The 60948-nt window shown below is 37.0% G+C and overlaps 1 protein-coding gene across 2 annotated transcripts; it reads left to right on the top strand.

The window, feature by feature from the left end:
- The first annotated feature begins 4854 nt into the window (after nt 1–4854).
- MRPS35 (mitochondrial ribosomal protein S35) lies at nt 4855–57601 on the top strand. Of its 2 annotated transcripts, XM_061205022.1 has the most exons (8): nt 4855–4996; nt 8612–8658; nt 9792–9959; nt 12017–12077; nt 19955–20094; nt 29357–29466; nt 31086–31155; nt 56470–57601. In XM_061205022.1, exons 1-8 carry the CDS (start codon nt 4885–4887, stop codon nt 56737–56739), a joined length of 978 nt encoding a protein of 325 aa, XP_061061005.1. In that variant the 5' UTR covers nt 4855–4884; the 3' UTR covers nt 56740–57601. The 2 variants fall into 2 exon arrangements, with proteins under 2 accessions (XP_061061005.1, XP_061061006.1); XM_061205023.1 differs by lacking the exons at nt 29357–29466; nt 31086–31155.
- Nucleotides 57602–60948: the final 3347 nt, after the last annotated feature.

The following is a 60948-nucleotide window of genomic DNA, read 5'->3' as shown; positions in this document are numbered from 1 at the left end:
TGGTAAAGCTTACGTCATTTGCTAATGATTGGATGAAATATAATCACAATTAGAATGCTGCTTTCCAAACTTCTTAAATATGACATTCCTTCATTCCAGGAAACCAAAAGTTCAAGGAAAGCATTTTAGCCCTCTGTCTTCGATAAGCAGGGACAAATAGGTGCGAGAGACATCTCTTCAAGTTGTTAAGCAAGAATTATTCTCACTTGGAATGCGCCTGGCAGGTTATAGTACTCAGTCAACTTATGTTTCCTTGTGTATAGTGACCCCTGTCTGCAGCAAAGCTGTGTAGCGTAAGCTATCGAGAAGGTGGTGTAACAGAGTAAGAAGAGTTTTCAACCTGGAATCAGATGTGGGTTTGAGTCCCAGTTCTCTTAAGAGCAGAGTCTAGTGGTTTAACTCTTCGTTCTCTTATATGTAAAATGTGAATGACTTCAACTAATTCAAAGGAGACAATGCCTGTGACATTTTCTATACTGAAGTGTAAGCCTACCAAAATTTTGAAAAGTCTAATACAAATTGTAGACATTCGTGTTATAAATAGGTGAAAGAGGGACTTCCCTGGTGGCGCAGTAGTTAAGAATCTGCCTGCCAATGCAGGGGACACGGGTTCGAGCCCTGGTCCAGGAAGATCCCACATGCCGTGGAGCAACTAAGCCCATGCGCCACAACTACTGAGCCTGCACTCTAGAGCCCGTGAGCCACAACTACTGAGCCCGCGTGCCACAACTACTGAAGCCCACGCGCCTAGAGCCCGCGCTCTGCAACAGGAGAAGCCACTGCAATGAGAAGCCTGCGCACCGCAACGAAGAGTAGCCCCCGCTCGCCGCAACTAGAGAAAGCCCGTGCGCAGCAACGAAGACCCAACACAGCCAAAAATAAATAAATTTTTAAAAATAAATTTAAAAAAATAAATAGCTGGACGATATAAGTCAAAGACTCACCATGTTTTTTTTTGTTTTGTTTTGTTTTGGCTGCGTTGGGTCTTCATTGCTGTGCACGGGCTTTCTGTAGTTGCGGGACTACTCTTCATTGTGCGGGCTTCTCATTGCCATGGCTTCTCTTGCAGAGCACCAGCTCTAGGCACGCGGGCTTCAGTAGTTGTGGCACACAGGCTCAGTAGTTGTGGCTTGCGGGCTCTAGAGCGCAGGCTTACTGTTGTGGTGCAGGGGCTTAGTTGCTCCGTGGCATGGGGGATCTTCCCGGACCAGGGATTGAACCTGTGTCCCCTCAGTTCGTAGGTGGATTCTTAACCACTGCGCCACCAGGGACCATGTTTTTTTTAATGAAAATAAAGTTGTGAAGCATTGGCTGATTTTAAAAATACTGTGTTCTCATTTTTTTAAATCTGCATTTTGATGTAAAAATTTAAGTACAGAAGTATAGAAAGTTAAGTCTTCAGGAGTCTCACCAACACCCCCATACCAGTTTACTGTTTACCCTTCAGGAATGTGTAGTGCATATTGAAAGTATTTTACACAAATGGAATTATATCTACAAGTGTCTTGTAACCTGCATTTTAAAAAACTATATATTGTGGATAAATTTCCACGCTAATACATTTATATCCACTTCATCCTTTTTAAGGCTGACATCAGTGGTTCTCAGTCCTGCCTGCATATTAGATTGACTTGGGAAACTTAAAACAAAAGCAAAAAAACCCACCAAGTTTGCTAACACACCTAGACCAACTGACTAGCATCTCAGAGAGAGGCCTAGACAGTTTTTTTTAACCTCCTAAAGTATTGATAATTCTAATGTTCAACTGGGATTAAGATGTAAGTGTCTAAGTAGTATGCTATGTGGGATTAAGATGTAAGTGTCTAAGTAGTATGCTATGTTGTATGTATACACCATAATGTATTTAATCTATACTGTTTTGATGGATATTTGAGTTGCATACCTGGATATTTGCATATTGTCAATTTACCATGCTTGTAATAGACATACTTTGTTCACTCACTTTTTTTTGTAAGTGCATATTTATTTATTTTCGAGTTAGCGTTTTCCAGTTTTATTGAGATATAATTGACATGCAGCACTGTATTAGTTTATACAGCATAATGATTTGACTTATATATATTATGAAATGATAACCACAATAAGTTTAGTTAACATCCATCATCTCATATAGATGCAAAAAAAAAGAAAAAAAAATTTTCCATGTGATGAGAACCTTTAGGAGCTACTCTTTTAGCAATTTTCAAATATACCATCCAGCAGTGTTAACTATAGTCATCATGCTGTACATTACATCATTAGTACTTATTTATCCTATAACTGGAAGTTTGGTTCACTCACTTTTTATAAAGTTAGTTTTGATTAAAAATAACTCTCTGACAAAGTCATTGGATTAATGCAGTTTTCAAATACAGTAAAAACCAATTATTAAAAATCTTAATATTTAAAATTGATCTACACAGAACTGACTACATAATTTGTGGGGCCCAGTGCAAACTGAAAATATGGAGCCCTTTGTTTAAAAACTATTAAAAATTTCAAGACAGGGACAGCAGAGCATTAAGCCAAGAACACGGCTCCTCTAAGTATAAGTCACAAGCCCATGAAACCAGCCTAGCTTCTACAGTATATTGGGTTATTTGGTCACTAAGGCTAAAGAAAAGATTTCTATCATGATTGAGTGATTGCACCTCTAAGATACTTTCTAACTGAAAAATTATGTTATTCTTACTAACTCCTATGTACATGACAGTACATGCTTTACTCTATACACTGCATGAAACAGATAGCATTATTGCCCGTTGATAGCATTACAAGTGAGTTTTTAACTTTCAATATAGAATGAACTTCATAGTACTTGATATCAGGGAAAACAATAAGTATTTTTCTGCCTCTCCTAATTCCAGTCATATTGATCTACTTTAGTCTTAGGGAGAGAGTAAAACAAAAGAAAGCATAAGCAGTTTGAATGAGGAACTAAGTCTCTTAACATCTTGCTCAGAAATTAAGAAGTCTCTGGATATGAACTAATTCTATAAGGATTCATACTCATTTGTCCCTAAATTTCTGTGGGATAGGCCTTGTACTTTATCCTACTAAAATATACAAAATTGAGAGAAAAAGAGGCTGCTGCATTGACCCTGAGCTTAATTCCAATGGCCACCTTTATATTATGCCTTCTGAAACATTACTCACCTAATCACTGTGGTCCTCAAGAAGATAATATTGTTCCCATTTTCTCTGAAACTGAAGTTCAGAGAGGTTAGGTGGACTTGCCCAAGATCACAAAGAAACAGAGCCTGGATTCAAATCCCACATCCATCTGATTTAAAGGCCATGCTTTTAATCTTAAAAATGGAGGACAGGGGATAATACCATGTGAGGATGGAGGTAGAGATTGGAGTGATGTGTCTACAAGCCAAAGAAAGCCAAAAACTGCCAGCAATCATCAGAAACCAGGAGAGAGGCATGAACACATTCTCCCTCAAAACATCCAGAATGAACCATCCCTTGCCAACACCTGGATTTTGGACTTCTAGCTTCTAGAACTGTGAGAGAATAAACTTCTGTTGTTTTAAGTTACCCGGTTTCTGGTACTTTGTTACAGCAGCCCTAGCAAACAAATACACACCTAATACACCATACTTCTGCTTTGAAGCAATAATGGGATAATAAGAGGTCAGAAAAGATGAGGATGGTGATTATTACAAATAGTTGTCCTTATCATGCCACATACTGATTGATGCCCATGGCACACTGGATGTTCACAGGTAGAATACCCTGGGACACCTGCACACCTTTGCTCTACTTGGTATGCTTACCAAGAGACAGTTGTGTTTGTTCCCAGTTGTTCTTGTTATCATACTTTTGTACTTTGAGTATTATACATACCAATTGAAAAGAAGAGAGGATAATTTTATTAAGAGTTGTATGTTAATCCATCCTATGGTAGAAAATAAGGGCGCTCATTAAAGGATAACCATTATTTTCTAGGTCCTGATGAGTTCTGCCTTTTTGTAATTCTAACCTGATCTACAAACAAGCTAACCAAATCATTGATAGCAGTTACAGCCTATGCGCATGGGGTGCTCAGTGTATGCTAGTATTGTACCCAGACGTTTGATTGATTAGGACCACACATCCTAAAGATGGTGAAGTCCAGGGAGATCAGCTCGGTGGTTTGTGACCACCTAGAGGGGTGGGATAGGGAGGGTGGGAGGGAGGGAGACGCAAGAGGGAACAGATATGGGAACATATGTATATGTATAACTGATTCACTTCGTTATAAAGCAGAAACAAACACACCATTGTAAAGCAATTATACTCCAATAAAGATGTTAAAAAAAAAAAAAAAAGATGGTGAAGTCAAGTTTTAAACTCAAGTACTAGTCTGGTTCAAGAGGCCATCCTTTTATTACTATCGGATACTGCCTCTCTCCTCAAAGCATATCACTTGCACTAGCTGAAGACTTCCTTTAATTCAAGAAAGTGCAGAAAAGCAGCAATTGCCAAGAAGAAGGGGCTTAGGGTGGACTACCTGACTCTTGGGCCATCTGAGGTTCTGCCCTCACCTGCCCTCTGTAAGCCACATTTCCCCCATCCCTATGGTCCTTATTTACAATTGTCTTTGGACTGACTGCTTCGATTTTTTTTTAAATTAATTAATTAATTTATTTATTTTTGCTGTGTTGGGTCTTCGTTTCTGTGCGAGGGCTTTCTCCAGGTGCGGCGAGCGGGGGCCACTCTTCATCGCGGTGCGCGGGCCTCTCACTGTCGCGGCCTCTCGTTGCGCAGGCCCACGTGTTTCCTGTTTCTCCCTCCTAGGGGCGGGGCAAGACTCGGCGAGCCTGCGCAATAGGGCCTCAGACCCGCCCCTTGACCCGGTAGCGCTCTTGTCCCCTCCCGCTTGACGTCTTCGCATCCATGGCGGCCGCCCGTATCCCTGCATGCCTGGTCCTGCAGCCGCGGGCCAGAACCCTTCGAGCCTTTTCTACCTCTGTGTCTCCGGCCACTCGCTCTCCGAGACCAAGCCCGTGTGAGTGTCTGCCCCGTCGCTTCCGGGCTTTGGGGGAGGTGAGAGGGTGGAATACAGGCCCATGATGGCCGCCGCGGTGGCGGAGCCAGAGCCACCCCAGGGAGGCCGGTACGTCCTCTGCCGGTCTGTCGCTGGCCCGCCTAGTAGGAAAGCCGCGGATGTGGGTCTGCCCTCTGTGCGGAGTGTCGCCTGGTTCTTGGCAGCCAATTTCTGTTTCCGGGTCCTTTGGGTGCCGCGAGCTTTCTCCCTCCCGTCTGCGTGACCTGCGCTTTCATGTGCTCCCTCCTAGGGCCACCAGCACAGGTCTCTCTCTGGTTGCTGGTGCTCGTAGTGTTTGTTGGGCAGTGTTGAACCACGGATTTTTCCGAAATTTAAGAGAAGCGTACAGGTGTCCTAGAATATACTACAGCTCTGAATTCCAGGGCTAGCTATGCCACCAAATGGGGTTGACCTTCATTCAGTAGGCATTATTGAGGTGACCTTCATTCAAGAGAGATTTTAGGGATGCCCGATACCGTTCTTGCCCTGGAGGAATCTAGTGGAAAAGTCTAGTTGTGCATAGACTAGTAGAAGTGCTGTGCAGTGTGAGGTGCTGTAATAGAAGCGTGAATACAGTAAGGGGGCGGGGGGCACCGAGGAGCAGCCCACAAGAGTTAGGAAAAGCTCAGTCGAGGGGTCGCGTCCAGTCATTCACCAGGTCCTATCCTGGTGATATTTTCTGTAATATGTCTAATGTTCATACTACTAACTGTCCAGTTTAGGCCACTATCTCTCACTTCTGCGATAGTTTCTTCACTGGTCTCTCTTTCTGCTCTTGTTCTCCTACCTTGAATTCTCACAACAGCCAGAGTGAGGTGTGCAAAAAGCAAATCTTAACTTGCCACTCCCGTGTTCAAAATCTACAAATGGTTTTTCATTGCTTTGAGATAAATGGTAAATTCCTTAATGCATAGTAGCTCTTTTTAGTCTTAACACTCTTTCTTTTTAGTCTTTCATTCATCTATTCATTCTACAAATACTTAACTCCTACTGTGTGCTAGGTGGTGTTCTAGATACTGGGATACAGCAGGGCCCTTCATCTCATGAAGTTTACATTCTTGGGGGGAAATCAGATCATAAACAGGGAAACAGTGTCAGTACAATGTTAGGTGCTCTGAAGAAAAATAAAGCAGGGTCTTGAGAATGATGGATTGGGTGAATAGTGGCTGTAGGATAAGATAAGATAGGGTAGTCAGGAAGGAACTCCTGGGGGAGTGACATTTGAGCAGATCTGCAGGAAGAGCATTGTTGGCATAGGGAATTGCAAGTGCAAAAGCTCAAAAGTGAGAACAAGCTTAGGGGTGTGACCAAGGAACAGAAAGAAGGCCAGCATGGCTGGAGCTAAGTGAGTAAAGAGAAGAGTGGAAGTATAAGATATCAGAAAAATACGTAATGACCTCATCTGGTAAAGGCTTATGGGCATTTGGCTTGGATTTTGTTATAAGTTTGGGATCACATTGGTAGGTTTGGAACAGGGAGTGATGTAATATGATTTATACTTTTTTTTTTTAATTTTTATTTATTTGTTTATTTATTTATGGCTTGTGTTGGGTCCTCGTTTCTGTGCGAGGGCTTTCTCTAGTTGCGGCAAGCGGGGGCCACTCTTCATCGCGGTGCGCGGGCCTCTCACTATCGTGGCCTCTCTTGTTGCAGAGCACAGGCTCCAGAAGCGCAGGCTCAGTAATTGTGGCTCACAGGCCTAGCTGCTCCGCGGCACGTGGGATCTTCCCAGACCAGGGCTCGAACCCATGTCCCCTGCATTGGCAGGCAGATCCTCAACCACTGCGCCACCAGGGAAGCCCTGATTTATACTTTGTAAAGATCACTGGCTGCTGTGTAGAGAGCCAGGGGTAAGAGTGGAAGCCAGGAGACCAGTTGGGAGCTGATGTAGTACTCCAAATGAGATGATAGTGACTTGCATTGAAGTAATAGTGGAGCTGGTGTGGTTGGATTTGGTATATATTCTGAAAGTACTGCTAACAGGACTTACTGATGGATTTGATATGGAGCTTGAGGAAAAGTCTCAAGGAAGCATGTTAGATTTTTATCCTGAGAACTTGGATGAATGGTGATACCATTTAGAGGGACTGGGAAGACTGGAAGAAGGAAATCAAGAGCTCTGCCTATGATGTGTTTTAGTTGAGACGCCTGTTAAATATATCTCTGACCTATTAAATTCCACTTTTCTTAGCGCTCCTTATGCCCTACTCTTAAATTTCAGCCATATTGAACTTGTTTACTTTGATTTTTCCGTCTTCTCTCTCATTCTAGAACACTTTTTCTACTTGCCTGTTTCCATGGCTACTTCCTGCTCATCTTTAAGGTTTTCGCTTGAAGTCCACTTCTTCAGGGGTATTTTCCCCAACTAATTGACTAGGTTGGGTCCCCTGCTGTATGCTTCATTAATATTTACAGCTGTTTATTGAAATTACTTGCTAAATAGTTATCTTATTTGACAGACTCTGCATTCAGTGAGAGCAAGGACTGTGTTTCTGTTGTTCTTTGCTGCCTTTCGAGTTGCTGGTACACAATATCACTGAAACAATTTTTGAATGAATCAATGAATTACTATTGAGGGATGAATAAGAATTTGTCAGATGAAGAGGTGAAGTGGAGAGGGAGTAGGGGACAGAAGGCACGCAGATGAAAGGGAGGCACATTGTAGACAGAACAGAAAGTTCAGAGGAAAACTCAGGGACCTGGTACTGGAAGTTCAGTGTAGTTATGGGGCCTTGTGAAGCTAGAGATAGTGGTTCAGAATGTGAGGTCTTTTGTGCTATGCTGTCATCACCCTAACTACTTGGTCTTTAGTTTTCTTGGCTAAAAGACCTCTAAATAAGGATAATAATAGTACTTACAGTTATTGTGAAGAATAAGATTAAATGAGATAATGAAAAGCATTTAGCACAGCGTCTGGACATGTGAAAGTGCTGAATAAATACAGTTATTATATATTATTTTAGTATAGCAAAACATTAATTTAGAGAGACATAATTTAATATTTTAAAAGGTAGATACTGTATGTAAGTAATTTACCCCCTTGTACAGTTATGTGATTTATTAGGAATAGCTATGATTTTTGTTATTATTGGTATTATTGTAGCATTGGCAGTGCTAATAAACAGTAGAGAAGGAAAACTGAAAGTTGTTTTGTGTCTGTGTGTTTGTAAAGAACAGAATAATTCCAAATATGAGCAAGTATATATTAGAATATTTCAAGCCAGGTACTTTTAAAGATGCAAAATACTTATTTCTAATTAGATATTTTATCTTGGGAAAGTAAGCTTATTTGTTGATGAACCTTAAAAGTTACTGAAAATATTGCTCTAGTTGATGAATTCACCATATCGTCAGTCACAATATATTTTATATTCAAGTAACTCTTGGATTTTCTTACCTATTTCTGAATTTTCATTTTCATTAAAATGATTTAGTCCCTGAACTTACAGAAAATGGATTATTGTTTCATTTTTATATTACTGAATACTTTAAATTATGTGAGAATTGTGGGATCATGAACAATGTTGAACAGCTCTGTGTTATAAAATTCTCTGTGTCTGTTATGTTGTCTTTTAGCTGCAACAGAAAGAACATCCAGATATGAAAGGCCACTGAGAAGAAAGGTAAGCAGCTAATGTACTCTATTATAGACTGTCTTACTGGTTTCTGAAATTCTAAAGTGAGGCAGATACTCATTATGAGGCAGAAGGGCGCTGCATGAGAAGGCTTCTTCTCAAGGGGCTGTTGGCTGGGTGACTACCACAGCCCTGGCTCTAGTCTTCCACTGCTTTTTGTCAGTTCCCTGAGAATGGATCATCTTTGAGAGGTGGACTCACTCACATACTCCCAGGAAATAGGTATATAAACCAGAATAAAGAATTATTTTTGATGATGCCTTGAACAGTCATGCAGCCTGGGATGTATGCGTTAATCTAACCAGTTTGGTCTCACCCTGTAGACATCTCTATGGAGGAATCCAAATTATACGGTCACCTAGGAAGCATGGAGTCAGAACAAAGGCACATTAGTTGGAAGTTAAATGGCACTAATTATAATCGTATAGAGTAGTCATTTTCACAGGAATATTAACTGCTTCCAGGACATATACTACATGTATATTACTTAGATGGGTGTTGCCTAGTTTTGCCTCTTCAAACCTTCGTTTTGGGTTTAAAGGGAATGCTGGCCATCCCTGTCTATCAAATACAGTTTAAAAAATAAATATGTTAATATGATTGACTAAAATATCATGTAGTTATTCTCTGGGCCTAGGAAACATATTATTTCTCATTAAGTATCTATTCATTTAGTTTAATCCTAATTTATTTATTTCTGAGTTCTTATTCTTTATGTTCCTTTTTCTTATTTCCTTTATTTCCAAGTTTGTCTCATTGTCACCTCATGTACTGACTTTCATCAAAGTTTTAAAAATTATTCAAAATATATCATTACTTACCCCTTCATAAACAATATGTAGAAAGTTTGCTAAAAGTCTAAGTAAATAAATAAGATAGAGAAATTTTTTTGTGAAGGAAATGTGCTGTTAAAGGGGATCCTTGCTACTGGGTTTAAGGAAACTGTGCCAGAGATATTTAGGTACGTTTAGTGTTTTTTCATTTCAGCGGCATTAGCTGTGGGAGGTCAGATTTTATGTAGGTTGTAAGTCCTCTTATGTTTCTCTTAATTGCAGCTTTTTTGCTTTAAAATTAAAGAATGTGTTTATATTTAAAATATTAAACTATTTTACATTCCTCAGGCACTACCTCCTAGGACAGAGAAAATGGCTGTTGACCAGGACTGGCCTAGTGTTTACCCTGTTGCAGCACCATTTAAACCCTCAGCAGTACCTCTTCCTGTTCGAATGGGTTATCCAGTAAAAAGAGGGGTGCCCATGGCTAAGGAGGGAAATCTGGAACTTTTAAAGGTAAGATAAGTTGCTGGTTCATTGACTAAAACTTATATCTAAATAAATGCTGATCTCCCTCTGACACCTACCCTCTCCCCCAACACTTCAAGGTTCAGTGCATAGCAGCTTACTGTATTTTAATTCAATCTTTTTCCAGGTAATAATGGATATTATGTTTTGGTTATCCTCGGCAAAGAAGGCTCAAAGAACCCTAGGCGTTTTAAGAATGTAATTGATTGGTCCTATGGCTTCCTTTTGGCTTTTTCATTTCTGTTGTATCTTTTCTGTATTGTGTCTTTCAAGCAGAACTAAGAAAAGTGAAATAACCTAATTTGAGTTTGAGAACTGGGAGGTGAAGTTTTTACTTTTGAAAAAGAGATTTAAAACTTCCACAGAAAATTATTTAGTATTATTGTTATAGTCCTTAAACTTCTTTATTTCTTGAAGAAGAATTGGTCATGTTAAATGCTTCAGTTGATAGCATCTGTAATGAGTTGATAGCATCTATAATGATTTCTGAAAAACAGACTTCTTAAAGAAAATACAAATATGCGTAGCCTGGGAATGCATATCTTAGATGGTTTCCTTTTACATACAATGAAATTATCAAGGAATTGTATTTTCTGCTAAATGAGAGTCTTCGTGTAAAACAAAAATTTGCTAAAAGTTGCTGGTAAAAAATGAGATCGTAATATGAAGAGGGGTTTGTTTGCTGCTGGAGATAGGCAGATGAAATTTGGAAATGGGAACATTTCAAGAGACAAGAAAACAAACACCTATAAAACTAATCTTTTCTTCAAGTGAAGAGAGGAATTGAACTTAGTTTAAAGAAAAGGTCTTTGGAAAATATCACTTGGTGAGAGAGAATAACAATATATTTGTAATGATGGTTGTGAATGGAATTTTAATAAACATACAAATCCAAACATTTAATGCATGCCATCCCTTTTAAGAATCACCTTAATGCTTAGTCCGATGATACGATCTGTTCCTAGTAAGTGCCATTGAATAAGCTTGTAAACTGAGGTAATATGTATAGTGTTCATAGAACAGTGCCAATATAAATGCTGTGTAAGCATTAGCTATTATTTTTTTCCTTTTATGATTTTGAATCGTGTTTCAAAAATAAAAGTATAGAATAAATAAACAAGTAAAATAAAAGTATAGAAAATGAAGTCACCCACCTCATAATCCCAATATTTGTTACCTGTTTTCTCTTGATTAAAATAATCATTTTCTGATTAGCACGTAAGATTCCAGACATAATGTTTAGAGTAACTTTCTGTTTGTTCAAAGTTTCTTTCCAAGTGAGTTTCTTTAAATTTTCTCTTTAGATGCTTAACATTATGTAAGAAATATACTAGGAAATGTTCATTATTTATTTGAAGGAATCAAATCTCTGACCTTACCTAAATTTCCATGGGCCCTATAAATGTTTAGAGAACCTCTCGGTGTATCATAAAGATATTCCCAACTTCATTTAAGATCTGCTCGCTTCATTTATTCATCCATTCAATTCATAAAATGTCTGTTAAGTATAAAGTAGAAAATGTATCTCAGTGATATGTATTCCAGGGGAATTAGGATTATTAAACAATGGTCTGTGTCCTAAAGTGCTTTCAGTTTTAGAAGGGAAATATATACTCCTGTAGATTCGTCGCAAGAATAATACTATAAAAATAATGTTTCTTCTCCACCATCATTCTCATAAGATACTTGGTACTGAATCTTTATTTTAGGAAATTCATTTCTTGAATTTACAACACCTGTGACATGGAATCAGTATTGTTTAAAAAAAACCCAGATTTTATTTATTACAAGGTTTGTGGGCCTTATGATTTAGTTTTATGAGAAAATTGTCTGTTTCATGTTTTTAAGACACTTAGGCAGGAATTCCCTGGCTGTCCAGTGGTTAGGACTCGGCGCTTTCACTGCTGGGGCCCAGGTTCAATCCCTGGTTGGGGAACTAAGATTCTGCAAGCTGCGCGGCATGGCCCCCCAAACACACACACATACACACACACACACACACAAAGACACTTAGCTAATTTATCCTTTAAAATTCTCTATTTTAGATTCCCAATTTTCTGCATTTGACTCCTGTAGCAATTAAAAAGCACTGTGAAGCTCTTAAAGGTATGTGGTTGTTTTGTAATATGAACTTAATATTTTATTAGTTTCACAGGAATCTCATTTCTAATGATAAAGGGGTCAGTTTATCAAGAGGATATAATATTTGTAAATATTTGTGTGCCCAAAGTAGGAGCACTTAATATACAGAAAATGTTTACAGAATTGAAGGAAGAAATAGAGAGCAATACAGTAGTAGTAGGGAGCTTCAGTACTCCACTTTCAACAATGGGTAGATCATCCAGACAGAAAGTCAGTAAGGAAACATTGGATTTAGACTTACATGTTAGATCAAGTGAATTTAACAGACATTTACAGAACATTCCATCCAACAGCAGTAGTATACACATTCTTCTCAAGTACACATGAAACATTTTTCAGGATAGATCATATGTTAGGCCACAAAATAAGTCTTAATAAACTTAAGAAGATTGAAATCGTATCATGTGGTTTTTTCCAACCACAATGATATGAAACTAGAAATCTATTACAAGAAGAAAACTAGAAGATTAACAAATATGTGGAGATTAAATAGCATGCCCCTAAACGCATATTGATTCAAAGAAGCAGTCAAAGAGAAATCAAAAAGATATCTTAAGATACGGGATATCCCCAAAGCAGTTCCAAGAGGGAAGTTTATAGCAATAAATGACTACATTAAGAATAAAGAAAAATGTTAAATAAACCACCTAACTTTAGATCCCAAGAAACTAGAAAAAGAAGAACAAACTTAGCCCAAAGTTAGTAGAAGGAAGGAAATAATGGTTGGAGTGGAAATAAATTGAGACTAAAAGGACAGTAGAAAAGATCAGTGAAACTGAGGGCTTGTTTTTTGAAAAGGTAAACAACGTAGACAAACCTTTAACTAGACTCACCAAGAAAAAGAGAGGCCTCAAAATTAGAAATGAAATAGGAGACATTACAACTGGTATCACAGAAATATAGGTACAAAGGATCTAAGAGACTACTGTGAACATTTTTATGCCAACAAATTGGGCAACCTAGAAGAAATGGATACATTCCTAGAAACATATAATGTACCAAGACTGAATCATGAAGAAATAGAAAATCTGAACAGACCAGTTACTTGTCAGGAGATTGAATCATTGATCAAAAACCTCCCACCAAGAAAAGTCCAGGACCAGATGGCTTCACTGGTGAATTCTTTTTTTTTTTTTTAATTGAATCATAGTTGATTTACAGTGTTTTGTTAGTTTCAGGTATATAGCAAAGTGATTCAGTTATACATTTATATATAAATATATACATATTCTTTTTCAGATTCTTTTCCCTTATAGGTTATTACAAAATATTGAGTATAGGACCCTGTGCTATACAGTAGGTCCTTGTTGGTTATCTATTTTATATATATTCGTGTGTATATATTAATCCCAAACTCCTAATTCACTGGTGAATTCTACTAAACATTTAAAGAATTACCAATAGTTCTCAAACTCTTCTAAACAGTAGAAGAGGAGGGAACACCCACACTCATTTTATAAATCTAGCATTACCCTGATACCAAAACCAGACAAGGACAAATTACAGGCCAGTATCCCTGATGAGCATAGATCAAAAATCCTCAACAAAATACTAGCAAACCAAATTCAAGAGTACATTAAAAGGATCATACACCATGATCAAGAAGGATTTATTCCAGAGATGCAAGGTGGTCCTACACCTGCAAGTAAATCAACGTGATACACCACATTAACAAAATGAAGGATGAAAATCATATGATCATCTCAGTAGATGCAGAAAAAGCATTTGATAGAATTTAGCATCCTTTCATGAGAAAACTCTCAACACAGTGGGTATAGAGGGAACAAACTTCAACATAATAAAGACCACATATAACAAGTCCACAACTCATATCATATTACAACAATGAAAAGCTAAAGGCTTTTCCTGTAAGATCAGGACAAGACAGGGATTCCCACTGTCACCACTTTTATTCAACATAGTACTGGAAGTTCTAGCCAGAGCAGTTAGGTGAGAAAAAGAAATAAAAGGCATTCACATTGGAAAGGAAGAAGTAAAATTGTCTTTACTTGCTGAGGACATTATCTTATACGTAGAAAATCTGAAAGGCTCCCAAAAAACTATTAAAATTAATAAACGAATTCGGTAAGGTTGCAGGATATAAAGTCCGTATCAAAAATCAGTTGCATTTTCTGTGGTGAACATGGGAGTTCAGAAAGAGAGATTTTCTAAATTTGTAATTTAATTTAATTTAAAATTTAAATGTAATTTAATTTAAAATTTAAATGTAATTTAATTTTAAATTTGTAAATTAAATTTCTCTTTTTCTTAAAAGAGAAATTAAGAAAATACTTTTATTTACAATAGCATCAAAAAGAATAAAATACTGGGTCAGGGGAGGGGGAATTGAATGAAGGCAGTCAAAAGGTACAGACTTCCAGTTATAAGGTAACTAAATACTAGGGATATAAGGTACAACATAATAAATATAATTAACACTGCTATATGTTCTGTATGAAAGTTGTTAAGAGAATAAATCCTAAGAGTACTTATAACAAGGAAAACAAATTTTTTTTCTATTTGTTTAATTTTGTATCTGTATGAGATGATGGATGTTCACTGACTTTCTTGTGATCATCATTTCATGGTTTATGCAAGTCAGATCATGATGCTGTACACCTTAAACTTATACAGTGCTGTGTGCCAATTATATCTCAGTAAAACTGGAAGAAATAAAATAAAAACAAAATACATGAACGCAAAATAAGAGTATACTTTTAACCAAGGGGGTGGAAGATCTGTACACTGAAAACTGTAAAATATTGATGAAAGAAATTGAAGAAGACACAAATAAGTGTAAGATATGGATTGGAAGAATTAATATTGTTAAAATGTCCATAAAACCCAAAGCAATCTACAGATTCAGTGTAATCCCTGTCAAAATTCCAATGGTGTTTTTCACAGAAATGGAACAAACTCCTAAGATTTGTACAGAACCACAAAAGACCTCAAATAGCCAAAGCAATATTGAGAAAGAAGAACAAAGCTGGAGGCATCACACATCCTGATTTCAAAGTATATTACAAAGCGATAGTAGTAATCAAAACAGTATGTTATTGTCATGAAAACAGACACATAGATCAGTGGAACAGAACAGAGAGCTCCAAAATAAACTCATGTATATTTGGTTAATTAATTTATGACAAAAGAGCCAAAAATATTTAAGCAGGAAAGGATAGTTTCTTCAATAAATGTTGGGAAAACTGGACAGACACATGTAGAAGAATGAAACTGGACCACATTTTTAACACTATACACAAAAATCAACTTGACGTGAATTAAAAACTTGAACATAAGACCTGAGATCATAAAACTCCTAGAGGAAAACATTGGGTGTAAGCTTCTTGACATTCATCTTCGCAATGATTTTTTGGAATTTGACACCTAAAGCAAAGGCAACAGAAGCAAAAATAGGTAGCAAGTGGGACTACCTCAAACTAAAAAGCTTCTGCACAGCAAAGGAAACCATCAGTGAAATGAAAAGACAATCTGTGGAATGGCAGAAAATATTTGCAAATCATACATCTGATAAGCATATTAATATCCAAAATACATAAAGAACTCATATAACTCAATAGTAAAAAAAAAATCTGATTTTAAAATGGGCAGAAGAATCAAATAGACATTTTTCCAAAGAAGACATACAATGGCGAGTGAGTACATGAAAAGATTCTCAACTTCACTAATCATCAGGGAAATCAAAATCAAAAAAAAAAAAAATCAAAACCACAGTACCTGTTAAAATGACTGTCATCAGGAAGATGAGATAACAAGTGTTGATGGGGACGTGGAGAAAAGGGAACGAACCCTCGTGCACTGTTGGTAGGAATGCAAATTGGTGCAGCCACTGTGGAGAACAGTATGAAGGGTCCTCAAAAAATTAAAAATAGAACTGCTGTATGATCCAGCAATCCCACTTCTTGGTATGTATCCAAAGGAAATGAAGACAGAATATTGAAGAGATATCTCAACTCCCATGTTCACTGCAGCATTATTCACAACAGTCAAGATATGGAAACAACCTAAGTGTTATCGGTGGATGGATGAACGGATAAAGATGATGTGGTGTATACACACACACGCACACGCACACACACACACATGCATGCACGAACAATGGAATATTATTCAGTTACGAGAAAGAAGGACATCCTGCCATTTGTGACGATGTGGATGGACCTTGAGGGTATTATGCTAAGTGGACTATGTCAGACAGCATGACAAATACTGTATAATTATCACTTATATTTGAAATCTGAAAAATCTGAGGTCCTAGAAATAGGGTAGGGTGGTGGTTACCAGGGACTGAGGAGTGGAGGGAAAAGGGAGATCTTCAAAGAGTACAAACTTGCAATTATCTGCTGAATAAGTTCTGGGGATCAGAAACCATAATCCTGGCTCAGGTAGGATAGGGACTTATTGTTGAATTATAGAAAGCATATACATAAAAAGGCTGAAGAAAATATTGTAGAGTGTTAACAGATGCAAATCAATATGGTCCAAACTGAAGATAGTGTAGAAGGATGCTGAGTAGCTGAATAGTCAGTGGGGCCAGTAATGGGATACTTTGCAGAAAAGGGTTATCTTGAAGAAATTGTTCAAAATTTTAAAGAAATTAGAAGTGATAATATACCTATGGTAAAATTAAATAGTACAAGAGCTGATGGTGAAAAGTAATAGTCTCTTGCTTCTCCTTTCCCTCCCTGGCCCCTCATTCCAGACGTGTTCTCTTTTCGTCATTAGTTAGGTCTTATTATTTGTGTGTGTGTGTGTGTGTGTGTGTGTGTGTATAATTTTATATATTCTTTAAACACATACATAAAGAATATATATTATATATACTCTATACATAGTATATATACATGTAAATTATATGTATAGTTTGATATCTATAAAATGGAACTAATCACCTGAATATGATTATACCTCCATTTCTAGACTTACTAAATTTCAACAATATCTGTTGATTGCTAGTTGTATAGAGATTTTACTCACCTGTACTACCATCTTTCTTCTTCCCACATATATGGAGGTAAAGGCAAAGAGCACTTTTTGTTCATGGTTCATAATATATACAATATTCCAATTCAATTTCTGTTCTAGTTGTATTGGACTATATATAGGTAAGCAAATTTGAGTTGTTTTAGGTTTGTAGCTATTACTTATTGATTATGTAGTTCAATGCAAGAGTTAGTACCTTTGAAGTCTTAAATTTATGCTGATTTAAAGGTGATGTATACATGCTCAATATACTTGTTAAGGCTTTTCAGGAAAGAAAATGAAACCTAGAAACTTCACAGGTAGCCTGATTATGCTAAAAGGAGAAATAAGTTAGTGAACATGATTATGATGAAATTTGAGCTTCTGGGAGGGCCTTCCATTGAAAATTATGAGGAAGAAGAGAAAATAAAGAGGTTTTAAAAAGAGGGCTAAAAAGTAGGAATAATAACCTTACTCTTGAAATGAGGGAAGAAAAATCTCTTGCTATTTTCATTCATTTATGTGGTCTTTTGTTTTGGGACATTAGGATGCATTTCTGTCCCTTTGTATGTTTCTATATTTGTTGATATTAGCCTGATATTAGACTGACACAGATCACTGTTGCACATTTGTGCCCCATATGACACAAATCATGTATCATTTTTTGATCCTTTGTAAAGCCAGTTAACAAATGCATTACCCTGTGATAAATTCAGTTTTTTTCCTTTTTAAACAATATTTTTAAATGTGCATTTATAATTTAGAAACTGGTCATTGTAATGAGGTAGTTCTAAAATACTTAATAATTTTCAAATGAAAGGCTTTCATACAACATATTTAGAAGAGTAGCATTATATTTTACAGTATTTAAGTGAATGTTTTAATCTTTCCTTAATTTTGCCTTTACACTTTTGCCAGCTTCTAGATTTAGTTTGTATCTTCCAAATAACTCAAAGGCTTTTCAAATATTTCTTCTCAGTTTTCTTTCAAGTAGGTCAGTTCAGATTTTGTATCTAACTTGCAAATGGAAAATTTGAAGCACAGGAGAGTTAGGTAATTTACCAAAACTTTAATAATCGTGGCAGAAGTTAAGTAAAAACCAAGGTCTTTTGAAGTCTAGTCTGTTGCTCTACCTATCAGATGAATAGAAGGCTAATAGAGGTCTATTATGTACTTTTCAGTTGGCTGTGTTTTCTTGAACATATAATCAGGTAATTTAATTTAAAAGCTGTAATTATCATCTGGTGATTGAAATGACTTACCCAAAGTTTAAAAAAAAAAAAAAGTCGGTACAAATCCAGTAACTCATAAAATTCCCCAAACTAGTCTGTCTTATAAAGTGCCTGGCAGTGTTGCATCTTACAGTACAGGAAACTGGAATTAGTTCATAATGGGAATGAAATTTAACCTCAGTAATTTTGCTCTGTTCATTTTATTTAAATGTCAAAATGTTCTTAATGGCAAAGATATTTGTTTCCCCTCAAAGTGTGTGAGTATTGATCTCTTAAACACAGTTTTTAGGGAATGGTGTGAGCTATACTTAATTTGCTAATGTATATTTAGCCCCAGATCTTGGAAAGTCTCTGTAATCCAGAGTGACATTTTGCTGACTGATATTAAAGCCTAAATGGGAGCTAAATATAGTGCTTATTATAAGAAAGTTGTTAGCTGAGGGAAAATGTTATTGGAGAAAGCACGGATCCATGGGGTCTAATGTGTTTGACCTAAGAAACCGATTACTTTTTCTTAGAATGAGGCTATTTAGGAAATGAGGTTTCTATTGAGGGGAACCTGATAACGCCAGAAGTTTTCATCCCAAGCTGAGAGCCCTGTACCACGCTAACTTGATAGGAATAGGGCAAAATAAAATCAGCTGCCCACCTATGAAGTCCCTCAATACTACTAGTACTGATAGCTGCGGGAGGCTGGGAGTTCTCTCTTGTCCTTTAAAGATTTGTTTTTCATTTGAGGCCTGAGTTTACACGTCTGTGCTGTGAGCAGTGTTCTCAGTGCTTGGAACTTGCGGTTGTAGCCCAGGTCTCAGAGCCAGACCCACTCCTCTCTAGGCTCGCTGCCTTGCCTGAAGGTGAGGACAAGTCTGTTCGTTTTTCTCTTGAGCCCCAGTGGCTCAGAAGTCACATCGAAGAAACATGAATTACTGGAAGGATCCTTTAAAGGTGACCGAGGCTTTTGTACCTGTTATAGTTAGAGGCCCTATTGAACTCAGTTTCTGAAAGAAGGTTGACCACATCTCAGTAGAGCTTTTTTATTTTTTGTGGCTGTGCCGCGAGGCTTGCTGGATCTTAGTTCCCTGACCAGGGATTGAACCCAGGCCACAGCAGGGAAGACGCCGAGTCCTAACCACTGGACCTCCAGGGAATTCCCTCTTAGAGTTTTTTCAGAGCTTCTTTCACTTCCCTTCAGCTGATTTTTAGTAACCTTCATTTGGGTGTGAATTAATGTTATCTGTTGCCTTTTCAAAAACAATAATTCTCAGGGCACTATGAACTGCTTTTAGTTGGCGAGGAAATAAACTGTCTCATAACAGATATGTGCAAAGCTATAATAAACTTCCATCAAGTCATAGCTCCCTTTTAACTGCTCCCCACCAAACCTGAACTATCCAAATCATTCCCTTAATTAAATTCCCTAATTAGGATTCACTTAGGAAGAAAAGGGACGCATGCAGGATGATGATGTATTTATAAGTGCAGAAGAGAATCTGTTCTTTCATTTCATGTTTCATTTCATGTATCTTGAAAGGTGATCTTCCTCAATAATTTGATTTTGTCGGGTAGCATACATTATAAGGAGAATTTACTTACAAAACTATAAATGAGATAATTTTTTTTAATTCTCAGATTTTTGCACCGAGTGGCCAGCTGCATTAGACAGTGATGAGAAATGCAGGAAGCATTTTCCAATTGAAATTGACACAGCTGCTTATGTATCAGCGGGACCATCTATTCGAAACCCCAAAGCACGAGTAGTGACATTAAGGGTAAGAGTTAATTTTTAAAAAATAAGAGTTATTGGAACATATTATTTTATAATAGTATTTTGTATGCATAATTATAAAACTGATACATATTTATCATAGAAATTTGGAGAATATAAAAGTTTTTTAAAGTATAAAATAAAATTGCCTGTAATTCCACCACTCAAATAACCACTGTTGACTACAGGAGCTCATTTTAGTATATATATAGTCAGCCTTTGTGTATATTAATGGGATGATACTATATTTGATTAGTTGTCTGCTCAAATTTTGTTTAACAATGTGAATTTAAAATTTTCAATATTATTAAACACTGTTTAATGTTAATAGTGTTATTAAACACTATTTAATGAATAGTGTGTAAATGAGGGTCTGTTAATGTGCCAGGACAATGTTTGAGGCTAGGGATGCAACACTGCTCAATTCAGACATAGTCCTTTTCTGAGACTGAAGTGGGAGAGACAAACAAATAATTCTATAGCATAGATCTACCATAGTTTATTTAAATTAGCCATATCATGGGACATTTAGGCTTTCTAACAGTTTTCTTTATTAGAAAAATATAACGAATATTCTTGAGATTAGTATTTGTATATATTCCTGATTATGTTCCTAGGATGACTTACTAAAATGAGAAGTTAGGTCAAAGGATATAGATCTTTTGAAGATTTTTGATATATATTGTGAAAGGTTTTTGATTATATATTATAAAATTCCTGCAGGCAATGTAACAATTACAACACCAGCAGATTGTGAGAAAGCGTGTTTTCCTGTACTCTCACCAGCCTAGATATTATTATTACCTATCAGCTTGATAGGTAAAATATATCTTATATTTAAAATATGTATGCCTTTGAATTCAAATGAAGGTGAGAATGTATTCCTTTGTAAAGTGCTTTTTTTTTTTTTTCTCCTTTGTGCATTTTGATGGTATATTGATTTCTTATATACTTCTTTTTTCTTTTTAGTAACAGCTTTATTGAGATATAATTCACATACTGTAGAATTCATCCTTTTAAAGTTTACAACTCAGTGGTTTTTAGTATATCACAGAGTTGTGCAACCATCACCACTACCTGACTCCAGAAATTTTCATCACCATAAAAAGAAATCCCATACCCATTATCAGTCAATCCCCATTCTACCCTGCTCTTCAATACCCCTGTAGCTCCTGTCAACAACTAATCTACTTTCTTTCTCTGTGGATTTGCCTATTGATATTTCCTATAAATGAATCATACAATATGTATACTTTTGCTTAGTATAATGCTTTCAGAGTTTCATCTGTTATAGCATGTATCAGTTCTTCATTTTTTTTATTGCCAAATAATGTTTCATTTTATGGATATACCATGTTTTATTTATCCACTTATCAGTCAGTAGACATCTGAGTTGTTTCCACTTTTTGGCTGTTATGAATAATGCTGCTGTGAACCTTTGTGCACAGGTTTTTGTGTGGACATAGGTTTTTAGTTCTGTTGGCTATATACCTAAAAGTGGAATTGTTGGGTCATATGGTAACTCCATGTGTAACATTTTGAGGAACTACCAAGCTGTTTTACAAAGTGACTGCACTATTTCATAAGCGGTGTTTGAGGGTTTCAATTTCTCCACATCCTTTCTAATGATTGTTGTCGGTCTTTATAGTTTTCACCATTCTGATGGGTGTGAAGTATCTCATTGTGGTTTTGGCCTGCATTTCCCTAATGACTAATGATGTTGAGCAATTTTTCATGTGCTTATTGACCATTTGTATATCTTCTTTGGGGAAATGTCTTTAAATTCTTTGCCCATCTTTTGAGTAATTTGACTTTTTGTTTTTCAGTTGTGTTTTTTATTTATTCTTCATACCAGTTGCTTATCAGATATATGACTTGCAAATATTTTCTCCCATTCCATGCATTGTCATCTCACTTTCTTGATGGTGTTCTTTTAAGCACAAAAATTTTAATTTTGATGAAGTCGGATTTATGCATTTTTTTTTCTTTGTTTCTTGTGCTTTTGGTGCCATATGTAAGAAACCGTTGTCTAATTCAAGGTCATGAAAATTTATTCCTATGTTTTCTTCTGAGAGTTTTGTCTCTTACATTTAGGTCTGTGATTCATTTTCAGTTAATTTTTATGTATAGTGTAAGGTAGGGAACCAGCTTTATTTTACATGTGGATATTCATCTGTCTCAGCACTATTTGTTGAAAAGACTATTTTCCCCCCATTGAATTGTTTTGACACCCTTGTCAAAAATGGTATAGTTATTTTTTAATTTTTTACTTGGCTACTTTACCAAATTGTGTTTTTTAACCTTTCTTATCAAAAATTCCAAATGTATAGAGTAGAGAGAATAGTATAATAAATACCCATACACATGGCACGTTGTTGTATCAATAGTAATTAATATTTGACAAATTTAAAATATTGAGTGCTTGATACACTTATACACATACACACTCTTGTGTGTTTGTGTGTTTTTGGTTTAAGTGTTTACTTTAAAATTACTAATGTCTGACTTCTCATACTAAAATACGTTAGTGTGTTATCTCTAAAAATTAATGAAATTTTCCTATATAATTCCAATATAATTAATACAGCTAATAAAATTTTCAGTAATTTTTTAATATCATCTAAAATGTGTACTCCATGCTCAGATTTCCCCAGTTGTCTCACCAAAATGTTTAAATAGCTTTTTTGTTTAAACCAGAATCCAGTCAAGCACTGTTACATTTGCTTATAATGTCACTTAGGTCTTTTAAAATCTAGAACAGCAAAGGACCTCACCACTCCTCTTCCCGCTCCCCCAAGCTGCAACCCCCATCATGACACAGACATGGTAAAGAGACAGAAATTTTATCCTGCAGCGCTTCCTACCTTCTGAATTTGTCTCCATGCATCCTGGTGTCATTTACCTTATGTCTCTATCTCCTGTATTTCCTGTAAAGTGGAAGTTAAAGGACTGATTAGATTACAGTAAACTGTTTTGACAAGAACACTTGATAGATGTTGCTGTGTATTTTATATTGCATTATATGAGAGGGCACGTAAAGTCTGGTTGCCTCATTCTTAGTATGCTGAGATTGATCACTTGGTTAAGAGGCTGACAACCCGATCTTTCCATTGTGAGGTTATGGGTTGTCATTTTTTGCTTTTCCCTTGAACAGGTAATGTGTAGATGGGTATATTCAGCAAATTTTGATCAAGTAAAATCATATTCTTTTTGATCAAAGTTATGTCCTAACTTTGGCCAGTAGGATCTCTTCTAAACGGATTCCTATGTCCTTTTATTACAAGCCCATTAGCATCGGAAAATTTCCTTGCCTTCTGGCACAAGATGGACCAGGCTTACTATATAGAATATTCCTTATCCCAGACCTGGAAATAGCTATTTCTCCAGGAGCTCTGATACCTTTTAGTGAACATTGGTGTTTGGAGACCAAAATTGGGATGCTAGGACTTTTCGGTTGATTCTTTGGGTGATTTCTCAAGAAATAAATGATAATTAATGGTAGTTTTAGTTCTCCTTTTTAAATATCTATAGCTTGTTTTTTCTTTTTGTCTTTTGCATTAGAGTATCTAAAATGTTTATGTAGTCCCTTGTGCTGTTCTCTACTTTAATGGGTATGCCTCTAGTATTTAGCCTCTGAGATTGGATTTCAGTTTAGAGATAATAATCCCTACTGTGTTAACGATGTATCCTGTTCCTAGTTTACTAGCATTTTTGAAATGATCTCCTTTGAATTTTTAAAGTAATGAATTATATTAATTGATTTTCAATTACTGAACCATTTCTGAGCCCTGATCAGTTTATGGTACATTATTCTTTTACTTTACCACTGACTGATTTGCTGTGATAATGTTTTATTTAGGATTATTTGTCCTAATCTCATGTTGCTTTGGAGAAATTTCAAATCCCTCCTCTCACTTACCAGGAACATGCCACATGCCATTGCACATGTGCCCTAGTAACTAACTCCTAAGTTAGTATTGGAAACCTTTGTTAAAGGAGTCTTGATGCACATCACGTGTCTTTTTTCACACAGCAGTTATGGGCAGTTTTACCCGATGAACCTTTTTTTAAATTAAGCTTTCACTTTTAAAATAGTTTTAGATTTACAGAGAAGCTTCAAGGATAGTACAGAGTTTGCCATATTCACACCAAATTTCTCCTGTTGTTAACATCTTATGGTACTGTGGTACATTATAACTAATGAATGAATCAATATTGATACATTATTAATTAAAGTTCATACTTTATTCAGATCCTTAGTTTTTACCTAATGTCCTTTTTTTGTTCAGAATCCCATCCAGGGTACCACATTACATTTAGTCATCGTGTCTCTTTAGGCTTTTCTTGGCTGTGATTGTTTCTCAGAATTTCCTTGTTTTCAATGACTTTGACAGTTTTGAGAAGTACCAGTTACGTATTTTGCGGAATGTCCTTCAGTTTCGATTTGTTTGATGTTTTTCTCATGGTTAGATTGTTAGGTGTTTTGGGGAGGAAAACCTCAGAAGTTAAGTACCATAGCAAGGGTTTAGGCTCCTCACATGACTTATCACTGATGATGCAGCTTAGATCACCTGGCTGAGGTAGTGTTGGCCAGTTTTCTCCACTATGAAATTACTCTTTTTTTTCTTCCTTTCCATAGTGTACTCTTTAGAAGGAAGTCACTGTGCACAGCCCACACTTACGGAAGTTATGCTCCACCGCCTCGAAGGAGAAATATAGATTATTTGGAATTCTTCTATGTGGGGTATTTGTCTATTCTCCTCCATTCATTTATTTACTCAGTCACTTACTTGTATCAGTGTGGATTCATGGATTTTTACTTTATCCTTTGGATTATGGTCCAATAATACTTTATTTTGTTGCTCAAATTGTTTCGTCTTTGGCAGTTGGGCACTCTTTCAGCTGGCCCCTCTGCTCCTTTGTCATGCCCCATCATTTGTTTTTTAAACACTTCCTTATTTTTTGGCACCACAGAATGCTCCTAGCTCATTTTATATATTCCTTGTACCATTCCCAGAATCAGCCATTTCTCCAGGGAGCCCTGACTAATGTACTTCTGATTCACCTATCCTGGAGGATGACTGCCCACCTTTCTGAGGGGCCTTCCAGTACAAAAAGTTCATTTTCGTACTCCATGTAATCTGTATTTTAAATTGGAACATTCCAAGTGTGCTGCAAAAATACGTGGAAAATCTCTGCAACCATCTTTGCATTATATGCTAACAAATAGACAAACTTGAAGCTTTAGAAATATTTTCAGTGATATAGCCATAATTGATTTGTAATTTTCTTTCTTTGGGTTTTGGTATCAGGGTTGTACCATCTATATGAAATGAATTTATGAAGCTTTCCAGTGTTTTTTTCAATTCCATAGGACAGTTTAAATATCATAGCAATATATTTATGTATTTAGAGACATTGAAAATATTTTAAAATCACAAAAGATAATACAGATTTACTGTATACATTTCATAAAATATAGATCAACAAAAGGAAAACAGAAAAAGAACTTAAAATTCTACTTTGCTGATATCATTCCACAGGTTAATAGAGTGTTGCTATTATAAAATAATAATACCTGATACATTGTTAAGAACCTAATAAATGTTCCCTCTTTTTAATAATAATGGTAACAACAACAAATGACAGTTGAGCTCTGTTTTATGACAAAAAAAAAAATCTCTGAACTCAGAGTTAGAAAACCTAGTTTTTTTTTTTTTTTTTTGGCTGTGCTGCACGGCTTGCGGGATCTTAGTTCCCGACCAGGGATTGAACCCAGGCCCAAGGCAGTGAAAGCGCCGAGTCCTAACCACTGGACCACCAGGGAATTCCCAGGAATCCTAGATTCTAATTCATGTTTTTGGTCTTAATTTTTGTGGGCCTTTGTCTTCAGTACTAGAATAGACATATAAAGTCCTTACCTGTTCTAAATTTGCTTATTTTGTTTCATATAAAAATAATCTCACTTTTTATTTGAAGTATGCCACCAGTTACCACTTATTATATCATGCTGCCATCCCCGCTTGTCTCCTTTTTGTCTCATGCCACCATGCCATACCTTCCTCCATCCCTTTTATCCCTTCTGCCTGACTCCTGTTGGCCCTTCTGGACTCTTTTCACTCTACCTGCTGACGGTTGAGGCTCAGGGGTGGTGTCCAGACTGGTGTCATGTGGTTCAAGGGTAAAAGTAGGTAAAACAGTAAGACTAAACCATGTGTAGTCCAGCATGAGTTAATGCAGTACTCTGAAGGTAATCAAATATTATAAAATAATATTCAGAGATACTCAAATTTTTAAATTTAGAGAAAGAAAGTTGGTATCATATTTTTTTGATAGTCATAAAAGTAGTTCAGAATTAAAAATAACATATTTGTATAGGATTTTAAGAGGGGTGGGATAGGGAGGGTGGGAGGGAGACGCAAGAGGGAGGAGATATGGGGATATATGTACATGTATAGCTGATTCACTTTGTTATAAAGCAGAAACTAACACGCCATTGTAAAGCAATTATACTCCAGTAAAGATGTTAAAAATAAAATAAAATAAAAAAATAAAAGATGAGAAAATATGAAAAAAAAATGCTTTCTTCTATTTAATCTCATTTATTCCTGACAAAAATTCTGTGAATCCTTTCTATTTTATAAATGAGGAAACAGACAGGAAGATCACATGATTTGTTTAAGGTCACTTATCTGATAGGTAGCAAATCTAGACATCAAGCCCAATTCTTGTCTTATGTGTAATACCATAGTTCTTTAATTAACTGCATATTCTTGTAAATGAAGAAAATATTTTACACATTTAGACATTTTTCAATTTATGTAGTTCTTTTAAATGAGACATTTGAAGATAAACCTATAACTATGATTTGAAATGTGAACATTGTTTTGGGGATAATGTTAATAGTACAATGTTGACTCTTTAAAATACAGTAACTTGAAAAAAGAAAAGTCTAAGGACAAATAAATGTCACTCAACTTCAACCTAAGAATACTAGTCCAGGTTAAAGACTACAATTTTGCAATGCCTTTGAGTGCTAGCAGGTGGCGTGAGTGCACTGCTCAGCTGTTTCTGCAATATTTATGAGCTTCTGGCATAAGACTATATAATTTTTGACCATTAAAATATTAATGTGAACAATGAGTTTTAAAACAGTCGTCACAGTAATGATCAGCATTGCTGCCACGTTTTTGACTGCTTCTTACATAAAAAACTAGAACACAAATTTTTTAAATGGTAAATTTTTAAATGTATTGTTAAACATCATGATTTTATTGAAGGAGTTTTAAAAGGGAAAATCACTACCTGCTCAGTATCTGAATGTAAAATCTATTTCTTTCTCTGTACTGTATCTGTATGCATGCAGATATACATACATTTTCATAATTATAATCATAATGTAGGTACGTTTTATGATTTTCTCATAGGTAATTTTCCATATTGCTAACAATCAGAGTCATCATAAAACTGCTTATTTTATCCATCAAGCTAATAACCTGGTTGTTGACATAAATTCTTTTCAGGGGACTGTGGTAATTTCACATTGCCTACAACATATGACCGTTCTGTGGGATTGATATTTAATAGTCAGTGTTCTTACTAATGTTCTTGGAGTGCATTTATATTTATTTTTTTATTTCCTATTTTTTCTATCCAAATAAAAAAATTCACTGTGCTTAAAAAAGAAACAACATATCCTCCCTTTTTTAAATTTATGTATTCATTCAGCCAATATATGTTGCATGCTTTTTAGGTGCTAGGTCATTGCCAGGAACAAGACAGTTATTGTTCTTACTCTCAAGGGTTTGCAGTCTAGTGGGAAAATAAATAAGCTCTTATGCTATGGTTGTCTTGAGTGAAATGCAGGGTTATTGAAGCTAGAGGGAAGAAATAGGTGGGATTTCAAAATCTTATTTAGCCTTTTCATACAGTTCTGATTTTTGCTTATTCTTAATGCTCTCCATGGAAAACTAGTCTGTTGTTTACCTTATTTACCTGCATTGTAGTCTCTAACCTGTTTTCCTGGATCAAGCCTATTCATCTCTAGATAATACTTTCAGCCCAAGCCATAATTCTCTGCAAATTAAAAAGTATGTTCATTTATTCCAGCATTTTCCAAAATATGTTTTAAGGAAGACTAATTTCATGAATTGTCCCTTGAAAAGTGGAATCTGAGGTTAAATAAGTGTTGGAATTATTACATAACAATGCTCGTCTTGAAATTCAGCATGCTCTTTAACATGTTGCCTCCTCTAAGAAATCCTGCTGTGAAGAACCCAGTTTAACTCAACATTTCCTAAATGGACTCAATAGAAACAGCCTTTTTAAAGAAATCATTCTTTTTAGCAGCCTGTGGGACTAGTATTAACATTTTGAGAAATGTTGAGCTGAATTATTTCAAATGTTTTGACCCTTCATGGATGCTGTATTCTGGCTTCCACGAGACATCTGTAGCTTTTAAAATAATTGCCCCTGGGACTTTCCTGGTGGCACAGTGGTTAAGAATCTGCCTGCCAATGCAGGGGACACAGGTTTGATCCCTGGACGGGGAAGATCCCATATGCGCGGAGCAACTAAGCCCATGTGCCACAACTACTGAGCCTGTGCTCTAGAGCCCGTGAGCCACAACTACTGAGCCTGCGTGCCACAACTTCTGAAGTGCGCGTGCCTAGAGCCTGTGCTCCACAACAAGAGAAGCCACCACAATGCGAAGCCTGCGCACTGCAGCGAAGAGTAGCACCCGCTTGCTGCCACTAGAGAAAGCCCGCGCGCAGCAACGAAGACCCAATGCAGCCAAGAATAAAGAAAATAAATAAAATAAAATAAAATAAAAGCCCCTAAACTGTTGCAGTGATATGGGTCTCATAGTTGCATGGTAGAAATTCTTAAAGCCCCTATGTTTCATCCATTTATTTTTATAAATAGCTTTACTGACACTAATTGAGTTGAATTCTACTAGTTAGTAATACTCGTAAGCACTGTAATTTCATTTATTTAAGAGACGTGTCATTGGTTCTTTTAGGAAAGGTACTAATGCCCAGAACTTTCAAAGAACTCCAAACACTTTGCTCCCGCTATTTTTTTTTTTCCATGAGTAAGATCAGGCTTCATGATACTTGTGAATTACTAATTCTGTAAAGGAAGGCGTTTGAAAAAGTTTCTTTTGGTTTCTTTTTTAATGTTAGTGTAAATAATTTTGCCACTGTTTTCTCATTATGCAAAGTATATAAAGTAATTAAAAAATTTTTTTTTCTTGTATTTTTAAGGTTAAACTTTCCAGTTTGAATTTAGATGATCACGCAAAGAAGAAACTTATTAAACTTGTAGGAGATCGATACTGCAAGAGCACAGATGTGCTTACCATCAAGACAGATAGGTAAAGGAAGAAAAGTGCAGCAGATCTGTCACATGTGTTGCTTTATTGTCCCCCAGTCCCCTGGCAGTCCTTGTATTAACCTGTTAGGTCAGAGAAGTTGTCTCATTCATACTTTTAATATCCTCACACTAGCCTCCTGTTGCTGTGATCTTTATGTGCATGGAGAGGCTTGCCTAGCTGAGTTAAATTGTTATTTTTAATATATTTGTGTATGTAAAACTCAGGGAAGATGTTAGACGGAAACAAAAGAATGACTTGCCAGTGAGTAATACTTAAACAGGTTTCTGCAAAGTCAAAGTATAGAAATCTTATATTTCAAAATCAAAATTATTAAATTAAATATGGAAATTAATTTATCAAGGCATTTTTGTAAATAAGCAGAATTTCAGTGCTAGCATAGAAGTTTGTAAAAGTATTAAATTTATTGTATATGAATTTATAAATTAGGTCATTTGAGGTAAAGAAAGGCTATTGGTATGTTTTTGCTAAATGGTTATTTTATTTCTAGAATTATTCTTTGGTTTGTAAATTATGTCAAAATATAAAGAAAAACAAGTGGGCAGATATCCTCTCTCCCTCCTTATCCTAATTTCAAAGCATTTGGAGGTGTCAATATCAATTAGGTTTTATGTTTTGCTTCTTAGTGGTATAAAGAAGTAGCATGACATACATACAGAGATGGCAACAGTGTGGAGGTGGGAAAAGCTTGGGAACCGTGATTTTAGATTATTACCATATAGGAGAAATAAATTTGAAATTTATGAATAATATCTTTTTGCTAGCTTTAGCTTTAGAGAATGTAAAATAATGCTGTGTTTTTAGTTTGTGCAATTTTTAAAAGTACTTTTAAAATGTTATTGTTAGAAATTCTGTAAGTTTCTGATAATTTTTTTTTGCTAAGTTTGTAAGTGTCTGTGTGTGTGTATGTTTTATGGTAACAACTTTGTAGAATAGAGGACTATTAAACCTAAGTACAGAATAAACAGAGTCCAGTTAAAGTCAATTGTCATATGATAATTTTATATTTAAAGAAATTAGAAGTAATTATTTCCTTTTCTGTATTATTTTATTAGCCTAAAAGTTAATGCCAGCTCTTATTTATGTAGAAATTTTATCTAATATTAGGACATTAGTTGCATTTTAAATATGATAGCAAAAAAAATATAGCATTGTGTAGTGTAGCTCATTTTTAAAAGAATCAGCTCTGGGGAAATCAGGGTGAACATTTAGATTAGCATCAGTCTCTCTGTATTCTTTAAATGAACTCAGCAGGTATGTTCACACCATCGCAGACTCTTAGCCCTGAGATCGTGAAGGACACTTGGATTGGACACATTCATATTAAAAATAGTGTAAAGCTATTATCAGATATAAATAACTTTGTTAGTGATGAAAGCAAAGATATCCTCTAAATAAAAGTAAAAATAACATCAGTGTTCAATATCCTTAAGTCATAAACTACATAGATCATTTTTATTCCAAGAACAGAATTTTCGTAAGTCACATAGGGAATTCCTGAATATAAGTTATCCTTTGTATTTAGTATTTGTATACTTTGCAAATTTTTCCATGTACTGAATTTTTAGAATTTTGACTTCCTCCCTCTCTGTCTTTTAAAGGTGCCCCTTAAAGAGACAGAATTATGATTATGCAATGTATCTACTAACAGTTTTATACCATGAGTCTTGGGTAAGTGATTGTGTATGAATGTTTAATAACTTTGTCATTGTAATTTGGATGATGTTAACCTTTCAAAACAGTCTGTGTAGCCAGCACTCAGATGAGTGTTTAATGAACCACTATATAAGCTAAGGACATGTGAAATGTTATAGATAACTCCTACTGACATTGAAAGTGAGGATCTTGAAATAGATAATTCAGTCCATCTGAGGACCTTCAGAAATCAGATGACTAAAATGCCTTTAAAATTCAGAGTTTCTGACTTAGGCTAAAAAATTCAGAATTTTTTACTTTTTGTTTGTTTGTATGACTTTAGGTGAAAGTTGTCAATGTTATGGAAGGGAGATCATCATCTATATTACTTGAACTATATAATTCATCCTGTTATTCAAATAAACTATAGAACAAAGCTCCCAAACTTTGTAGAAAGTTATTTTAAATGTTTATTAAAACCTTAGTTAACAAATAGCCTTTCATGTGAACATTTCACTGGTATACATTAGAGACAATTAAGGGCAATTAATTATTTAAATAGTATAAAAATAGTCTTGTGTCTGACTGAATTTATTGAGTTTTAGTATAAGTATACACATTTATGAGGAAGATTTTGCTGTGAATGAGCATCAACTCATTTAAGGTTGAAAACTAATATGTTTTGGTAACTCACAGTTTTATATAATATTTTTAAAAATTAAAATAATTTTAGATATGCACACAAATTAAAATTTTTGAAGCTTGCCCAACATAGACATGGGATTTAATAGCATTTCATGTTGGGAACATTTGAAGGAATGGGGGTAGCTGGAGAAAGAGTCACTCTCTTTAGATGCTCAAAGGACTTCATATGAAAGAAGAGTTAGATTTGTTTTTCATGACTTTTAAGGGTACAACAAAGTAGAAGCAATAGTGAGACAGATTTATTTACTGAATAAAATCTCTCTACAAGATTCACCTAAAGATGGAGTGGGCTGCTTTAATAGGTAGAAGATGTTCCATCCATTGGCTACTTAGTGGGGATATGATAAAAGGAACATACTCTTCGGATGTTAGTTAGTTGCATTAGATGATCTTTGGAATCTCCTTTCATCCCTAAGAAATTCTGTGAACAGGTACAGCTGGTCTTACAGATTTCATTGATGTTAATAATAAAACAGTTGTAGCACAAGGGGATGAGTGGAAAATTTAAAAAAAATAAAACTTTGTTGCGAGGTTAGTAAAGAACAGAAAGTAGCTGGTAGCTCTTCTCTGCTTTTGAGGTATTCTAATTATCATAATTCATCCCGATTTTCTAGTTCCTAGCTTCAGGAGCAACATCATAATAGCAGTTAATCTCTTTCCTGTCGACTGATTTTATAAATGCCTTTGGCTTGAGGTCATTAAGTTCCCTTTTGAACCAGCAACATGGCTGAATTAGCTTCAGCTCTATGGCTGCTGCTTAAAGAGTTAATACCAAACAATAAAAGCCAACCAGTTTTGAGTCTCTTATTTTGCCAGCAGCCTGTAAAATGAGTTTGCCCCAAAGGAAATGACAGGCATAAATAAATTCAGTGAAAGTTGACTTACTGGATTCTTTCTGTGGTTCCATGACATAAAATCCAAACAAGTTTGTATTCTGGATTCATGCAAGAAGCTTTTGATCTTAATGCTAATTACTTTGATGCCAGAGTAAGTAGCCACATACAACTGTCCTAAACATAATTAAATAATTCCTATATTAAACTTGGCTCTTGATCCTTTCTAAACAAGTACCATCAGTGAAGAAGCTTTAAGAGAATGCAGATGAGCCGTGAAATTTTGCAGAGCTGGTGGAACAGAAATTTTATTGAATTGAAACTCTTTTTTCCTTCACCAGCATGGAATTCATACTTGAAATTGATGTTACCACCTGGTATTTAATCAAATATTTAAAGAGCCCCTTTTAATTCATTCCTTTATTTTTAAGGCTAGTTTCAGAGCATTTAATACCTAAAAGCTAAGCTCTGTGGAGGTTACCTCTAAGTAGCATTGAGAGAAAGTAGTTGGTAGTTTTATATAACATAATACTGAAACTTCTCTGAAAAGGTATGCGTTTAGACTTAAGTATAAGAAAGTTACTGTTGTGTGCTGTTCAAAACAGTTTAACTATATAGAATTATCAAAGTAGAAGTTGTTGACTTCTAAAACAATAAAATGGGTTTATTCGGGAACAGCAAAGAATTGCTATTTGGGACATTCAATTTATGGTGCACTGTAGGTAAGTCCAGAGAACAAAGAAAAGGGAGCCTGCGTTTATAGGGAAAGGGAGGGAGTTGGGAGGGGCTGTTCTAAACGAAAGTTCAAGGGAGGAAAGTAGGAGTTTAGGGTGGTGATGACTTCATTTCTGGAGCAGAGATGTTTCTCATTGCCTGGGCTGTTGCTGAGCAAGGAGAAATTCTTCCTTTGGGATTGTAAAGTAGTTGCACTTTCTGTTTGAGAGTGCAGGGTGTACTTCTTCCAGTGGGGCATGTAAGTGAAGGTCAGTGCATGCAAATAATGGAGTGTGAGAACGCATGAGAGCTCCCTCTACAGGCCATTCCCAACTCTAACTTTAATTGAGGTTTCCTTTATTAATTTTCATATTCAAAAGGCATAGACTTCACAAAGCATAGACTTCAGGCATAGAGTCTTAGTAATGCTTCAAAGAATGATTATTGCAGTGCTAAGAAGGTAATGAGAAACAGATATACATTAAACCATTTATTCTTCAGCTGTTCAAAGAAGCAAAGAGACGTGTAGAAATTTGGTTTAATATTTCAGTATTACACAATGTTAGCATAGAAGTGAATTAGGTTTTAATCTTTGGAACCATTCAGATTTGGATTTGAATCCCACTACTTGTTACCTGTGTAACCTTGGCCATCCATTTAACGTCAGGCTCAGATTTCTTCTAAGGGCTTTTGGATAGATCAGGGAGAATTTATGTGAAATGTCTGGTGAATAGTGGGTGCTCATTAAATGGTGGCTATTAACGTTGTTAACTACTAAAACAAAGATTTATCTTAGAATTTCAAATTCATTTATTTCCAGTTTCTGTGTATAGCTCACATTTAACTTGACAAAGACTTTATACAGATCAAGTCAGCTCTGTGCCCTGTTGTATTTGAATTTTTACAACGTGTATCTGACTCACATTCTGACACAACTGATAATAAATGTTAACTTTGTTGCATGTTGTTCTTTAAACCTTCCACAAGTGATTTGGTTAAGAGATGATTGAATGAAGCATTTTACAAAGTGACTTGCACAAAAGATAGACTAAAGCACAGACAGTGGTGGGGGAAAGAAAATAAACACTTGCTTTAGAAAATGTAGAGATCTGAAATCAGATTCAAAGGGTTCTTGGGTGATTTTGATATTTAATTACTAATGGTTGCTTTTTAAAATTTGAATTTTTGGCTGTCTTATTTGGACTTCATGATAGTCTTGTTGCCAGTCAGAAATATATCTAGGTTTGTATTAAAGTGGTTCTGAAAAGTCATGTAACAAAATGGATAAAAGGGATAATTTTATACTCAGAGTTTATTTTTAAAGGGGACCTTATGGCAAGTATTTCTGATAAAAATGATGAATCCTTTTGCAGAGCCATAATTGCCATTTAGTCTAGTGGTTTATGAGTTCATAGTGATCTTTTGTGTTTGCTCACATACACATAGATTTCCAGGTTATATCAGAGAATGCTTGAATGACATTTATTGTTTTCTCTTCTTAGCATTCATCAATGATTTTGTTATTTACAAGGTACAGTGATAGGTATCGGTGGGATTATCAAAATGAATGAGCCTCTGTTTTAGGTACCTTTATTCCTAGAGGGATTTGCTGGTTATAATATAGTCTGTTTCACTGGGTAAGGGAGGTTGGAACATAGTGCTGTGAGAGGCGCATACAAGGATTAATTCTCCCTTGAAGCATCATGGAAGTGGTGACTGGTTTTGGAAGATGAGTAGGAGTGTGCAGTAGGTGAAGGACTCTAGGCCTGGTGGGTTTAGAGAGCAGGCAGAAGTTTGGTGTGGCCAGGGTACACGACCAACAGGGCAGAGGTAGGAGATGAGACTGAAAAATAATTCAGAGCCAGGCTGTGAACAGGTTGTAGAGCTTATTTACATACAGAATGTAGATTTGTATCCAGAGGGCAATATTGAAATGATGTAGTAGCATTTTACTAGATGTGTGAAAAGGCACCTCTTTCAGTGTTTATGAAAGAGTAAACCATTCTCATGGCAAATATTACGTGTGCTTTCATTAAGATGAACTGTTTATTGATTGATGAGCAAATGTTTACTGGTTGCCTCTTATTTGCTTGGTGGTGTTGGATATGGAGATTAATACCTAAGGAGAAAACACTGTCTCTTCTATTGAGGAACACTAGTAGAAGCAAGTTAGTTTAGTAATAAATATTATAAAAAATGTTATAAAGGTTATATAATTTACTATTTAATTTTTTATTTTTCTCTGCTTATTTATTTCTTATATATCCTTCAAGGCTTTGATACCCACTCGAACCTCTTTTTTTTAACTGAGATATTATTGACATGTAGTATCTTATTTTCAGGTATACAACATAATGATTTTGTGTGTATGTGTGTGTGTGTATATATAAAACACAAAATGATCACCACAATATGTCAACTTAACATCCATTACCACACAAAGTTAATAAAAATTTTTTTCCTGTGATGACAACTTTTAAGATTTACTCTCTTAGCAACTTTCAAGTATACAATATAGCATTCTTGACTGTAGCCACCAGGCTGTACATTATATCCCCGTGACTTACTTATTTTATAACTGGAAGTTTGTACCTTTTGATCACCTTCACCCATTTTGCCCACCTCCCACCCCCAGCCGCTGGCAGCCACCAGTTGTTCTCTGCTTCTGTGAGTTCAGGGGTTTTTTGTTTCTTTTTTGTTCTTTTAGATTCCACACATAAGTGAGATCATAACAGTGTTTGTCTTTCTCTGTCTGACTTATTTCACTTAGCATAATGCCCTCAGGGTTCATCCCTGTTGTCGCAAATGGCAGAATTTCCTTCTTTTTTTATGGCTGGATGATATTCCATTGCATATATATGCACCACTTACTCTTTATCCATTCATCCATTCATGGACACTTAGGTTGCTTCCATGTCTTGGCTTTATAAATAATGCTTCTGTGAACATGGGGGTGTAGATATCTTTTCGAGTTGGAGTTTTCATTTCCTTCAGATAAATACCCAGAAGTGGAATTGCTAGATCATGTGGTAACTCTATTTTTAGTTTTTTGAGGAACCTCCGTACTGTTTTCCATAGTGGCTGCACCGCTTTACATTCCCACCAACAGTGCACAAAGGTTCTCTTTCCACATCCTCACCAAAACTTGTTATTTCTTGTCTTTTTGGTAATAGCCATTCTAATAGGTGTGAGGTGGTATCATTGTGGTTTTGATTTGCATTTGCCTGATGATTAGTGATGTTAAGCACCTTTTCAGGTGCCTTTTGGCCATCTGTATGTCTTTCTTGGAAAAATGTCTATTCAGATCCTCTGCCCATTTTTTAATCAGGTTGTTTCTTTTCTTTTTTTTTTTTTTTTTTTTGCTATTGGGTTGTATGAGTTCTTTATATATTTTGGATATTAATCCTTTATCAGATATATTTGAGCCTCTTATTCTTTGACTCCTACTTTGCCTAGATAGCAAATTATACTATCTTATTTTCTTGACTACAAAAGTTGCCTTAGTCCATGTTCCATGGGTTGTTTTCCCTGTATGTTTTGTCCTTTTAACTAATCTGGTAAGACTCTCATTAACATGCATCTGATCTTACTGTATTTTGTTCTTCAGAATATCTGGGTCAGTGCTAGGTAGCTACATGTTTAATAACATTTAATAATATTAAACTAAGTGTTTAATAACAGCTGTTGAAACATTGTCTATTCTTTTGGAGATGCAAAAATAGACTTTTGAAGTATGTTTTCAACTTAAAAAGTAAAGTGACAGAGTAACAAATAAACTCCCTTTCCAGTAATATAAAATGTAGCATACTTGTTAGATGTTAGCAATACTTAGCTTACTGGTATAGCTTTTTAATGATCTATTAATAAAATTATTAATAATTAATAATCAATAATTATGCCCAAATTTTAAGAAATATCTTTGCAACAGTTTGAGATACTTAATTTTCATGGATGTATGATTTGGGCTATATATAGATCAGGTTTGTTTTTCATTTGGTTATGTGTTTTTTCAAATATTTAAAGGAAAAGTGTTCTAATGCTATATCATTTTGGAAGTTCTCTACAGACATTTGCTTCTATGAGTTTAATTCATGATGCTAATTTATATTTGACAATGTTAATATGTTAATGGAATCTGTAGGATAATATTGGCTACTCCTAGCAAGATACATCTCTTTAAGGTGAAAGGTACTTATGCATAAACTTACATATTAACTAATTATGCATAAACTAATATTACAGTCTTCATTAAAGAAAAACAACTAGTTAAACGTATTAATTGAGCTACCATGAAGAGTCTGAGCATTCATGATAGACCAGTACCAGTAAAGAGTGTTTGCATGTTACCTTTCACTTGATTCCAGACAAATAGAACATCCGGTCTTTGTTTTAAAAGTGGATCTGTGGTGTTGCTTGGAGAGTCAACTGTGTCTCTGTCTCTGACTCTTTTTTCACCTTTGTGCTGTTTCAAATGATCACCTTGGATGAATACAAAAAGGAAACCAAAAAGGGGGTGGGGGTGAAGGAGGAGTTGTTCCATTTTTTTAAAGTGCTTTAAAATACTGTCTTTTTTTTTTAACAACAGAAGCATTTAGCATGGCCACCCATTTTAAATTAGTGCTCACTTTAAAGATCAGGAATCAAAAAATTTACCTGTTACAACCTCTTCATTATTTTCACTGAGAAATTAAGACTTAGAGGAGAGATCAAGCATTTTGCACAAGGCCACAGAGTCTGTGAACCTAAGGAACTCAGACCTGAACTGCAGCTTCACAGTTTCATATGCTTTCCATGGTATCATATTACTTAGTTTTATTCAACTTTGACTTCCATGATAAAATATTAGGAAATAAAAGAGATGAAATCAAACCGGAACTTTAGCTGCTAGTTCTCAGACTTAACTATTAATTGAAAATTTATCTGTCTCCATAACCGGTTTTCAGCTGGGGCTTGCATCAGACTCACCTGTGAAGCTTTTCTGAGCTACAGATGCTTAGAAATTTGATTCCCTGCAGAATCAAAATCTCTAGAGGTGAGACCCAGACATATTTTATTCTAAAGGCTCTGTTGCTGAGCTCTTGATTGTGAATAATTTCCCTAGTCTTTGAGTATTGTTAATAAAGAAACTGATTAGAAGGTTGGTATATCTCTTTTAAGACAGTTTTTGTACATGTACCTAGTGTCAGCACTGAGGGTGTGGTATGGGAATTAGAATGAAAAGGGCAAGAAAAAGGAAGGATTTGTGTATCGTACATGCATAGATTTTTTTTTGATTTATTCTTTTTTATTTTTAGTATCTCTATTGGAGTACAATTGCTTTACAATGTTGTGTTAGTTTCTGTTGTACAACAAAGTGAATCAGCTATAAGTATACATATATCCCCATATCCCCTCCCTCTTGAGCCTCCCTCCCATCCTCCCTATCCCACCCCTCTAGGTCATCACAGAGCATCAAGCTGATCTCCCTGTGCTATGCAGCAGCTTCCCACTAGCCATCCATTTTACATTTGGTAGTGTATATATGTCAATGCTACTCTCTTACTTCATCCCAGCTTCCCCTTCCCCCACCGTGTCCTCAAGTCCATTCTCTATGTCTGTGTCTTTATCTCTGCCCTGCCACTAGGTTCATCAGTACCGTTTTTTTAGATTCCATACATGTGCATTAGCATACAGTATTTGTTTTTCTCTTTCTGACTTACTTCACTCTGTATGACAGGCTCTGGGTCCATCCACCTCATTACAAATAACTCAATTTCGTTCCTTTTTATGGCTGAGTAATATTTCATTGTATATATGTGCCACATCTTCTTTATCCATTCATCTGTCGATGGACATTTAGATTGCTTCCATGTCCTGGCAAATGTGAATAGTGCTGCAGTAAACATTGTGGTACATGTATCTTTTTGAATTATGGTTTTCTCAGGGTATATGCCCAGCAGTGGGATTGCTGGGTCACATGGTAGTTCTATTTTTAGTTTTTTAAGGAACCTCCATACTGTTCTCCATAGTGGCTGTATCAATTTACATTCCCACCAACAGTGCAAAAGGGTTCGCCTTTCTCCACACCCTCTCCAGCATTTATTGTTTGTAGATGATTTTTTTTTTTTTTTTTTTTTTGGCTGTGTTGGGTCTTCGTTGCTGCGTGCAGGCTTTCTCTAGTTGCGGCGAGCGGGGGCTACTCTTCATTGCAGTGGCTTCTCTTGTCATGGAGCACAGGATCTAGGCATGCGGGCTTCAGTACTTGTGGCACGTGGGCTCAGCAGTTGTGGCTCGCAGGCTCTGGAGTTGTGGCGCACGGGCTTCGTTGCTCCGCGGCACGTGGGATCTTCCCGGACCAGGGCTCGAACCCATGTCCCCTGCCTCGGCAGGCAGATTCTTAACCACTGCGCCACCAGGGAAGTCCATGTTTGTAGATTTTTTGATGATGGCCGTTCTGACCAGTGTGAGGTGATAGATACCTCATTGTGGTTTTGATTTGCATTTCTCTAATGATTAGTGATGTTGAGCATCTTTTCATGTGTTTGTTGGCAATCTGTATGTCTTCTTTGGAGAAATGTCTGTTTAGGTCTTCCACCCATTTTTGGATTGGGTTGTTTGTTTTTTTCATATTGAGCTGCATGAGCTGCTTGTACATTTTGGAGATTAATCCTTTGTCAGTTGCTTCATTTGCAAATATTTTCTCCCATTCTGAGGGTTGTCTTTTTGTCTTGTTTATGGTTTCCTTTGCTGTGCAAAAGCTTTTAAGTTTCATTAGGCCCCATTTGTTTATTTTTTATTTTATTTCCATTACTCTAGGAGGTGGATCAAAAAGGATCTTGCTGTGATTTATGTCAAAGAGTGTTCTGCCTGTTTCCTCTAAGAGTTTTGTAGTGTCTGGCCTTACATTTAGGTCTTTAATCCATTTTGAGTTTATTTTTGTGTATGGTGTTAGGGAGTGTGCTAATTTCATTATTTTACACGTAGCTGTCCAGTTTTCCAAGCTCCACTTATTGAAGAGGCTGTCTTTTCTCCATTGTATATTCTTGCCTCCTTTGTAAAAGATGAGGTGACCATATGTGCGTGGGTTTACCTCTGGGCTCTCTATCCTGTTGCATTGATCTATATTTCTGTTTTCGTGCCAGTACCATACTGTCTTGATTACTGTAGCTTTGTAGTATAGCCTGAAGTCAGGGAGCCTGATTCCTCCAGCTCCTTTTTTCTTTCTCAAGATTGTTTTGGCTATTGGGGGTCTTTGGTGTCTCCATACAAACTGTAAAATTTTTTGTTCTAGTTCTGTGAAAAATGCCATTGGTAATTTGATGGGGATTGCATTGAATCTGTAGATTGCTTTGGATAGTATAGTCATTTTCACAATGTTGATTCTTCCATTCCAAGAACACGGTATATCTTTCCATCTGTTTGTATCATCTTTGATTTCTTTTATCAGTGTCTTAAAGTTTTCTGCATACAGGTCTTTTGCTTCCTTAGGTAGGTTTATTCCTAGGTATTTTATTCTTTTTGTTGCAGTGGTAAATGGGAGTGTTTCCTTGATTTCTCTTTCTGATTTTTCATTGTTAGTGTATAGGAGTGCCACCAGAAAACTACTAGAGCTAATCAATGAATTTGGTAAAGTAGCAGGATACAAAATTAACGCACAGAAATCTCTTGCATTCCTATACACTAACAGATTTTTTTTGACTTGACGTGGTAGGCAGTAGGCAGCTGTTCTTGAGCGGGTTGATGATACAGTAAAGTAACACTTCTCATATGTATTTGCCTTCAGGTAAGACTTCATTTTATATCTGATGCTCAGGAGCCTATCATATACTTAAAGGTCATTAAGAAAAATTTCCACCCAGTGGCTGAAGTCATGAACCTTGAAAGTTATACTGTTTTCTTCCCTCCCCCTCTCCCCTGATATCTAATAAGTCACCAGGTCTTTTCAGTTTTAGCTTTTAAATACCTGTTAAAACTATTTTCTCCTCTTTATCCCTAGTGCTACTATCCTGATATGGGTCTTTATCATTTTTTGCCTGAATAACTATAATAGCCTTGATTTTCCTGTCTCATCCATCTTCCAGATTGCTGTTAAAGTAATTATTCTAAAAAGCAAGTCTGCTGTATCATATCCCTTTATAAAATCCTTCAGTGGTTCCCCATTACCTAGCATAAAATCTAAACTACTGAGTATGTCTATTCACAGAAATTTACCACCTCATTACCAGCTACTCAGGAATTGTAGGTTATGTATCCTGTACCATAATGAACATAATGTGTTCTTTCACAACTTTGCATATGCTGTTTTCTTTGCTTATAATCCCTTTTCAAATTGATCAGACTTGCAAATTCATAGGAATCCTTTAATACACCTCAGATGTAACCTGTCTCAGATGTTTCTTCCCATCCTTTTTCCCTTCTCCCTCTGTCAGTTAGCATTCCTTTTATTGCTTTTATGGTAATTGCCTGTATGCATGTCTGCCCAGCTCCATTAGACTGTGAGGTCACTGAGGACAGGACTGTGTATTTCATTCATCTTTATATTCCCAGCATCTAGTACAATGTCTGGCATATCAGCATTCAGTAAATTTTTTAAAAACTGATCTGATTTGAATTGAATTCCTTGACATACTCAGTTAAAAATTTAGCTTTGATAACTAAAAGTATTGGCAGTAGCTTTTTAATCCATTATGGATATTTACTTCTTCCTATTTTTTATGATTTTCAAGTAACTTGAATTTTTTTAATTGGTAAAACTGTTTTTCCTCATCTAGCACAATGCCTTACTTGTAATCATGAGAAGTGGAATATTACTGTGATTCATGTTCTAGGCAAAGGGAGTTATAAATAAGATGGTAGAAGGTGACACATTTGTGTATTTAGTGGAACAGATACTTCTTTGCTTTCTATTAGATTGGAGTTCACTGACCATTTCATGAAGTAGCTATTGTGCTTTTCTTTATATTGAATTCATGCTTTACAAGGAGAAAAAAGAGATAGGGTCAAATTAAGTTATTCTTTTGTTCTTTTTTCCGTGTTTCTATGTTCCTTGGAACACGTTCTACCACTAAGAAGCAGTATGATTTGGGGCAGATTATTTAATTGCTCTGGGCTTCAATTTCCTGATTTGTAAAACAGATAGTGATAGTACTGCCTCATAGGGTTGTTATGAAAGTTAAATGAATTAATATACGTAAGGTGCTTACTCATCCCGTGCCACTTTCCTCACCTTGGCCTTCATTCAGGCCTGAATGTCCTAAGCTCGTTCCTGCCTCCAGCCTTTATGGATGCTCTTTCCTCTACTGAGATCACAGTCTTCATCTGCCCGGTTCCTCCTCAACTCTAGGTTTCCTACTGGATTGGCAGTTCCAGGGCAAGACAGTGCCTGGGACAGTAGTTGTGTAATAAATATGTACTGAGTGAACGAATGAGTGAGTAAATAATTGAGCCAGCTGCGTAGAAAAGAGAACAGGATCATGTGGAATGGAAGGTTCCTTCCTCTAGGGCTGTAGTCAGAGCAGGTTCTCTCATGGTAGTCAGGGAAGAAAAGAGACTGTATATATGTATATTTATTGTATACATACATAAGTTAAATGGTGAAATTGTAAATGTTTAATAGTTAAGTTATTAAAATTGAAGTCTACAAACTAATCAAACTGCCTGAATGGTGATCAATTTGAGCTTACATTGGTATTTTTAATTGCACCCCCAGTAATTTGAATACGTTATTGTTTATGCTTTAAAATTAATACATGTCAACTACACTTCAAAAAAAGACACTCTTAAACAATTGCCCACTTCAATCCTGGGTATAATTTCAGAAGCTATAAAAATTTGGCAGTGAATTACAAGTCAGGGTACGAAATTAGAAATGAAATGTAATCATAGCTGTGCTTTAAAAAAAAAACGAATTTAGAAGGACACGCAGCAAATATCACAAGTATTGATTGATTTTCTTTTCTTCAAATGTCTCAAGTGTCTGGTAATTGTTTATTGCATGCCAGACATTGTATGTAAAAGACCCATAGAAGCTCCAATTGATGTCATCCATCAGAAAGAATTTCCTCTTTTTTCTCTTGGGCACAGAGGGTCAGGGGCTTATCTTTTTAATCCAATCATAACTGAGCTGGAGCAGGGCTGGGTTACAGTTTTTTAAGATTTAGTTCACCTTTGTCTCTTCTCAGGCATTTTGATTGGGAACTTGGTGAGTCCGCTTCCACATCTCAAAGTCTGCTTAAGAGTCACTTGTGCTCTTCAGAAGTTTTGAGCTTAACTTGTTAACTTCTAGCCCTTGCAGCAGAATCTGGAAGATGTCTTGAGAGGCAGATTGGTTGTGTGAAACAGGATTTCCTCCCTCTAGTAGGACTTTGTCTCCTAAACACTATGAGATTATAGGAGATTTGCTCTCCAGAAGCTTGATTCAGCCTCCCCAGCTTCCCATAAGTAGCCCCGGAACTAAAACCAGTCACGTTTGGGGCTCTTCAATTCCAATCTGTCATACAAGCCCTGGGTAACAGCTCAAACCTTGCTCATTTCTCTTTTCCCGAGTAGAGTCCTTCTGTGTGGGCCAAGGGCCAGTCTGATACAGAATTGGAAAATGGCTTCAGGGAAGAAAATGGCTAGGGATTTTCAGAAGGATGCTCCCCATATGCTTGCAGCTTGGAATTCACATTCATCTAGTCCTAATTGATTCTAAAACTCTCTGGTGGGACTTCCCTGGTGGTGCAGTGGTTAAGAATCCACCTGCCAATGCAGGGGACACGGGTTCGAGCCCTGGTCCGGGAAGATCCCACATGCCGTGGGGCAGCTAAGCCCGTGTGTCACAACTACTGAGCCTGCGTGCCACAACTACTGAAGCCCGGGTGCCTAGAGCCCATGCTCCACAACAAGAGAAGCCACCGCAATGAGAAGCCTGTGCACTGCAACGAAGAGTAGCCCCCACTCGCCACAACTAGAGAAAGCCCGTGCGCAGCAACGAAGACCCAACACAACAATCAATCGATCTATATATATATATATATATATATATATATATATATATATAAAACTCTCTGGTATATTGATTACCTGGCTTTTTTCCAGTTGTAGCCAAAGCAGAGGCATCCTGTGACCTGTTACATCCTATTTGAAAGTGGAAGTCATAATGTCAAGTTAAAAGAAAGAAATTTGGGGTTTTTTTTCCCTCAAGGATTTTATATTTATACCTCTTATATGAAAAATATTCTGAAGTGACAAGCATCATATAAAATGTTATTACCTTTTTATCATTACTAGAAAATGATTTTGGAATTGCTTTTTTGTTTTTCTTCATTTTCAGGATATTTTATTAAGGAGACATCTTACAAAGGTTCAGTAACAGAAACAAGTGAGGGTGCAGTTCTCTGGGGTGGTGAGAGTGGGGTGCCATCACACCGCCTATCTGAAGGGGCAGGGGAGGGAGGTGCTGCAGAACCGGAGAGAGAGCTGTATGGATGGGCCACCTGACAGGAACTGGGGCATGCCCTCCATCAGGGAGAGAGTTGGGAAGGACAACCCTGACCTCACTCTCCATCATTCTCTAGGTCTCTTGCTGGTGCCTCCCATTAGCCAAACCGAACCAGGAGCCAGAATTCAAGGGGTCCCTATGAGAGGTCCATTGGGATTGCTTCTTAATATATCATTTAAACCAACAGCTCTTCCATTTAGCTCTGTTCTTTCTTCACTGATAAGCCCCATTTGGATGGCAGCCATCTGTGAAAACTTATGTATTAATGACTAGAAAAGATTTCCCTCAAAAGGTAAATACAGTGATAACAATTACTCTTTATTTTTCCTGCTTGAAAAACAGAAATTCTGAAGATCTTTTTTATTGATACATGTAACATAGGACTTCAAAAAATTAGCTTTCTTTTTCTTGAGACAGGTCTTTATAAGAGGTAAATTCTCTCTGTGTGTGTTTTTGTGTTTTCTACATTTGGTTAGACATAAAAAACCTTCACCCAAAGGAGACTGCTGGAAAACTGGAGATAATTCAGTTATTTTTAAGAACATGCTATTAACTGAGAAAATTAAATCTAATCAGTGATAACATTTTTTTTTTTTTTTAATTTCTTTTTTTTTTTTTTTTTTTTAAACATCTTTATTGAAGTATAATTGCTTTACAATGGTGTGCTAGCTTCTGTTTTACAACAAAGTGAATCAGTTACACATATACATATGTTGCCATATCTCTTCCCTCTTGCATCTCCCTCCCTCCCACCCTCCCTATCCCACCTCTCTAGGTGGTCACAAAGCACCGAGCTGATCTCCCTGTGCTATGCGGCTGCTTCCCACTAGTTATCTATTTTACATTTGGTAGTGTATGTATGTCCATGACACTCTCTCACCCTGTCACATCTCACCCCTCCCCCTCCCCATATCCTCAAGTCCATTCTCTAGTAGGTCTGTGTCTTTATTCCCATCTTGCCACTAGGTTCTTCATGACCTCTTTTTTTTTTTTTTTTTTTTTTTCCCTTAGATTCCATATATATGTGTTAGCATACTGTATTTGTTTTTCTCTTTCTGACTTACTTCACTCTGTATGACAGACTCTAACTCCATCCACCTCATTACAAACACCTCCATTTCATTTCTTTTTATGGCTGAGTAATATTCCATTGTATATATGTGCCACATCGTCTTTATCCATTCATCTGATGATGGACACCTAGGTTGCTTCCATGTCCTGGCTATTGTAAACAGAGCTGCAATGAATATTTTGGTACATGACTCTTTCTGAATTATGGTTTTCTCAGGGTATATGCCCAGTAGTGGGATTGCTGGGTCATATGGTAGTTCTATTTTTAGTTTTTTAAGGAACCTCCATACTGTTCTCCATAGTGGCTGTATCAATTTACATTCCCACCAACAGTGCAAGAGTGTTCCCTTTTCTCCACACCCTCTCCAGCATTTATTGTTTCTAGATTTTTTGATGATGGCCATTCTGACCGGTGTGAGATGATACCTCATTGTAGTTTTGATTTGCATTTCTCTAATGATTAATGATGTTGAGCATTCTTTCATGTGTCTGTTGGCAATCTGTATCTCTTCTTTGGAGAAATGTCTATTTAGGTCTTCTGCCCATTTTTGGATTGGGTTGTTTGTTTTTTTGTTATTGAGCTGCATGAGCTGCTTGTAAATCTTGGAGATTAATCCTTTGTCCGTTGCTTCATTTGCAAATATTTTCTCCCATTCTGAGGGTTGTCTTTTGGTCTTGTTTATGGTTTCCTTTGCTGTGCAAAAGCTTTTAAGTTTCATTAGGTCCCATTTGTTTATTTGTGTTTTTATTTCCATTTCTCTAGGACCTGGGTCAAAAAGGATCTTGCTGTGACTTATGTCATACAGTGTTCTGCCTATGTTTTCCTCTAAGAGTTTGATAGTGTCTGGCCTTACACTTAGGTCTTTAATCCATTTTGAGTTTATTTTTGTGTATGGTGTTAGGGAGTGTTCTAATTTCATACTTTTACATGTACCTGTCCAATTTTCCCAGCACCACTTATTGAAGAGGCTGTCTTTTCTCCACTGTATATGCTTGCCTCCTTTATCAAAGATAAGGTGACCATATGTGCGTGGGCTTATCTCTGGGCTTTCTATCCTGTTCCATTGATCTATATTTCTGTTTTTGTGCCAGTACCAAACTGTCTTGATTACTGTAGCTTTGTAATATAGTCTGAAGTCAGGGAGCCTGATTCCTCCAGCTCCATTTTTCGTTCTCAAGATTGCTTTGGCTATTCGGGGTCTTTTGTGTTTCCATACAAATTGTGAAATTTTTTGTTCTAGTTCTGTGAAAAATGCCAGTGGTAGTTTGATAGGGATTGCATTGAATCTGTAGATTGCTTTGGGTAGCAGAGTCATTTTCACAATGTTTATTCTTCCAATCCAAGAACATGGTATATCTCTCCATCTATTTGTATCATCTTTAATTTCTTTCATCAGTGTCCTATAATTTTCTGCATACAGGTCTTTTGTCTCCTTAGGTAGGTTTATTCCTAGGTATTTTATTCTTTTTGTTGCAATGGTAAACGGGAGTGTTTTCTTAATTTCACTTTCAGATTTTTCATCATTAGTATACAGGAATGCAAGAGATTTCTGTGCATTAATTTTGTATCCTGCTACTTTACCAAATTCATTGATTAGCTCTAGTAGTTTTCTGGTAGCATCTTTTGGATTCTCTATGTATAGTATCATGTCATCTGCAAACAGTGACAGCTTTACTTCTTCTTTTCCGATTTGGATTCCTTTTATTTCTTTTTCGTCTCTGATTGCTGTGGCTAACACTTCCAAAACTATGTTGAATAATAGTGGTGAGAGTGAGCAACCTTGTCTTGTTCCTGATCTTAGTGGAAATGGTTTCAGTTTTTCACCATTGAGGACAATGTTGGCTGTGGGTTTGTCATATACGGCCTTTATTATGTTGAGGAAAGTTCCCTCGATGCCTACTTTCTGCAGGACTTTTATCATAAATGGGTGTTGAATTTTGTCGAAAGCTTTCTCTGCATCTATTGAGATGATCATATGGTTTTTCTCCTTCAATTTGTTAATATGATGTATCACGTTGATTGATTTGCATATATTGAAGAATCCTTGCATTCCTGGGATAAACCCCACTTGACTGTGATGTATGATCCTTTTAATGTGCTGTTGGATTCTGTTTGCTAGTATTTTGTTGAGGATTTTTGCATCTATGTTCATCAGTGATATTGGCCTGTAGTTTTCTTTCTTTGTGACATCTTTGCCTGGTTTTGGTATCAGGGTGATGGTGGCCTCGTAGAATGAGTTGGGGAGTGTTCCTCCCTCTGCAATATTTTGGAAGAGTTTGAGAAGGATAGGTGTTAGCTCTTCTCTAAATGTTTGATAGAATTTGCCTGTGAAGCCATCTGGTCCTGGGCTTTTGTGTGTTGGAAGATTTTTAATCACAGTTTCAATTTCAGTGCTTGTGATTGGTCTGTTCATATTTTCTATTTCTTCCTGGTTCAGTCTCGGCAGGTTGTGCATTTCTAAGAATCTGTCCATTTCTTCCGGGTTGTCCATTTTATTAGCATAGAGTTGCTTGTAGTAATCTCTTATGATCGTTTGTATTTCTGCAGTGTCAGTGGTTACTTCTCCTTTTTCATTTCTAATTCTATTAATTTGAGTCTTCTCCTTTTTTCTCTTGATGAGTCTGGCTAATGGTTTATCAATTTGGTTTATCTTCTCAAAGAACCAGCTTTTAGTTTCATTGATTTTTGCTATTGTTTCCTTCATTTCTTTTTCATTTATTTCTGATCTGATCTTTATGATTTCTTTCCTTCTGCTAGCTTTGGGGTTTTTTTGTTCTTCTTTCTCTAATTGCTTTAGGTGCAAGGTTAGGTTGTTTATTCGAGATGTTTCCTGTTTCTTGATGTAGGCTTGTATTGCTATAAACTTCCCTCTTAGAACTGCTTTTGCTGCATCCCATAGGTTTTGGATCGTCGTGTCTCCATTGTCATTTGTTTCTAGGTATTTTTTGATTTCCCCTTTGATTTCTTCAGTGATCACTTCGTTATTAAGTAGTGTATTGTGTAGCCTCCATGTGTTTGTATTTTTTACAGATCTTTTCCTGTAATTGATATCTAGTCTCATAGCGTTGTGGTCGGAAAAGATACTTGATACGATTTCAATTTTTTTAAATTTACCAAGGCTTGATTTGTGACCCAAGATATGATCTATCCTGGAGAATGTTCCATGAGCACTTGAGAAAAATGTGTATTCTGTTGTTTTTGGGTGGAATGTCCTATAAATATCAATTAAGTCCATCTTGTTTAATGTATCATTTAAAGCTTGTGTTTCCTTATTTATTTTCATTTTGGATGATCTGTCCATTGGTGAAAGTGGGGTGTTAAAGTCCCCTACTATGATTGTGTTACTGTCGATTTCCCCTTTTATGGCTGTTAGTATTTGCCTTATGTATTGAGGTGCTCCTATGTTGGGTGCATAAATATTTACAATTGTTATACCTTCCTCTTGGATCGATCCCTTGATCATTATATAGTGTCCGTCTTTGTCTCTTGTAATTGTCTTTATTTTAAAGTCTATTTTGTCTGATATGAGAATTGCTACTCCAGCTTTCTTTTGACTTCCATTTGCATGGAATATCTTTTTCCATCCCCTCACTTTCAGTCTGTATGTGTCTCTAGGTCTGAAGTGGGTCTCTTGTAGACAGCATATATATGGGTCTTGTTTTTGTATCCATTCAGCCAGTCTGTGTCTTTTGGTGGGAGCATTTAATCCATTTACATTTAAGGTAATTATCGATATGTATGTTCCTATTCCCATTTTCTTAAATGTTTTGGGTTTGTTATTGTAGGTGTTTTCCTTCTCTTGTGTTTCTTGCCTAGAGAAGTTCCTTTAGCATTTGTTGTAAAGCTGGTTTGGTGGTGCTGAACTCTCTCAGCTTTTGCTTGTCTGTAAAGGTTTTAATTTCTCCATCAAATCTGAATGAGATCCTTGCTGGGTAGAGTAATCTTGGTTGTAGGTTTTTCTCCTTCATCACTTTAAGTATATCCTGCCACTCCCTTCTGGCTTGCAGCGTTTCTGCTGAAAGATCAGCTGTTAACCTTATGGGGATGCCCTTGTGTGTTATCTGTTGTTTTTCCCTTGCTGCTTTTAATATGTTTTCTTTATATTTAATTTTTGATAGTTTGATTAATATGTGTCTTGGTGTGTTTCTCCTTGGATTTATCCTGTATGGGACTCTCTGTGCTTCCAGGACTTGATTAACTATTTCCTTTCCCATATTAGGGAAGTTTTCAACTATAATCTCTTCAAATATTTTCTCAGTCCCTTTCTTTTTCTCTTCTTCTTCTGGGCCCCCTATAATTCGAATGTTGGTGCGTTTAATGTTGTCCCAGAGGTCTCTGAGACTGTCCTCAGTTCTTTTCATTCCTTTTTCTTTATTCTGGTCTGCAGTAGTTATTTCCACCATTTTATCTTCCAGGTCACTTATCCGTTCTTCTGCCTCAGTTATTCTGCTATTGATCCCATCTAGAGTATTTTTAATTTCATTTATTGTGCTTGTCATCGTTTCTTGGTTCCTCTTTAGTTCTTCTACGTCCTTGTTAAATGTTTCTTGCATTTTGTCTATTCTATTTCCAAGACTTTGGATCATCCTTACTATCATTATTCTGAATTCTTTTTCAGGTAGACTACCTATTTCCTCTTCATTTGTTAGGTCTGGTGTGTTTTGACCCTGCTCCTTCATCTGCTGTGTGTTTTTCTGTCTTCTCATTTTGCTTATCTTACTGTGTTTGGGGTCTCCTTTTCACAGGCTGCAGGTTCGTAGTTCCCGTTGTTTTTGGTATCTGTCCCCAGTGGCTAAGGTTGGTTCAGTGGGTTGTGTAGGTTTCCTGGTGGAGGGAACTAGTGCCTGTGTTCTGGTGGATGAGGCTGGATCTTGTCTTTCTGGTGGGTTCGTCCACGTCTGGTGGTGTGTTTTGGGGTGTCTGTGGCCTTATTATGATTTTAGGCAGCCTCTCTGTTAATGGATGGGGCTGTGTTCCTCTCTTGCTAGTTGTTTGGCATGGGGTGTCCAGCACTGTAGCTTGCTGGTCGTTGAGTGAAGCTGGGTCTTGATGTTGAGATGGAGATCTGTGAGAGATTTTCACCGTTTGGTATTACGTGGAGCTGGGAGGTCTCTTGTGGACCAGTGTCCTGAAGTTGGCTCTCCCACCTCAGAGGCACAGCCCTGATGCCTGGCTGGAGCACCAAGAGCCTTTCATCCACACGGCTCAGAATAAAAGGGAGAAAAAATGGAAAGAAAGAAAAAAAGAGGATAAAATAAAATAAAATAAAGCAATTATAATAAAAAATAAGAAAAAAAATTATTAAGAGTAAATTTATTAAGAAAAAAAATTTTTTTAATTTTTAAAAATAGATTTATTAATTTTTTATACTAAAAATAAAATTATTTAGAAAAAATTTATTAAGAAAAAAAATTTTTTAATTTTTTAAAATAAAAAATATGAAAAAACTTATTAAAAATTTTTTTAAAAATAGAAAATAAGGAAAAAATTATTAAGAAAACATTTATTAGGGAAAAAAAAAATTTTTAAGCCAAAAAAAAAAAAAAAAAACGGACGGACCTAACCCTAGGACTAACGGTGAGAGCAAAGCTATACAGACAAAATCTCACCCAGAAGCATACACATCTACACTCACAAAAAAAAGGAAAAGGGGAAAAGTTAATATATCCTGCTCCCAAAGTCCATCTCCTAAATTTGGGATGATTCGTTGTCTATTCAGGTATTCAACAGATGCAGGCACATCAAGTTGTTTGTGGGGCTTTAATCCGCTGCTTCTGAGGCTGCTGGGAGAGATTTCCCTTTCTCTTCTTTGTTCGTACAGCTCCCGGGGTTCAGCTTTGGATTTGGACCCGCCTCTGCATGTAGGTCCCCTGAGGGCGTCTGTTCCCCGCCCAGACAGAACGGGGTTAAAGGAGCAGCCGATTCGGGGGCTCTGGCTCAGTCAGGCCGGGGGGAGGGAGCGGTACGGAGGAGGCGGGGCGAGCCTGCGGCGGCAGAAGCCGGCGTGACGTTGCAGCAGCCTGAGGCGCGCCGTGCGCTCTCCCGGGGGAAGTTGTCCCCGGATTACGGGAGCCTGGCCCTGGCGGGCTGCACAGGCTCCCGGGAGGGGCGGTGTGGAGAATGACCTGTGCTTGCCCATAGGCTGTTTGGTGGCGGCAGCAGCAGCCTTAGCGTCTCATGCCCGTCTCTGGGGTCCGCGCTGATAGCCGCGGCTCGCGCCCATCTCTGGAGTTCGTTTAAGTGGCGCTCTGAATCCCCTCTCCTTGCACGCCGCGAAACAAAGAGGCAAGAAAAAGTCTCCTGCCTCTTCGGCAGCTGCAGACTTTTTCTCGTGCACCCTCCCGGCTAGTTGTGGTGCGCTAGACCCTTCAGGCTGTGTTCACGCAGCCAACCCCAGTCCTCTCCCTGGGATCCGACCGAAGCCCGCGCCTCAGCTCCCAGCCCCCGCCCGCCCCGGCGGGTGAGCAGACAAGCCTCTAGGGCTGGTGAGTGCTGCTCGGCGCCGAGCCTCTGTGCGGGAATCTCTCCGTTTTTCCCTCTGCGTCCCTGTTGCTGTGGGATCCGCGCTGATAGCCGCGGCTCGCGCCCGTCTCTGGAGCTCGTTTAGGCGGCGCTCTGAATCCCCTCTCCTTGCGCGCCGCGAAACAAAGAGGCAAGAAAAATTCTCTTGCCTCTTTGGCAGCTGCAGTCTTTTTCCCGGACTCCCTCCCGGCTAGCACCGAAGCCCGAGCCCCAGCTCCCAGGCCCCGCCCGCCCCGGCGGCCGAGCAGACAAGCCTCTCGGGCTGGTGAGTGCTGGTCGGCACCGCTCCTCTGTGCGGGAATCTCCGCTTTGCCCTCCGCACCACTGTGGCTGCGCTCTCCTCCGTGGCTCTGAAGCTTCCCCCCTCTGCTACCCGCAGTCTCTGCCCACGAAGGGGCTTCCTAGTGTGTGGAAACCTTTCCTCCTTCACAGCTCCCTCCCACTGGTGCAGGTCCCGTCCCTATTCTTTTGTCTCTGTTATTTCTTTTTTCTTTTGCCCTACCCAAGTACGTGGGGATTTTCTTGCCTTTTGGGAGGTCTGACGTCTTCTGCCAGCGTTCAGTGGGTGTTCTGTAGGAGCAGTTCCACGTGTAGATGTATTTCTCATGTATCTGTGGGGAGGAAGGTGATCTCCGCGTCTTACTCTTCCGCCATCTTGCCCCTGCCCCGCAGTGATAACATTTATCAAGAAGACAAGAAGTGATAAGCATCATGAAAAATACCACCTTTCTATCAGTGATAAATAAAGACCTTTTGTTTCTGTATTTTTTTAATCTACATTTGATAAATATCAGTCATATGATTTTGTGAGTGGGAATAATGATGGCAAAACATTTGGACACTTCTTGTGTTTATATTTACCTTTAAAGTTTCGCTTTACTGCTTGATGGTGGTAGTGGTGCCCTTGCCATGGGAACATAGATTTTGGAGGTGTGCCAGCAAGGGTTTGAATCCTACTCTTCTTTATTCTTCTTCTTAATAAGTTGTGATATTAGTAGTAGATGGTTATTTAGTGTTTACTGTGAGCCAGGTACTCTAAGTATGTAGCTATTCCTTACTTCTTTTAATCCTCAGAACAGTTCTGGGGAGTCAGTTCTTATAGAAATGCAAGCCTATCACAGTAGTAAGTGATGAAGGTAGGATTTAAAAACTCAGTTCTATAAAACACCAAAGCCCGTGGTAAATACTGTGCCATACCCCTCCCTGTGTGACCTTGAGGGAATCACAGATATAAAGCCCTCTACCTGTAATTCTGAAATGAAAAAAGCTTTGGAAATTGCTAGTCTTTTCATAACTTATTTGGTAGCAAAATGAACTCTGAATGGATGAGAAGCTATTTATAGCCTTTGTTAATCCCATTTAGTGTGAATATTCATACATGTTGCTAGAAAAGTAGTAATATATTTGATTAGGGGGTGCTGCCGTAGACCTCCTCTGGAGATGTTACAAAATTTACTGTGTGCGTGCTGCATTAACTTTACAAGTTAAAATACAAAAATTCTGAAATCTGAAACATTCCCAGGTGACTGTGCCCCTCTATTTAACTTCTGTAATACTTAGTTTTCTTATCGGTAGAGATGTCAAGATCTAACCCAGTATGTCTTAATATGAATTATATTAATTAATATATACATGTAAGTATTAAAGTACCTGGTATATAGTAAGTATTCAGTTTGGGGGATTGTTACTATTATTATCTTGGAATTTATATTTAGTTGTGCAGAGTTTGGATCCTAAAGCTAGAATATGTGGAAAACTAGAGTTTTGTTTAGCTTGTAGCTGAAGCCCAGCACTGCATTGTATCTGTACAGGATTAGTAGGAAGCCATGCCCTTCACAGAATATAAGTGACTTTCCCTTACCAAGGACTATTTAGAACAGCAGTAAGTATAAATGTACACTATCCTGTAGTTTAGGATTTCCTAACCTTTTTCATGTCACTGCACACACAGAAAAATTCTCTACTGAGATAAATAAAGGAGGAGGATGCTTATGGCTGCCCCTGCTACACCAGGCTCACGTGGCACCTGAGTGCTCAGGGAATCAATGTCATGGCATACCTATGAACACACCTTGGCAAACCAATGTAGAATTGTATATGCCACATATAAGGGGAAGATTAAGAATTGTTGAAAATTGTTAGTGGATTTACTTTGGTTATCTCCTCTGATTAAGCATTTATTTCAAGTCAGTTAAAATCCAGAAACACCTAGGTGAAACATAATTTTTTGAACAGTTAAGTCTCTTAATTCTTGTCTTCTAACAGTTCAGAATGAGATGGAGTGACTGTTTTACTTAATGCTTTATAAAATGTGTTTGTTGACCTCTTAAATTAAGTTTATTTCACTTGTAAGTTAGAATTATGAAGAAACTATGACATTGTCTTGAACATTTAAAGCATTGGCAAGAGTGGATAGGCCGGTGATATATTTAATTTTGGACATTTTTTTTTTAAGGGGCTGACATTTATTCCTTCCTCATATATTACAGTAAAAATTAGGTATGGTGGGGTAATTTTGTCAGTTATTTTTTTAAAATGTACAAATTCAGAGTTTGGCTGTTAGGAGTTATTTGCAACAGGGCTCTGGGGGCGGGGCACAACAGGAAGTTATTTCATATTATCCCTGCCCCTCTGCCAAGCGAAAGCCTCCCTACCAGCTAAAAAGAGGGTGCAGAGCACATTCTCAAGCAGATAAGATGTTTCTAGAACGTAGGTTGGAACATTGTCCTCCGCCACAAATTCAGCATAGCGAGGCGGGGCAGACGTAGAGGAGCTGCGAGTACAGAGACCCACTTGGGCTCAGGAGTCTGGGATCTGAGGAAACACCCTACATCTGCTTGTTTCTCTTAGAGGAAAGAGTACACAGTTTAAAGGATTAAAGGAGGGTTTCTTCTTCTTGTGGGTCTCTGTGGTGGAGGAGCTTCTTTCCTGGGCTTTAGTGATCCGAATGGGGTTTGCTGAGTCGGTGGCATCCCCAGTGGCTTGTTTGCCTTTGGTGGGGCTCCTCTTTATCCTTTGAGGGGCAAATTTCTAGTGCTTTTCTCTTTTCGTGAGCTTTTGGAGCGGGAGTGGGGATGGGAGGGTGGCATGGCTGGAAACTGTTTGCCTCCTTCTTGGTGCTCACTTGGCTCTGAGGAGCCTTGGCGCTCTGTCTGCTCACGCTGTGGTCTGTTTCAAGAGGAGTTTTCAGAGTTAAAATATTATTTCTGACAGCCTTACAAATCTGCCTCACTTTTAATACTTTAAAAACTTTATAATTTGGAAGGGTTTACCACCTTCAAAAGTTGTAAGACTAGTGGATCATTCCATAATAGCCTGTGGCTCAGAATATTGTTATGTGTTAATTTGGAAAGAATGTGGCTGCTATTCAGCACTTCTCTGAACCAGGGCATATTACATGTTAGCTGTGTTGCTTGATTTTTTTCACAGTGTTACATCTTCATTTAAATCATAAATCTGAATTATATTAATCTAAAACCTACCAGTGTTCCCTAAAATAACATGGTAATAATTTTTGTAAGAAAAAGTAAGTAGTAATGAACATTGTTTCCATTATAGGAACAGAAAATAAAGATAATAAGACAAAATTCCAGAATATATCAAGTCATTATGACTAAAAATCACACGAACTTTATGTTTTAAATTTATTGTAATAATTGGTCTTCCCTGTCATTCCCAGAGGCATGTTACAGAGATAAATACAGTCTCCTTTCAACTCTCATATTTGGAACCTCAGAAATTTGAAATGTTTGATGTGTTAGAGTTTCGGGAGTGGAAAGTTGCAGGGAGTGAGTTTTCTGCATCTTTCGGGAAGCAGTGTTGCTGTGTAAGTGCAATTCGCAGGGCAGATAAAGTGTAAATTTTGTGGGTAGAATTAGTGAGTGGTAACGAGGCGCTCATGTGACGGCGTGTGCAGCCCGAAGCTGCTGGTGCAGGCGGACAGCAGTGCTAGATACGGGAGGTCAGGCAAGGCGTACGCACAGAGTGTGGACCAGACTTTGAGTCATAATTTTCAGAATTCAGAACTTGTTTTTTCCTTTCAGAAAACTGAAGAATGGGAGAAAAAGAAGACTGAAGCAGACATGGAAGAGTATGTATGGAAAGACAGCTCCTCAGAAAAAAACATCCTGGAAACCCTTCTCCAAATTAAAGCTGCTGAGAAAAATCTGGAATTAAGTAAAGAAGAGCTCCTTGGTACTAAAGAAGTTGAAGAGTACAGAAAGTCTGTTGTTAGTCTTAAGAATGAGGGGGACAATGAAAATACCCTTTCTCAGTACAAAGAATCAGTGAAGAGACTGTTAAATTTGACATGAATTATATAGAAAAATTGCCTTGATTTATTAATTTTATGATATATATGTAATCATTATCTAATTTGATATACAGTTGAAGATGTTAAAAAACCATTGTTTTATTACATCAGAGTTAAAATTATTCCTTTCATCCTAATGAACAAAGGCAGTGATTATTCAAAAGTTTTCTTACTTATGCACTGGGGCAATCATACTAATTCGATCTCTGTGATGTCTTCTGGTTCTAAAGTGTTTGGATTTTATTTCTACCATAACAACTTTAGTGTTCATATATATACAATGTTGTTGTTTTGTCACCTGCTCCATTTCTTTCCCTACCAATTAGTACTTACGGGTTGCTTTTGAATAATGATTTTGGTTATTTGGGAAGCTAGGCCCAGAACCCAGTCCCCTGACTGAAGTTGAGTGTTTTGTCTGCATAACTGCTGTCTGCCTAGTGAGTTTTTTGCACGTGCTGATTCTGATTAGAAACAGGTCCTTGGCAGTATTTTCTAACCTAAAAAGTTTGTTCCATTCCTCTATCTTGGGGTCACTTTATGTTGATTCAGTTCTGTTTAGCATCCTGCTTTCCATTTTCTTTGGTTCATTTCTCCAACCCCAAGCTTGCAGAAGAGTGGAAATGGAGATTAGCTGGTATTCATCTCTCTGGATGCCCCTGCTAGAACTTCCACATCTCAGGAAAGAGATGAGGTATAAAGACCCTGAATTTAATTGGAGTAAATGACAAAATGACTGCCCTAAGAAACATTTCATTCAATTTAGCTGTCAATTCGGTACTTTTAAGTATATCTGTAAGTCATTTCTTACCACTTAAAGTTGTCGACAAGTGATTAATTTAAAATTGAAATAAAGGAATTATGGAGGCTGTTATTTGCCTAAAACTTATTTTGCTTGACAGAATTTGAGAACATAAAATGCCGAAAGGAATTTCAGAACGATTGCTCAAAAGATTTATATAAATTGAAGATATGATTTAGTATTAGCAAGGCCAAGAGTCCGTAGGTTATAAAGGACAACAATAGGGCCTTGAGTTCCATCCATTCCACTGGATGGAAATAGCGGATAAAAAACAAAGTAGATACAACTGAATTTCTAGATCAGGTTTAAAGCATACATAAGTGTATTGAAGTGTTACATTTCTTAGAGAGTCAGAGTTGAGGAAAACTCAGATGTGGAAACGGGATTGAAGAAGGACACATTTGAAAACAGTAGAAGCTGAGGAGAGGTTGTCATTTGGGAACATGTAAAGAGGTGGTAGATTAGGGTCCTCAATCCTGTAGTAATAATACAGTGAAAGTGGAAGCAGATGGAGTAATGATACGTAGTAAAGAATTTGACCTTGCTCACAGAGAATCTGGCCTCTCCCGTCAGCTTCTGGGAGGTAATCTGTCATACCTCATAGAAGTGTCTTTGGTTAGGGCAGGAGTCAGTCACAATGGATTTTAGGTGGGGCTCGCTACACCTGATGATAGTCCTAGGCATGCCAGGAAAACCAACCATGTGTTTAGGGTTGGGGGGCTTTGAGTCTCTTGGTAAATCAGTCCACCCAGCAGCTGAGATCAACTGCCCAGGTAATTGATCAGTCAGTCATACCTATGTGATGGAGCCTCAATAAAAATTTAGAACACTGAGGCTCCGGTAAGTTTCCCTGGTTGGCGATACTCTGGACATACTGTCACACACTTTTACTGGGAGAGTAATGCATCCTGCTTCCACGGGGAGAGGACACCAAAACCTGTGAGTTTGGAACACTCCTGAACTTCATCCTAGGTGCTTCTTCCCTTGGCTGATTTTAATCTGTATCCTTTCCCTGCAATAAACCGTAACTGTGAGTATAATAGCTTTCATTGGGTTCTCTGAATTCCTCTAGTGAATTATCGAACCTGAGAGTGGTTTGGGGACTCCCCATCCCCCGAACTTATAGTTGGTGTCACAAGTAAGGGTGGTCTTGTAGAAGACTGTGCCTTTTTTTTTTTTTTTTTTAAATTGAGAGTTATGTTTTATTTGGCAAAGATTTTTTTTTTTTTAATTAATTTTTGGCTGTGTTGGGTCTTCGTTTCTGTGCGAGGGCCTTCTCTAGTTGCGGCAAGCGGGGGCCACTCTTCATCGTGGTGTGCGGGCCTCTCACTATCGTGGCCTCTCTTGTTGCGGACCACAGGCTCCAGACGCGCAGGCTCAGTAGTTGTGGCTCACGGGCCTAGTTTCTCCGCAGCATGTGGGATCTTCCCAGACCAGGGCTCAAACCCGTGTCCCCTGCATTAGCAGGCAGATTCTCAACCACTGCGCCACCAGGGAAGCCCGACTGTGCCCTTTAAACCTTTGCAGTTTGGCTAACTCCGAGCAAAGACCTGAAGACACTAAGGCTGTGGCATTGACACCTAATGGCAAAATCTTAGAGCTGTAAGATTAATACAAAACTGCCTCAAAAGGGTAACCGTTGCTGTCATTGTAATGTTAGCAATAATTAAACAGCATTTTTTGTCATTATTTAGACTCTTGTCCTTAAGCTCTAATTGATCTAATGTATACAATGAACATCATATTCATCGTTACAATGAGGATTCTAGGGGACACTTTTTGCTGTACTGATGATATGCAATCACTTCTGACTTCAAACTCTTAAATTTCATAGCTCAGAAGGTGCTTAAACACATAGGCAACTAAGAAATAGAACAAACCTGTTTTCTTAATTGTAGGGAGCTTTAGTTTTTTTCTTTGCATATTTTCTTTCCAAAATTGGTAAATATGTCATAATACTGGACTATTACAGATTTTTTTCCCCAAAGGTCTGGCTAGTTTCAGTGCTGGAAAAATTTCGATATCATGGTTATTTCCTAAATGGTGGTAACAACCTTAGCCTTAGTTGTTGACTAGGCCCTGTGATCTTTGTTTCTTAAAGTTTTAAATTCTATTCAGAAGTTCTCTTTGGTCCCTTTGGCTTCCAATAAGGACATGGTTTGTAGGCCCAGTCGTTTTTGTATTGGCTGACTGTTCAGGTCGCCTTTATAGTCTTAAGTTTACTCAGTTTATCTGATGGTCAAAGGTAGGGGCTGAAGAAGAGAAGGAGTGTGTTTTCTTACAAAGGTAAATATGTTTTTCCCAAATAACGGTAATTTCTATAAAACAATTAGCAATTTTAGGGAACAAATAAAATTCTGAGAAATCCCAAGGAAGAAAAAACTTTTTTTTTGGCAGCCCTAGTTGGAAAACCTTCAAACAGTTTGTATATATTTGAAAGAAAATTAAATAACCTTTTAAAAGAATGTATATACAAATAATTTTTAAAGACAGCTTCCTGAATAACTTAAATATTTTAAGGTAATTTAAATCTTGATATCCCCCCCTAAATTGCCTGAGTTTTTTTCCCTAATGTATTAAGAAAGAAATTGATAACATTTATGATACTTATTATGAATAGCAAATGAATGTAAATCGATTACATTTTAAAAATTCAGACTTTTATTTGTGGTTAATATTCTGAGGGAAGAGTACTATTTTATTAATCTTATAATAGGATTTCCTCTTTATTCATTATGCTTAATGGCTGTCTTTTAATGTCTGTTCTCACATTAAAAAATATTTTCAGAGATGAGATTAAGGGCCTAAAGTTTAAGATCATTAGAGACTTGAATTACAGTTTTCTACACTTAAGAGTCAGAGTATAAGATTTAGGGGGTGAATCTGGTGTAAGTGGACAGAGCTTGAAATACCTAGAGCTAATATTTGCACCTGGGAAAACAATTTATACAACTGAGGGACATAAACTAAAACTCCCAAGATTTATTCAACAGAAGTCAACAGAAAACTCAAAGATCTTAGTGCCATAATTATTGAGAGTCATGTCAGTTTTAGAAAAAGAAGATGATGGGTTAAGATTGAGAAAGATTAATCAATTGAACATAAAAAATTATATAAAAATCAGGAAGCTTTTGCTCATGTGTAACTGTAATCGTTTATAGTGCTTTTTTGCTCAAGCCACTAAAAGATTTCATTAAAATATGTGACAATAATATGACCTTGACAGGAACCAAATATGATGTTATGGTGTTTTCCTCCCTGTATCTTTTTTCCATACTCATTGAGAAAATGGAGGCTTGTAGTCCAACAGTGATTTTGAGCATGGACTTTTGAACCATGTTGCCTATTAAGTCAGGCTTTGCTACATACTAGCTGTGTGACTTTAGGCAAGATACTTAGCCTCTCTTTCCT

The sequence above is a fragment of the Eubalaena glacialis genome, chromosome 11 (genome assembly GCF_028564815.1).
Source record: "Eubalaena glacialis isolate mEubGla1 chromosome 11, mEubGla1.1.hap2.+ XY, whole genome shotgun sequence".
NCBI classification, from domain to species: domain Eukaryota; kingdom Metazoa; phylum Chordata; class Mammalia; order Artiodactyla; family Balaenidae; genus Eubalaena; species Eubalaena glacialis.
This window is presented reverse-complemented; position numbering and strand designations above follow the sequence as displayed.

Excerpts from the sequence above, each read along its gene's own strand:
- MRPS35 (XM_061205022.1), top strand. The coding sequence starts at position 4,885 with ATGGCGGCCGCCCGTATCCCTGCATGCCTGGTCCTGCAGCCGCGGGCC. Across the intron at positions 4,997-8,611 it reads CTCTCCGAGACCAAGCCCGT|CTGCAACAGAAAGAACATCC; the intron begins GTGAGTGTCTGC and ends GTTGTCTTTTAG. Across the intron at positions 31,156-56,469 it reads TTTTATACCATGAGTCTTGG|AAAACTGAAGAATGGGAGAA; the intron begins GTAAGTGATTGT and ends TTTTCCTTTCAG.